Below are 72,089 nucleotides of genomic sequence, written 5' to 3'. Positions count from 1 at the left end.
AAAGCCAATGAATCATCAAAGTTGGAGATTAAAAAAAAGTCTAAATCAAATTTGATTGAAGTTGGCAGTTCTATTATGACCAACGGCTATACAAGAAGATAAAGCAAACAAGGAATAAAGGTTGATATGCAGATAGCTAAGAAATTTATTTACTAAAAAAGAAAAAATCAAACTTGAAAAGCAAAGAAAACATGCACCGGCATTGGGACGGAAGAGCAATCTATGATATCTCCAATATTTAATGAAAGAAAAAAGCTTAGGCTACAGATTCTTTTATGGAGAAACTGTCAACTTCAAATTCAAAAAGGATTCGACTTTTAACTCTAAGGCCATGAAGGAATTCTATTTCTTGCATGACGATAAATCTTAAAATAGGAAATTCTAATTGAAAAAATGATTAGTATTTCATTATTTGGTTTAAAAACTTTTTAATTTGCCCGTTGAAATGGACTTACCAAATCAACTTGGAAATCCAAGTTAAAAAAAGAGGTTTGGGCTCAATTAAAATAAAGGTTGTCGAGCTTTGGAATTCAAATTGCATGAAGAAAAAAAAAAGCTTTAAGAATGACACTATTATGCTTTGATACTATTACTTCATTTTCAACATTTAACTTTGGTAAAAAAAAAAAAAGTTAACTTATGGTCATCAACTTTCAAAGTTTGAAATTCATGCCATAAAAAATACATGAATTAAAAAAAAAAAAGTCCTCTTTAAATTTTCGTCACCCTTTCAAATAAATTAATGAACAAGTTTTAAGGAGACATTTATAGACACCTAAATTTCATTAAAATATTTTAATTATTAATTTAATTATTTAATTAGCCAAATCAAATTATTTATAAATTAAATTAAATAAGTTATTTCGATAACAATCAAAATATTTAAATGATTATAAACAAAATTATTGAATAAATATTATTTACTACATGAAATAAATAATATAATAAACTCCATAAAAATTCGCCTAATGGATCAATTAGATTAAAATACTTGGTGGACAAGTTGAGTGTCTACATAAGATAAGTGATATAGCAGTAGCCAATAAGAGCTTGCCAAGTGTATCAATTAAGCTGCATATTGGGTATGAAGACTTCTCTAAATCTGTATACATAAGCGGCCTCCCTTTACATATATACACAGAAAGATAGTAAAGAAGCATAGTAGTTGAGGACGCTTATTTTTTTACTAAAGGAAAATGGAACTAGCTTAGTTGATTTTATTTAACAAATTGATTTTCTTTTATTAAACCTGTTCATTAATTCTTAGAATGGCGTGTCACGCCCGACTCTAATCACCAGAGGAATTTTCCGCTTTGGCCACGGGGTTGTGCCCCGGCCTAACCCGGCCAACACATACATCCGCCCTCACGGTTTTGTCCCGCAGGTGAAATGGGAAACTTCCAAGGAGGTCACCCATCCTGGAATTTCTGTTAAGCGAGCACGCTTAACCCTAGAGTTCTTCCAACTCTCCAGCCATTCCACCAAAATGCGCCTCTAATGATTAGTTTTTCCCTTTTCGAGATATGATTCGATTCATTCCTGTGTCCCGCATTTCACTACCCTAGCTAGCCTACCATCCTAGGATCGCTTTGCCGGGTCAGGATATCACAGGCCCACCAGCTTTCGCATGGTTCGTCCTCGAACCATACATCTACTGGAGGGGGTCCGGCTCTGATACCAACTGTCACGCCCAACTCTAATCACCAGAGGAATTGTCCGCTTTGGCAATGGGGTTGTGCCCCGGCCTAACCCGGCCAACACATACACTCGCCCTCATGGTTTTGTCTTGCAGGTGAAATGGAAAACTTTTCAGGAGGTCACCCATCCTAGGATTTCCGTTAAGTGAGCACGCTTAACCCTGGAGTTCTTCCAACTCTCCAGCCATTCCACCAAAAGGCGCCTCTAATGATTAGTTTTCCCCTTTTCGATATATGATTCAGGTCATTCTTGTGTCCTGCATTCCACTACCCTAGCTAGCCTGCCATCCTAGGATCGCTTTGCCGGGTCGGGATGTCACATGGCGATCCTTTTTGAAAAGGGATTTTAGAAAAACCTCTTACTTTGGTAAGAGCTTTTTTAATTTGAAGTCGCTACCCTCTTTAGAAGAAAATTCACGAATCAATCGATTCTTTAGAATCGACTAATTCGGTTCTAAACTAGGGACTGGGTAAAGGAGTTAGGTATAGTATCAGGAAGGTGTTAGGCAGCCGAATCGCCCGGTTAAACCGGCCTCCTCATTGGCCATTAATTCACAATGATTAATAATAAAATTAACTCTAATTGAGATGTAAAACCTTTTTACGCTTTTTTTGGAAATCATAACAATCATGCATATCATCTCATGCAAGAAGTATAAAATAAACATCCAAAAAAAGGGGGAGAAAAGAATTACAAACCATATCCTAAAGTACATTCTATCCATTAACCCTCCAAATTTCTCAAAATCCCCTTAACTTATTACAAAAAAGCAATAATAGAACCCGTTACATCAAGCTTAATACTTGCAAATAATAAATAAACTTAAACAAATAACCAAACCCACAAAATTATACATCCACAAGAGTTAAATAATGACCACATTCTTTCACAATGGTAAAGATGATGAATGTTAATGTTAAGATGTTCTAAGCTAAAGTTAGATGAGTTAGATTAAAAAAACTAAAGAACATTAAAGTACAGTGCATAAAAAGTAGAGTACTGGAATTTAAAGAACTGGAAAGTAAATGGCAGAATAGGAAACATTATAATTTAAGTTAGAATAGGATTTAAGTTCAAGAATTTATTGTTCGTCATGAATGAGGAACAACTATGATTTCACTACCCATTTCCGTTCTTTATTTGCTCATCCGAGCCAAAAATGAGTTTTATACAGACTTTAAGTAAAGATGCTTAAGGCTTAACTCGATTGGATCCTGGAATCAAAGCATAGTTGTTGATTTTGTGTTATTGAGGTTCTGAAATGAAGACTCGAGCACCACTAGAAGTGGCGCAAGTGTGGCAGGGTTCTTGCCCTAATCAGAAAACTCAAGAAATGGCTTTAGAATGTTGTCTGTGTATAAGTGGCTAGCTCGAGCCACTGCTAGTGGCATGTGCCACCTCTACTGTGGCTTATGCCACTACTGCTGTGGCTCCTTTCTTAGTTGATCATGGGTTTCCCTCACAACCAGACTTAAAAGATGTGTTTTTTGAACACCAAAGAAAAGAATAAGATGAAGAAGAAGGTTTAGACTCTCAATTTGCCTTGTTTTGAAGAAAAACTTGAGATTAGATTGAAAATGACAAGAAACACCTAAGAACTTTGTTCTTTGATTAATAATCTGAGTTTTGTTTGATTGATTGCAAAACCCACTGAAATCTTTGAGAGAAAACTATTCTCTCTTAACCCTAATCTATAAAACTTGTTATAGATTTAGATTAAGGGAGTTTTGAGAAATGAAATTGCAAGAGTTTTGTTAAGCAACCCCTTTTCCTCCTCTTTTAGCACATTCCCCAATGTCGCATTTATAGGCAACTGGGCGATGTTGCCTTAATTTTTAGGGCTTAGGTGCCAAGTGCCACTAGTGGGCCCTAAAAATAGGCCGGCCATATTTTCACAAAATCAGTCCAGGTGGCACGAAAAATGAGGCAATGCATTGAGATGAGTTATGGGCATAACCGAGATGCACTTTTAGGCCCTGTTTTGATGCGAACCCTAAAAAACGTGAAAATGACCCGATAAGTTACATTTCTTAAACTCGAATCATTGGTCCAAGAATCAAATTCATCGGATGTCTCAAACTCATTTTATCACAAATAAAGTTATCATCACTGAGTCCTTTAGGGCAAAAATTGAGCGTCTACAATTTGCCCCCTCTTTGATGATATTTTACTTTTTAAGCAAGATGTCGTCAAAGTGTAAACTAGACGCGCAAGTAAGAAATACTTACCTAGTGGTTGTTGAACTGTCGAGTTTGGTTGAGAAGGGGCGAGCATCCTTTGGACTGGTTTTGTGTTATTTAAACAGCTTAGATGGATGAAGTGCGCTGTTTTGGCGGCTTTGCTGTTGTGAGGTGTCATTTTGACGATTTTTACTGAAATGCTCCGCTTTGGGAGGTTGTCACTAAGGGCTTAAAATACAGATGGACTGCTTCATGGTGGTTCCTTGCAGCTTCAATGGATGTGTGCGCCATTTTGGAGGCTTATGTGCGCCTCTTGGAATGGGTTATGAAATGGTCCACTTTGGGAGGTTGTCCTTTGGACGAGAAATGCGGATGAGCAGTGCCATGGTGGTTGTCAATGGCTTCAATAGATGTGTGTCTTCTTCGAAGGACTTAGGTGTACCACCTAAGACGACTTGGTTTTAAAATGGTTCACTTTGGGAGGTTGTCCTTTGGATGGGAAATGCGGATGAGCTGCCCTATCGTGGTTGTCGGTGACTTCAATGGATGTGTGCCTTCTTTGAAGGGCTTAGGTGCGCCACCTGGGAAGACTTGGTCTGGAGATGCTCCACTTTGGGAGGTTGTCATTGAGGATATGAAAATAGATGAGTTGTGCCATAGTGGTTGTCGGCGGCTTCAATGGGTGTGTGCCTTCTTTAAAGGGCTTAGGTGCGCCACTTGGGACGACTTGATTTGCTCCACTTTGGGAGGTTGTCCTTTGGACGGTTTCCTTCTTTGAAAGGCTTTGGGTGCACCATATGGGACGACTTGATATGGAAATGCTTCGCTTTTGGAGGTTGTCCTTTTGACGGATGCCTTCTTTGAAGGGCTTTGGGTGCGCCACCTAGGATGGCTTGATCTGAAAATGCTCCACTTTGAGAGATTTTCTTTTGGACAGGAAAAGCGAATGAGTTGCTGCCATGGTGGTTGTCGATGGCTTTAATGAATGTGTGCCTTCTTTGAAGGACTTAGATGCGCCACTTAGGATGACTTGGTTCTGAAATACTCTACTTTGGGAGAGGATGTCCTTTGGATGGGTGCCTTCTTTGAAGGGCTTTGGTGCACCACCTGGGACGACTTAGTTTGAAATGCTTCACTTTGGGAGGTTGTCCTTTGGATAAGTGCCTTCTTTAAAGGGCTTTAGGTGTGCCATTTAGGATGACTTGGTCTGAAGTGCTCCACTTTTGGAGGTTCTTGCAAAAAGCAATTGCTAATAGGAAAAGAGGCCTTTGGCCGATGGTTAGAATCAAAAGTTTCGTGCTTATGCCTTGAGAAGTGCGCCCGTGTGAAAAGCGTGACTTTGCACAACAATGCAAAATGTGTGACTTTGAACAAAAATTTTGAAATGTGACTTTACATAGAAATCATGATTATGAAATTGTGTGTGACTGTGCAAAATTTTGAAATATGTGACTTTGCGCAGAAATGTAAAATGTGACTTTACGCATAGGTATAAATTGAATTGTGATTGCAAAATTGTGTGTCAAAAAATCGAGAAAACTTACCTGTTGGCCGAGAAATTTTATCTGCAACCAGCGATGATGCCTCTGCTTAGGCAATGAGTCAAGATGAATTGTCGGCTAAGCATAAGAGTTGTGTCACAGCTATTGAGCTGGAAGTGCCAAACTAGGCTCAATAAAGCCTATAAAGCTTATACACATGAATTGAAAAAATTTATAGGCTTCACTTTTACTTCTTGCTAGCTGTTTAGCCGGTGCCTTTGAGGTCTTTGCTCATGGTCTTAATTGGGAAAAGCTCCTTTGTTCAGTGACCAGTATGATTCCACTAGTGGACGCTATTAGGCTTATGCCTTCGGGACACTGCTTATTCTTTGAAACTTTTCTTTACAGGCTTTGTCCCTTTATATTCTTGGAAGCTCTTTTTATAGGGTTTGCCCTTATTTATTCTTAAGAGCACTTTTATGGTGTTTGCCCCTATTTATTTTTGGGAGCACTTTTATGGGCTTGCCCTAGTTTATTCTTCTAATTCCCCTTGCAGTGGGCTTGCCCCAATTTTATTCTTCAACTGCCTCTTGTTTCGGTCTTGCCCTAGTTTATTCTTTGATCCCTCTTATTGTAGGCTTTGCCCCCAGTTTATTCTGAATTGCTCATTGTTGTAGGCTTTACCCTAGTTTATTCTGAATTGCTCATTGGAGTAAGCTTTGCCCTAATTATTCTTTAACTTTCTCTTGTTATGGGCTTTGCCCTAGTTTATTCTTTGAAACTACTCTAGTGTGTCATAAACCCTAGTATTTTTCACAGGTCTGGATAGAAGACTTTAGGAGCTGAGCCAGTTGTAAGAAGTGGCAAGAGTGATGCTTATGGAAGTGACTATTGAGGATACTCCTGATCTTGTAGGTTTTAAAACAAAAACACCACAAGGAAAACTCTGCATGATATGTAAAGCTAATGCAAAATCTTATAATGCAGCAAGCACGCATGGTCGCCATTTTAGGGGTTGAGAGGCTCATTTTGGTCATGGTGTCCGGCCAAGGAAGAGATTTGAGCAGTAAAATGATGTTGTTATGAGCATTAAGCTCAAAGATTATCATGAAGACACCCAATGATAAATTCAGACTTTTATTGTCTGTACTTTGCCTTTATTTTATAGGAACTCTCAGAATAGTTCGACACATTGTATAAGGAGTTCATTGTCATTTCTAGTATGAGGTCAATTATCAATGAGATAACTACAGTGCCTCGGTTGGGTACTGATCCTATTTTGTTTATCCCTTCTTTTGGGATTCCATTAATTGATATCTCATCTTATGAACCAGGAGTGGTGATTTTGCCATTTATTGCCTTTATTAAAGTAGACACAGAACTCGGATTATTGAGTCCATTCTTATCGCAGCCTTTCTGTTTCTGTTTCGTGAGCCAGTACTTGGTACTAATTGGCTTTGATGGTTACTGTATTGTCAGGCGTTTGCCAATTATAAATCCAATGTGGAGCAGCTATGCTCCATTTCTAGTTATTCTTCCTTTGGCCCGCTTAGGAGAGTCATCTTGGAAATTTGACATTGATCTTAGTCTGATGGGGAGCCCACGCATTATACCACTAGTCAATCTCATATGCTTTAATTTTTTGCCTAACCCACCCTTTTTGGGTTTTCAACTTAGCGAGCTTTCTTTCTTTTTATTCTTTTTATTTCCTCTAACTTTTGCCTAAGTCGCACTTTTCCGGTTTTCAACTTAGCGAGCTGTCTTTCTTTTTATTCTTTTTATTTACTCTAACTTTTGCCTAAGCCATCCTTTTCGAATTTTCAACTTAGTGAGCTTTCTTTCTTTTTATTCTTTTATATTCTGTTTTTTGCTTTTTTTTTTTTTTTTGTGTGTGTGTTTCAATTGACTGGTGTAACATTTGCAGCTCTAGACTGTTAAGGAGCTTAATATGGTGGAATTGCACCAAACCATCTGCTATGAATCATAGTACTTTGCTCGACATTGGAGATGCATCTTTGAAAATTGGCAGAGGATTAGGCTACCATTTTTAGAGGATTATTGCAGCAGGTGCAGATAGACCTACCCATGGTGTTATATGTAGCATGTCACTGTCTTCTCATATGCTCTGTGTGCCTCTGTATAGGTTGACTACGGCAGCAGCCTACTATTTGAGCCATCTGTCTTGGCAATATAGGCATCATCAATCCGTTCTACATTATTCCCGCTTTAGAGGAGGCTTGATTACCCATTTCAATGGAGGCTTGATTATCCGGAGATCCTTATCTCGCTTTATTTTCACTTGGCAAAGTGGTATTATTGCTCCTTTTCCTGATAGAGCTGGCACTTCAGAGTCTATGCAGTGAAGCTACTTATTACGTGATTAAACTGAGATTTGAACCAAGCACGAGTCCATAATTGTACTGATCGTCTACTTCCTGACAGATCTAGGCAAATAGTTGCCTTATTTCTATGCTTTTCAACTTCATATACTGAACACAAGATTAACTATACTTTCATAAATGGTACACAATATGCTATGCATAATGATTTACTTGAAATGTTTGAAATATTTCCTTTTATTCCATATCAACAATGTAAATTCACATCATTTGCATAATGACAAGAGCTTAGTATGACAGGCTTTAAGGTTAATAAAAGCACAAAAGCTGAATTTAATTAATTGAGCTTTGCCATAGACGTTTCATCTTAAACATAAAATTCCTTGAACTTGTCTAAGTTGACTTATGCTGCAAGCTCATTGCCTTTTAGATTTGACAGCTTCATTGCACTTTTTGAGAACATTTTCTTGATCATGAATGGACCTTCCCAATTAGGCTTGGATTTTTCACTTTCGGTCATGAATGTTCGGCCTCATTTGTTTAAAGACCAAATCTCCTATTCTTAATAGCTTCATATTGACTCTTTTATTAAGTGCTTAGCCATTCTCCTTTTGTAAAGCTGGTTTATAAATCAAGCATTTAGTCTTTTCCGTCTAGGAGAGCTAACTCTTTATAAAGGCTTTCGACCTATTGACATTCTGGAATTTTAAATTCCATCATTATACGCAAGGACTGCACTTCGATTTCTGTCGGGAAGACGGTTTCCATTCTATAAACTAAGGAGTAAGGAGTTGCCCCATTAACAGATTTGGCAGTGGTCTTGTAACCCCATAAAGCATACTTCAATTTTCTATCCCAGTCACGATGATTCTCAACCACTTTCCTCAAAAAAACTTTTCTTTTCTTCTTTTTTTTTTTTTCTTTTCTGCCTTTTTCTTCCTTCGTGTTTCTTTTTTTCTTTCCTTTTTTTCTTTTTCTTCTTTTTTTCTCTTCTTTTTTCTTTTTGCCTTTTTCTTCCTTTTTTCTTGTGTTTTTGTTTATATTTTTTTTTTTGCTTTTTTTTTTCTTTTTATCTGTTTCTTCTTCTTTTTTAGTGTTTTTTTATTGTGATATTCTTGTTTGCGGCTTTCACTACCCCATTCACCTGTGGACGATTCGGTGAAAACTTAAAATGTTCAATTTCATGCTTTACCAACAATGTTTTCACTTCTATTTAAAACTGAAGTCCATTATTCATTACCGCATGATGGGGATCCCATATTTGCAACTAAGATTCTTCTTGATGAATTTGGCCATTAGCTTGGTTCCGATATTCTTAAAAGATTCTGCCTCGACCCAACTCGAGAAATAATTCACTGCCACTACTATGAATTCATGTCCATTTGAAGCGAGTGGTGAAATTTTGCCAATAATATCTATTTCTTAAGCTGCAAATGACCATGGCGAAATAGAAGGATGTAATTTTGAAGGTGGGATGTGACTCAGGTCTCTATGAATTTGACATTTGAAACACCTTATCACAAAAGAAATATAGTCTCTTTCTATTGATGATTAAAAGCCCTTGGCTAAGAATCTTCTTTACTAAAACTTTTCCATTCATGTAGGTGTCGTAAACTCCCGTATGAATTGGTTTCATTATTTTCTCAACTTCCTTCACTAATACACTGTAACACCCTCCGCCCAGTCCCGTGAGACCCGACGACGGATGCCACATTTGGTGCCGGAGACACCGTCTTAACTTAACATACAAATCATAAAATTAGATTCTGAAGTAGAAGTAATTGAGTATTCACAAGTTTAGCGAGTAATATATTTTTTTTTTATGGATAATCATTTCCTTTCGTTTTCATCTTTTTTTTTTTTTTTTGAAAAATAGTTTGGGAAAAATCCTACAGAACTACTTTAAGAATTTCCCTTTAAAAATTGAGAAATTGAATGAAATTAGATTCATTAGAAAGCTAAGACAAAATGCTACAAATGTTGTGAAGGGACCACAGCCCAGATCAATGTGTAAGATGGTAAACAGAAGCTAGGAACACAGACCAACAGTCCAGACCCGATTCAGCAGAACTAAGTCCAATGTTTATTAAATTCCTACTTAATCAAACACTCAAATTAAACCAATCCAAAACCAGAGAAGTCTCAAGACACAGGGCAACAACTTTCATGAAGAACTCAGAACATAATCTTGCCATTATAGTAGTCAAAATGGGCACTCAATTCAAAGATGCATGTGGCCCGACATAACAGAGTCAGTTTGGATTTTTCAGCCATAATTTGAGCTATATTTATCCAAATTGGACACAAGAGGATGGGTTGGAAAGCTAAGAAGTAGACCTACAACTTTCATGAAGAGCTCAGACACAAATGGAAAACAAAAAGGATCGAAAATAGTCCTTAAACTCACCTAATAACACATTTTCCCCAAATTCAGCTTGCTTTAACCATGAAAGAACATGAAAGACAAAGTTACATGGTAGAGATTTCTACCACATACTAAATACTCCTCAAACATCACCCAAGAGCATGTTATTGCAACTAAAGTTCAACAAATCAATCATTTCATACAAAATCCCAAAATACATGTATGATAGCATAAATGCACAAAATCAAAAATTTAAGTAAGGTAAGTGTGTTTATGAACTCTAACCTTAAAAATAATACCGATTCCTGGACCGGTAGTACTATTCACAGACTGGTCGTACTATTCACAGACCGGCCGTACTATTCATAGACCGGTAAATCACTATCCATTCATAGTTAATTATACTCAATATCTTCCTCGGATCTACTTAAAATATTATCCCCCTCTCTGTAGCACCATTCATGACCCGATAAAATAATATCATTTTAAGATTCGAAAATTTTGGGGCATTACAAACACATCTCAACAATATATCGTTTGGCATTCTCTTGTAAAGCCGACTGTCTAAGAGTGCGAACTTTAATGCCAAGCATTGTAAGGCTCGTTTGTCATCTCTAATATCTGATTCGAGATAAACTCTCTTGGTCACCCACTGCAGGATATCATAGAACCATGGCTGATCATCTTTCAGCGATACTACGTTTAGATCTCTATATTATGACTCGCCCATTCTTTTTGGGAACTGGAACAATGTTGGCTATTCAATCAGGATAGTGAACCACCTCTTGGAATCCACCATTAATCTGCTTGGCCATTTCGTCTCTAAACCTTTCGGCCCATTCTTATCTGAATCTTTTCCTCTTCTGTTTCACTGGCTTAGCCATAGGACACAGTGGAATGACGTGCTCGGCTATAAATCTATCAACACTCGGCATGTCCTCATGTTTCCATACAGAGGCTTCTTTCTTATCCTTGAACAGGTTTTGAAATTCCATGTTTAACTCCTGTGTCAGGTTAGGCCCAATTAACAAATTCTATAAGTTGTCTTTTGTGTTAATATTAAATTCAAGCATGCGTTGATGAGTTTATGTCCAAAAAGCACATAAGCTTATCTACCTTGATGAATGGAACCGTAAGGAAAGAAGTCAAACAAGATAAGCAAAATTAAAATTCATTTTATTAAATAGCAGAGAAATTTTATTTACAATCAATATTCAATTCAGGGATAAACATGGAAATATCAAGAGAAGGGGAACTGGCCTCCTCAAAGCTCTCTTCTACAGAAGATCTTATCGCCAATCCGAACTGCAGGATAACGACTTCCTCAGTGCTTTTTTTATTCTTATACTTGACTTCTTTATTTGGGGTGACTTCCTCTTGCTCAGCTCCTTTCAGCACCTCGAGTTTGTCTTCTTCTTCTCTCTTTTTTTTTTTTTTTTACGCCTTAGCCTTAACTGACCAGCACTCTAACCTTTGAGAGCTTTGACTTCCTCGTGCAGAGCTCCTGCAGTTATAAGGTTAGATATGTTGCATGTATGCATGAATGCATGAAGATGAGAATGTAACATGAAATGCAATCACGCAACACAACATTGTGAAATGCAACTAATACTATATTCTGTCATGATTCGGTCGGGACCGTTCAAAATGAAGATTGAAGAAAGGCTTTCGAGAATTTGCAAGATTCAAAATGTGCTTCTTTTGTAGCCAAATATTTAGAATGTCTTTTTCTTTATTTTCTTTCTCATCCCTTTCTTTTTGCCTCAAATAGTGATGGCGTTTGAGCAAGGTATAATTGAAATTTTTTTTGTTTTTTTTTTTCTTTCTTTTTTCTTTTCTTTTCTAAAGACATTTAGAAATATTTGGCTCAAAATGGGAAGCTTCATATAGTTCTCCAAAGGTTGACATGTTACATGGAATATTTAGGCCCTATCTAAATATTTACAATGCTTTAAAGACTCGAGACTTAAGACCTTTAATATGGTCTAGCATCCTCTAATGCCCTATTTCATAAGGCGGTTTGCCATAAGGGTGAAACGTGTCTCCACACCTTGGAAGAGTGTCATGGCTTCAAGTTGTGCTTGCTTGATTTCAAGGGAAAGGTGATGAGCCTCTTCTAGGGGTCTTCATATGTCGATGTTTGAACTGGAGGAGCTTCTTTTTTAAGTACTTGAGTTTAGGCCTCAAATAGGAATGTCAACCTTGGAGAGAGCTCTTTTGGCTCATTTTGATTCTAGCACTTCTCTTAGGTCTTCCCTTTTTTGACGTTTCGAACAGCGAGACCAAATATGACAGAATATTCTTATATGGCTAATCAAGAAAATATGTTACATGATGCATGAAGAAATCACAGAACAATACAAATATATATAAACAAAGTGGGAATGAGAGTTAGAAAATGCATGATCGCCACTCTTTTATCTCCCACACACGATTCAAGGTCAGAGGTCTTTCTAAAACCCTAGGACACATTGGTTAGGTCGATAAACCATCATAGGATCTTGGACTGATGCCTCTCACATTTATTGTATGAATGGCACAACATTAATTATTAAGGTAACCCTAAGGAAAAGAACTAGGGTTATGTACATGAGCTTTGGTCGGGCTTACCAGATCTTGGGTTCCATAAACAAGAATTGGTTGTTTCCTCCATTTAGCTTTGGGTATAAGCCAATGGCGATAATCGATTGTGCCAATTCTTTTAATATACCATATGGTACTTAACTTATGGGTAATGTACATTAGTGGTGGATCCCAACAGTCGAGTAGAGTGAAAGGATCAGAAACCCCCAATATTATCTTTAAGGTTTAGGATAGAAATGAGATAAAGAAGAGATAAATGCGTGAATGACAATTATATATACATAAAGTAAACTCAATTTTGAGTTAATAATATTATTAATAATTGTAAATAAGTGGACAACTTTGGAGTCACCTCCTCGCTCAAACCCAAAATCGAAAACTAGAGATTCTGGGTTTGATCCCCAATCAAGTCGCCAGATTGAGGACGCTTATTTTTTTTCTAAAGGAAAATGGAACGGGCTTGGTTGATTTTATTTAATAAATTGATTTTCTTGTATTAAACTCATTTATTAATCCTCAGAAATGGTAATCCTTTTGAAAAGGGACTTTAGAAAAACCTCTTACTTTAGTAAGAGTTTTTTAATTTGGAGTCACCATCCTCTTTAAAGAAAATTCTTGAATCAATTGATTCTTTAGAATCGATTAATTCAGTTTTAAACTAGAGACTGGATAAGAAAGTTAGGTACGGTATCGGGAAGGTGTTAGGCACCCGAACCACCCGATTAAACCGGCCTCCTCATTGTCCATTAATTCACAATGATTAATCATAAAATTAACTCTAATTGAGATGTAAAATCTTTTTATTCGTTTCTCAGAAATCATGACAATCATGCATAACATCTCACACAAGAAGCATAAAATAAACATCCAAAGAAGGGGGGAGGAGAAAAGAATTGCAAATCATATCCTAAAGTACATTCTACCCATTAACCCTCCAAATTTCCCAAATCCCCTTAACTTATTATAAACAAGTAGTAATAGAACCCATTACATCAAGCTTAATACTTGTAAACAATAAATAAACTTAAATAAACAACTAAAACCACAAAATATATACATCCACAAGAGTAAAATAATAACCACATTCATTCACAATGGTAAAGTTGATGAATGTTAATGTTAAGATGTTCTAAATTAAAGTTAGATGGGTTAGATTAAAACAACTAAAGAACATGAAAGTAAAGTACATAAAAAGTAAAGTATTGAAATTTAAGGAACTGAAAAGTCAATGGTAGAATAGTAAAGCATTATAATTTAACTTAGAATATGATTTGAGTTCAAGTCTCATTACCTATTTCCATTCTTTAGTTGCTCATTCGGGCTAAAAATGAGTTGTATACGCAGTTTAAGTAAGGATGCTTAAGACTTAACTCAATTGGAAACCGGAATCAAAGCATAGTTGTTGATTTTGTGTTATTGAGGTTCTGAAATGAAGACCCGGGCACCACACAGAGTAGTGCGTGGATCTTGCCATGATCAGAAAACTCAAGAAATGGCTTTAGAATGTTGTCTGTGTAGAAGTGGCTCGAGCCATTGCTAGTGGCGTGCGCTACTTTTATTGTGGCTTGCGCCATAGCGCCTATGGCATGAGCCACTGTGTGTGGCTTGGGCCACCACTACAGAGAAAGCTCTTTTCTTGGTTGATCATTGGTTTCCTTCACAACCAGACTTAAAAGAGGTGTTTTTTGAACACCAAAGAAAAGAAAAAGTTGGAGAAAAAGGTTTAGACTCTAAGTTTACTCTGTTTTGAAGAAAAACTTGAGATTGGATTGAAAATGACAAGAAACACCCAAGAACTTCATTCTTTGATCAATAATCAGAGTTTTATTTGATTGATTAGTGTTTTGAGAAAGATTAATTGCAAAATCCCCTGAAATCTTTGAAAGAAAACTATTCTCTCTTAACCCTAATCTATAAAACTTGTTATAGATTTAGGTTAAGAGAGTTTTGAGAAATGAAATTGCAAGAGTTTTGTTAAGCAGTCCATTTTCCTCCCCTTTTAGCACATTCCCCAATACCTTATTTATAGGCAAATGAGGGATGTTGCCCTAATTTTTAGGACTTAGGTGGCAAGTATCACTGTGGGCTCAAAAATGGGTCAATCATATTTTCACAAGAGTGCACCGGGACGTGTTACGAGCGAACCTTGAGAAAGTGAAAATGACCCGATGGGTTATATTTCTTAAACTCGGATCATTGGTCCAAGAATCAAATTCATCGGATATCTCAAACTCATTTTATTACAAAAAAGGTTATCATCACTATCCTTTGGGGCAAAATTGAGCGTCTACAGGAGTTATGCTAAATCAAAGACTTTAATGACTTTCATCTAACTTAAAAAATAAACCCCTGTTAATATCAATTCAAGATTAAGTCTCTTCGACTCTTATTGTCTCCAACATTTATTTTAAATCGATTTAAGACCAAGTCTCTTTGACTCTTGTATTGTGTTCTCAAATCTTGTTCTACATCGATTCAAGATCAAGTCATTTTGACTCTTGAATCGTGTTAGCAATACAAAGAGAAGAATCAAAGGAGACTATTTATTATAATAGGAGATTCCATATAGAGATTGTATCAACGAATTCTTTTGTAAATACAATTTGTATTTTGTACTTTGTTTTTATGCATATAAGACTTTTGATTTAACTAATTCATGCAGCCGATAACTTATTTGAAACTAGATTGAAGGTGTTTGAGAAGCTGATAGTTAATTTATATTTATATCATATTTGGAGTTTATTAATATTATAAAAATAACCACTGATAAAATAATCTGTTGTTCATATTGATAAATTTTTACCATTTTATTTTTAGTTATTTTAAATTAAATAATAATTTTTTTCTTAAACATTATTTCAAAAAATTTATTTAATATTTTTTATTTGTATAATAATATAAATTATACACGTCATATATAAAAATAGTTATACCCATATTTTATATTTTAACGGCTATGCTATTAAAATTTTATTAAACATCAATATTTATCAGATAACTGTTATTCAGCTATCAGCTGGTATGAACAGTTAAAGCAAATTGAGTAAAAATCTAGAAATGTAAATTGCTTTCTGTAAAAAATTTTAAGATGTTTGACAACAACTTTTTATGTAGCTTTTAGAGGTAACGTTTTATAAAAATTTAACTCACGTAATGTTTAATTTTTAGCATTTCGTGAACAATTACTAGAACAGCTAATAGTGACGAAAACAACTAATTAATTTTGCCGAATTAGATCCTTAATTTATAAATTAGGTCACATGTACTTAGCAATGTTCAAAACCACAGATCGAATTGAATTGAATTCCTTATTTCGTTCAAGTTGGTTTTGAAGAAATTCATTAGTGAGACTTAAAACTGAACTGACACAGTAAAAAGCAAGCAAAACCGACCGAATCGACTGGTTCAATTCAAGCCATTCAGTTCAGGAACCAATTTCAATTTGGTTCGATTCTAATCCAAAAACTTCAATTTGTTTTTTTCGGTCCTGGTTCGGTTTGGTTTAAACGGACCAATTATATGTTCACTCAGTTGCCGAAAGAAAAAAAAAAAAAGTTTTAATTTGTAAATTGGGTCAACCACAACATGCTAAATAATGATTAATCTAATCATGTTTTTTTTTTTCTCCCAGAAAGCTCTAGTCCAACACGTCCCTCACCGCAAGTAAAAAACGAAAGAACCTTTATTTTATTGTTCTAACTGAAGAGCAGGGCGCTCGTGCGATGTATGTAACCGATTGATTGACGCAATTTTGCACTTGCTGTTTCCGTTTGTGAAATTGGATCTGAGTTTCAGTTGAAGAGGAAAGAAAGTTTGCTGACGCATTAAACAAAGAGGATAAAGAAAATGGCTGCCTTCATCAATCTACATGATTCCCCAATGTTTCAGAAGGAGGTACGCTTATTCATCTATATTTGCTTTTCTAGATGAAAGCGCGCATTTTTTGATTGAATTTGGACAGATCTGTGGGTTTCTTCTGTGTAATCATATACAAAATTAGAAGAATTAAATGAGCTGAATTTATCGGAAATTTCTGTTTGAACTTCTTCGAGTAATTCCTTTTCCGGGAAAATTAGAGTTTGGCTTTCAGAAGTTCTTTGAAATTGCATTTACTGCGGAATCAAACAATTATGCTTGTCTTTTTATCCGATTATACTTCAGGGGGCTTCTAAAGGAATGTCATTTGCATTATCTAGCACAATTTGAGAGCTATTGAGCTTGTTTTGACTACATGTTAGTGACTAAGTAAATTGAATTGAAACTCCAAATAATCCTACAAATTGATTACTTGATGAAAAATGAAAGACTGCTGTGAATTGTGCCTCAGCTGCAGAGCAGCTTCAGTTATGTAAACTGTAACTTGCTATAGTACTTAATATGATTCCCATGGATACCCCCATTTTTTCATAGCACTGCAGGCTATAATTTTAGAAGTTTCTCTTCTACTATTATAGCTTTTGCAAGCTGCTAATTTCAACAGTTCTAGAACCATCCATTAGATTGTTCATACTGAATGATTATTGCACAAGCAAATCTCAATTTATTCTTTGGACTTTTACGCCTGCCTTTGGCCCAATATAAATCCTTCATTGTTCACATGATTTTGTTTAACTCACCAAACAGTTAATGTGTCTGGAAAAATCACCAGGATGTTTTGCATTTGATGCTTTGTTGAGCCTTAACTGATATGTTGACATAGGACAGAGACAACTGGGCTTGTATTGGAATCGCTAAAGGAGCAAATATCAAACTAAAAAGAGAGGATATGTAGTTGTTGGGTCATTGAGAACCCTACCTGTGATAGTAATGGGTTTATGCTATATTAAAAGAAAGAGTTTAGGCTTCAAACCTGAACTTCCCTAGGCATCATGCTCAAGGTCTGATAGGCATCATATCATATCTAAGGTTTTTTTTTTTTTTTTTTTGAGAATACATTTCATATCTGAAGTTGAATTGCATAGCACAACTCAAAGGACCGTACTCACTGCTTTTTTATCCAACAACAAAATTGAATTATAAGCATTAAGGTCACATGCATTTATATATTTAAACTATCCTCATCCTCTAAGGATTTGGACTTCCAAAGAAAAGTAAAATGGATTAATATTATCCTAAGCTAATAGGTACTAATTATATCTCTGAAATAAAAATAAAGACTCCTATGGCAGCAAGATAACTTTTCTAGCATACATGGAAATTACCCAAACAACTAAAACTTGATGAACCTGCAGCTAATTTATTTAGCTAGACCTATACTTAATACTCTAGAAAGGCTGTAAAGAATTTTGTTAGGGTTTCTAGTTAAGGATCAGGTCACAAGAGGATGAACAAGAAAATCACTATTTTGAATATTAATTCAGACTGAAATCTTAAGAGTTCAATGGAAGAGAGAACTCTGATCTCTTGTTTTTTTGTTGAATTATGGCTTATTGTTTTATTGCTGCAATTGCCCCATAAACTTCCTAATGAAAATAAACTACCCAAAGCAGCTAAAGGAAATCAACCCAACCCAAGCTTCAAATGCATCTACAACATATTTTAAAATTGTTCCAACCAAAAAAAAAAAAAAAATAAAAAATAAATAAAAAATAAAAAAGAAAAAGACTAATAGTACATCTATGCTAGAATTCTTAAATTTCTTGAACTTTCAATCTTGTACTTTCTTAAGTTGCTTCTTGTTTGCATTATATGTGCAGTATAAAGAGAGATGAAAGGATTCAAAATGAAATGATAAGTGAGATACTGTGATTGTTTACTATTGATAGCAATTCTTTACCTTCTTACAGGTAATATATTGTTCTGATTTTCTTTTGTGCTTAATACAGTAGGCCGTACACCTGTGAACACCCATACCAACTAAGTGCAACTCGAATAAATAGGGGTCTATTTCTGATGACTCATAAGACTTTATATCGTCTATATGTCACTATATCCATATAATACCGGTGAATTGGGAAAGGTAAATGGGTATTATTGAAACTTGCCACCCATAGAAGCAAGTAAGCAATTGAGTTTAGGGAGTAGGGTTTTGGCCTTGACAATAACATTTTCAGCATGATGGAATTGGATTCTCAGGGATCAACAAGTTGCACAGATAGATGTAAAGGAAGCCAAATGGTGGTGGAGGCTTTTGAGGTGTGCCTTTCTAGTGTCATGCTGCATGCACATTTCTATGATAATGCTTTGCCTCACTCTAGGAGAGCCACGAACTCTAAGTCTTGATCTTTCTTGCACTTTAGGCGTGCCTTACCAGCTATACTCTCCATCTCGTGTTGAACGTCTCATTCTTGACCATGCTTGTCTTGAATGATCATGCATTCATCTCTATAATTTTTCGTGATCTTTATTGTGAATGTAACTTTAGCAGCTTGTTTTCATATTACCATAGGCCTCTGCGCTCATTGCAAGTCAAGTGAACCTTCCTAATTTTAGTTTCCATGAATCCTGTGGTTCCTTTTGCTTATTATTCTTGGTTGTTGATTGACCAGATAATTAAAGTTGTGCTTATGACATTTTTAATATTTTCCATCATTTGGATAGATATGTTCTCTAGAGCGGCTAGCTGAGGAGTTGAATGAACGTTGCCAAAAACTTTGCAAAGGGTCCAGGAGATATATGTAAGTGTTTCTGCAATCATTGATTTAAAAATGCTTTTGACCCATGAGATTATTTTGTTGGTGTTCATCTAAGAACAATTTCTCAAAATTGATGTGAAATTAAGTGAAATTCTTAATGGATAAGAAATTCATTGAAATTGATTTTTAAACAATTGGATGAGACTGATTTTGGTGCTTGTAGGTTGTGAAGGGTAAAAACTTCTGCTTAAAGTTCAAACCTTAAAGTCTGTATTATGTCTTAGGTAGTGTTTGATAATATTATTTAACACTTAAAATTTTCAACACTGATTAAGTTTTAAATTACTTGATAATGCTTCTCTATATACCAATTAAGACCCTCAATTAAGCTAAAATTTACTTAAAATGATAAGTAAAAATTCTCAGGTTAAACTTTGCACTAAATATATATTAGCTATGCAACTTCTAAATAATTTTGCTCTTCATAAGTTTTATTCACTTATTATATTCAGTGCTTAAATCCAGTTCTTAAATTAATGTTTTCTTCTTCTTCACTGTGATTTATGGATTTGAACAAGTTTCCAAACCCTAATCTGTGCTTAATTTCTCATTTTATTTGGAAAGTAGAAAAGACATGATGCTTTTTGTTCTTTTAACAAGAATCATATACTTTTAGAAGTAAATGGGGGAGTATCACTGGTATTCTCCCCCTACATCTATTTCAATGTCCAAGTTTAATTTCTTGATTTAATTGGAAGATAGCATATTATGATGTTTTCCGCAGGTATTATATATCATTTCATTTGCTTCTTTCTCATTCATGGATAAATGTTAAAAATGTTAAAGAGAAAGTGCTAATTGTTGTTTTGTTTCTACAGGGCAACTCTTGGAGATGCATGTATTGCAGACACCACTTTTGCTGATTCTTTGGAAGCATTTGGTGGTGGACAAGATGACCCTGTCAGTGTATCTATAGGAGGTAGAGAAGTCTCCTTCTCCTTCTTTGTACTCTTCTTAGTTAAATTCTCTCTTTTTCTCTCTATCGCAAACACACGCTCTCAGATGCACTTGCTTGACTAGATTTGGAACAGAGGGATTGGGGAAGCATGCTCAAATTAAAAAGTATTTATGAGATTTTAAATTATCTATTCCTCAAAGCCCATAGAATCAAACTGAGTGCCAAAAGTGGGAGAAAGAGGATTCTAATTTATTAATTAATCATTTATGTTTATTATACAAATATTTATAGTAAATAAACATGATACAAAAATAGCGTAAATCAATGAATAGATTATAACATAACAATCAATCTATCAAATATTTTCTACTTATAATGTGACTTTCCATTAATTTCAAGATTGAGAAACTGCACTCTATTTTATATATACAAGCACTTAAGCATGGCAAATTCATCAGTGCTGTTACTTTGTGGTCTCGAATGCAGTCACACACACCAAAAAAAAAAAAAAAAAAAAAAAAGAAAAGAAAAAAAAAAAGAAAAGAAAAGAAAAGAAGAAAGAATGAAAGCAAGAAAACTGAACTTTCACATGAGTCTTAACTAGGTCATTGTGATTGGATTTCACTTGTTAATTGGTTATCTATGATGAGGTTACACATCTCTATTGTTTTTGAATGTTTTAATATAATAACCTCTAAATGTAAGCCCCAATGCTTATTCTATCTCTCCTCTCAAATGAATACCACCACACTTTCTTACCATCTAACAACTCAATCTACACCTCTTCGTCATCCTCCAAATCCCAAAACGATCATTCTACCTTACTCCAAAACCTAGCTAAATTCTTGAATTGAATAACCTCAAAAGACAATAGGATTCAGGAAAGGGTTACGATATTTGACCAAGTCAAGTATGAAACAAAGCTCTAGGTCCTTAGGGAAATTGATGTTGGTGAATACAAATTACCTTGCTGAGGACATAGTGGTTTTGGTCAAGGTCTTTGGAGAAGAATGTGGTTGTAGACTTGTTTCGTTTGGTTGAAATTGCTGTAAGTTTAGTTGGGATTTTTCAGGAGCATTGTTTTTGAAGCTGAGAAGAATGAGAGTTGGCGTGGTCAGGAGGAGGCCTTTGTTGAGGTATTTTTTAGGAATATAGGAGAGGGAGCTGGTTAAGGAGAATTCGAGAGAGACCAATCACATGCCACTTCTGTTGATAGTTAGCCTGTTGTAGTCTATAGAAACTTTTGAAGAGAGAGTATCGGCGTTTGAGGAAGGTTCAATGATTTTGGATTTTAGTGAAGGAATACAAAAATTGAGTTGTTGAATTAGATGAATAGTGGGAAAATTTTGGAGAAAATGGGTGAATTCATTTGAGAACAGGAAGATTTAGATCAGAGAGATTAGAGGTGCTGGGAGCTCACAATGAGGGCTGATTTATATCAACATTAAAAGAAGGTGCTATCTCAGTGCATATGACAAGTTAATAAGTGAAATCTGGCCACCACAACCCACTTGAAACTCACTATTGTTTTTTTTTTTCTATGATTTGATGAAATTTTGTGACCACGAAGTAACCCGGTGATAATTTCATTGACTATTGGTGAAATTAAGCAAAAAATTACATTTTTTTTTTGATAAAGGAAAGCCACAATTATTGTTTCTTTTATCTCTCTACTTAATAATTAGTGGATGTCCTTATTTGAAAGTTTCTATTCTACCATATGAACAATGTTGAAGTCATCCCAAAGTTTCCAAAGTCTCCTTCAATCATTCTTATCTAGCTAATGGATCACACCAAATATATAAATATGTATGAAGGTACAATCACAAATGGGAGAACAGTGGGAGGGGATAAAGTTGTTTCCCTATTACTGTAGGACTACATCAGGGCCCTTCCTTTAGCTCATACTTGTTTACACTATTTAAGAAATGGAAGAGTTCAGTTTTTGTGCTTGAAATGAATGTTGATAATCAATGTCAGAGGTTTTCTATGTAATTTCTTTCTCTGATACAGGTCCAGTATTATCCAAGTTTATCAATGCGTTTCGTGAGCTTGCCACTTATAAAGAGCTTCTATGTTCTCAAGTGAGTGCTGAAATTGCCATTTAATGCAAAAGGTCCTTACTAAGGCTGTTAATTAGTAAGAGTTATTCATGATTATCATTTTCCCTTTCTTGCTGCATGTATACAAAAATGCAAAATTATGTGCTTTGTTGATCCATTGGTCAAACATATATATTTTTTGACATTTTCTTAAAAGTAATATCTAAGCTCAAGTGCCCAAATGCAGTCAGTTTAGATATCTAGGCTCTATTTTCTGAAAGGAGAGTAGGATTGATGAAGATGTGACTCATAGAATTCAAGTTGGATGAATGAAATAGAGGAGTGTATAGCAGTGCTGTGCGATAGGAAGATTCCTGACAAGGTAAAGGGTAAATTCTATAGGATGGTAGTGAGACCTGTAATGTTATATGGACTAAATGTTGGGACTGATTAACCAACATGTTTATAGGATGAATGTGGCTGAGATGCGGAATGCTAAGATGGATGTATGGACACACAAAGTTGGACAAGTTAGGAATGACCACATTTGATAAAAGTCAAGTAGCAGAAGTCGTGCGTAAAATGAGAGAAGTTGTGCATACTAAATCATCAGTAATTGTCATGATATGAAATGCTAGGCTGTACTTTTATGGATGTTGGATTTAACTCATGCCATGCTCTTGTTAGGATGCACATAGAAAAGCAACAAAACCAAATAATAGATTTATTTCTTTTAATTTCTGTTCATATAGGATGTAATTGTTTTGAATTGAGGGACTCAAAAGTTAATGTTTGAAGGAGAAGTTTGGGCTGTTCCCTTGCTTGTCCTAGTTCTTTGGTTAATGATATTCTTCCTATGTGAAAAGAAAAAGAAATAATGACAGACATGCTAATTTTAGCTGACATGAGCATCAATTCAGATGCAAAATTGTTTTTGGTTGCTATCCTTAAAGGTTAAGGGCCAATGGAGTATCATCAAAATCAAAAAACAAGATCTTGTTTATATTTTTTGTATTTTATTTGAATTATTTTCCATATCTATCTCATGACATTTCTTTGGAGTCTGGTGCAGGTAGAGCATGTTTTAATTGATCGACTGGTGCAATTTATGGATGTTGATCTCCGAGAGGCTAAGGTGCTTCATTCTGTAACTATAGCTACCATAATATACCACCAATATGAAAGTAAATATAGCTATCATTCTGTAACTATAGCTACCATGATATTCATAGTTTGCTTTTAGTTCTCCTAATATTTGAAAGAAAATTTTATCAAGATAGGAAAATTGTGTATTAGTAGGTAAGACATAACAATAGAATCAAAATGACTAATAAATCTGAAGGGCTCTCTAATGCCACTATATGTTTTTTATAAATGTTAAGGAAGCTTAGATACACATTTTGCTTAAAGGAGAAAGTGTCGTAGTAAGTTGAATACGAGCACTATAGGGCAGAATGTGAATAATAGTCTGTTTGGCATTGCGGCAAACTACTTTTTGTCATCTGCTCCTGCAGCCCCTAGGGCTTGGCATACTGTGACCAAGATTTTCTAGGTTTCTAAACCATGATCTACCAGAAGAAGTAATTTAAGATAAAAATAGTTTTAGAAAACAGTTTGAAATTTATTGCCAAATGATGCTTGGGACTAAAGAGACTCTTTGTTGACAGCCAACCATGAACAGAACAGAGTTCAGAGTCGAAGAAAAAGAAGCAAAAGAAGCTTATATAATAAGAAATCAATATTTTTCCCAGTTTTGAATGTAAAGTTATGTATACTAGGTGATGGGTGTAAAGAAAAAAAAGGATGAAAGAAAACAGTTCATTATGTTAATGGTTAAAAATTTTGGATGTGTATGCTTATATATGTCTTTTCTACAGGAGTCTCGCAAACGCTTTGACAAAGCCATTTATGCTTATGATCAGGTATTTGGGATTGAAAGATTTTATTCTTGAAATATTTAATAGTTGAATACTGAAATTTATGCTAACATGTGATACTATTAACAAACGAAGGTTTATCATATATGTAGAAACATATTGATACTGACACTTGTTGAGAAGTGTTAAAATGAGAGACTCACTCACTCACATCAAACAACCAAAGAAACCAAGTTCCATAAAATGAACCTTGAAAGAGCAGAGAGCACTCACAATCACAAATACAGCAAATACAGGTTCTACGGTTGAACCTCTTAAGACTGTAATTCTCATTGATTTGTTTGGAAGCTGCATATATATATATATATATAAATATATATATATATATATATATATATATATATATATATATATATTTATATATATATATATATACTAAGTACAGAACTATATTTACAGTCATTCCTAACCATGCTCGACCTTTGCTCCTTAGTTAAGCCATAGTTACCTGACTATGATACTCAATTTAAGCCCATACCTGTCACCTGAATCCCACTAACATGCTTGCTGAAGCAGCAAGCTTACAAAATCAAATTCCTTCCAATATTCAAACTAACTAGAGAATATCCAATTAAATTCTTAATCCTCAACCATACTTAAGTACCTATAGATGTTCACACATAGGTTCCTTCTCTTGCATGTGGACACACACACATGCACAACATATGTATATATGGATAGATAGATATTGCTTTATTTGTCTTCCATTGTAATAGTTGTATGGCAGTAATTGCAGAAAGAACTTTTGAGAAGATGCTACTCTTGTAGATCTTCTATTTTGTGCATGGTCTATTTATGACCTTCATTTTGTGTAATGTATATGATCTAAAGGGAACATGATTCTTGTATATGATCTAAAGGGAACACGATTCTTTGCTGCACCATCATACCCTCTTATTTGCTGCCTACAAGAAAGAAATGCTTTGCGATGTAATCCTTGTTAAAATGGAAGAGAATTTCGTTTTGATTAAAATTAGTTGTCATGTTTTGTGTGGATTCCTTAGTGGTTAACTTCTGCAGCTTTCTATCTAATAGCTACAGATGGTCTGGAAGATTGGCGAACTGTGGAAGGTAGTACATGCTATGTTATTAATCTTTGTTAACATGGAGGCAGAGCTGGAATTGGGTGATTAGGGGGCCCGATTTAAGATTGACAAGGGATAAAACTGGGAAAGATTATAGAGGAACCAATCAAAGATCTGTGGGCCCAACTGTGTAATTAATTGCCTGGATATTGGGGTGGTCATAAGGCTTATCTCAATCTCACCTGTTTTTCCATTGTGAAGTGGCAACAGGGACAGTTTGTAGTAGTCTCTTTAGTATGTTTGAGTAGCATTGTAGATATTCATAGCCTTTAGAAACTTTGTTCATTTGAAATGGAGAGGGGTTGGATGTTGAAATGTTCATCATTGGAAAGAAATACACATACTATCATAAGGTTGGATTTGGATGTTGGAATGTTCTTTGTTGGAAAGAAATATGCATACTATCATAAGGTAGAGTTTCTGTTTCAATTTGTTGGGGGTAGAGTGGTTTCTTGAGTAGTTTTTTATTTTTTTTTTTGGCCTATGCTCTAAGAGCTTTTGGTGGATACCTTTAATTATTTTCCTCTTGCTTTGAGAATGTCACTTTTTAGTCTTCGCTGTGCTGTGTTTGTAGGTAGGTTGCCTGGCGCGACTCTAGCAGGTGTGCTTTACGCTAGGTTTGCATTCTTCTAGGTGTTAGGTGCAAGGTGCAAGAAAGGTGCGCCTTAGAATTTTCCAGCATTGGTAGCTTTGTCACCTGTAAATGTTATCAAACCTAGCCAAAATAGGGGCATACCTATTCTCAACGATCTTTTCATGTATATACTTGAACATACAGCTAATGTAGTGTATGTCTTTCAAACCATAATCCAAAACTTCTTGTGGCTTGTTTTGCAAGAAATATGGTTTAATAGATTTTGTAATTTTTTTTTTCAATAATTTTCTGTTTTCTATATGTGATGGTGCTTGCCTTTATAAGCATATTTACTTTTGATTGATCAAAATTGGGATAAATTACACCATGCCTCCCGATATTTGGTTAGATTTCTTATTGAATCATCAACTTAATTTATTTCTTTTCTCCCAATCATTTTTTTTAACAAACATGGTTTAGGGATCCAATATTATAAACCTTAATTGGAAGGACATCTTGCATAAATAGTAACACTATGCAAAACATCTCAGAGAGAAGCTTTGTATTTGAATGTAAATCCATTTAATTGTAATTCATCCATGTATCAATTAGTTTGTCTGTAAAAATTGAATGCACAATTCTATGGAAGAACCCACATTCTGTGCTTTTTTAACATTTATATTTCTTGTGATCAATTCCAAGCTTTAAGATACTGATGCCTAGTAGTTTTCTTTGGCAGTCACGTGAAAAGTTTGTTTCCTTGAAGAGAAATACTCGTGGAGACATTATTGAAGAACTAGAAGAGGTAATCTCTGCATTCTTTATAGAATTAAACTTTTGAAGATTTTTCTATTTCAAACGGAACTTTTCTACTGTAGTTGTTTTGTTTATAATGAATGGTGCATTATCAATTATACGGTGAAAAGAAATGGGATGTTGGAAGTCAAAGTGATTGAAAGGCCACGAGACTGCTGAAAATTAAATTCCAATTAACTGATTTTTGGGTTTGTTCAATTTGTTTTGTGACTCTTGTTATTGAAGTGGATTAGTTTTGGGCTTGTTTTTTCTTGATTTATAGTCGTTATGTGGGATACTAAAGAGTCATGTTAGCTTTTCTTGTATAAAGCTGCGCGGGGAACTTGTTGAAACTGATGAAAAGGGTTGATTGTTAGAGATTATGGGGAAAATTGTTTATTGATTTGTACATTCAATGTCATCAATACATCCTATTTATATTCAAGTGTACAAATCTAAATAGGCAAACAAATCTAATTCTAAATAGGCAAGAATAAATTTCTCCTAATTAGTTTATACACAAGTCAACACTCCCCCTCAAATTGGTGCATAGATATTGCACATGCCCAACTTGCAAACTAAATTATGGAACTGTTTGTTATTAAGCCATTTAGGAAGAACATCTGCAATCTGATTCTTTGAAGTCACATGAGTAAGCTTCAACGCACCTTGGATGATTTTTTCTTTTATAAAATGTCTATCAATCTCTATGTACATTGTTTGATCATGCTGAATTGAATTTTGAGCACTACTAATGGCGGCCTTGTTATCACAAAACAAAGTCGAATCTTCTCCTTTCGACATTCGCGATTCTTCCATTATCTTCCTTAGCCATAACAATTCACAGACCCCTTGAGCCATTGTCTGCTTTGGATTAAGCCAATTCTATCGCATACTGAATTGGCAAGACCCGCATGGTTTTGTCCCGCAGGTGAAATGGGGAACTTCCCAAGAGGTCTCCCAACCTAGGATTTCGTTAAGCGAGCACGTTTAATCCTGGAGTTTTTCTAACTCTCCAGGCCATTTGACTAAAAGGCGCCTCTGAGGATTAGTTTTCTCTTTTCGATATATGATCCGATTCATTCCTATTTTCCGCATTCCACTACCCATAGCTAGCCTGCCATCCTAGAAGCTAACCAAGAGCTTTGCTCTACCTGCCCTCTTGGGATCGCTTTGTCGAGTCGGGATGTCACAGGCCCATTAGCTTCTGCGTGGTTCGTCCTCGAACCATCCATTTGCTGGAGGAGGTTCGGCTTTGATACCAACTGTCATGCCCGACTCAAACCACCAGAGGAATTGTCTGCTTTGGATCAAGTCAATTCCATCCCATACTGGATTGGCAAGACCCGCACGGTTTTGTCCCGCAGGTGAAATGGGGAATTTCCCAGGAGGTCTCCCATCCTAGGATTTCCGTTAAGCGAGCACGCTTAATCCTGGAGTTCTTCCAACTCTCCAGGCCATTTGACTAAAAGGCGCCTCTTATGATTAGTTTTTCTCTTTTCGATATATGATATGATTCATTCCTATGTCCCGCATTCCACTTCACATAGCTAGCCTGTCATCCTAGAAGCTAGCCAGGAGCTTTGCTCTAATCCGCCTCTTAGGATCGCTTTGCCAGGTCGGAATGTCACAATCTATCAAACCATGCTCTAGGTGATTGTTTCAGCTCATACAATGCTTTCTTCGATCTACAAGACTTACCTTTGGTTTTCTCATTATCAAAGCCTGGAGGAATATCAATGTATACTTCTTCTTCTAGATCACCATGCAAAAAGGCATTTTTCACATCAAATTGATGTAGGCCCCAATCCAGGTTGGTTGCACAGGACAACAGGACTCTACTGGTGTTCATCTTTGCAATTGGAGCAAAAGTCTCCTGATAGTCCTCTCCATAGGTCTGAGTAAATCCTTTTGCCACTAATCTAGCTTGGTATCTTTCAACTGTGCCATCTGCCCTGTGTTTTACTGTGAATACCCATTTGTATCCCACTGGTTTCTTCCCTAATGAAGAGGTAACAAGTTCCCAAGTTTCATTCTTTGCCAAAGCTTTCATCTCCTCCACCATTATTGCTTTCCATTTTGGATCTTGATATGCTTCCTGCAATTCTGTGGAATAGAAATTTAAGAAACAGACAACACAAAGGCCTATAGGAAGATGATAAAGAGTCGTAAGAGACAAATTGGGATATAGGATGTTTGGTACAAGTTCTAACCCCTTTTTTGAGAGCAATGGGAAGATCAACTTCATCAACTACGAGGTCAAAGTTAGAAATATTAACAGAAAGAATTGTATCAGAATTAGAACTTGGAGTTATAGAGGACTCACGACGTGGATTTTCAGGAGCTGATTGCAGAGATAACGATTGATCAGGTGTATCATGCGTGACGGCATTAACCTTCTCTCTTCAACTGTATCTCTTTAAATTTGGCCTATCAAATCTACCGTTTTTAGGTTCTCGCTCATCACTAATGCTTATATTCACAAATTGTTCAGAAACAGATACTGAAATAGGAGGTAAAGGGGACTCCTCTTCTATCCTAATCTCCCCCTGAAGAGGAGTTGGGGAGAAATAAGGCTCAAACTCTCTAAAGGTCACATCCATACTCACAAAGTATTTGCGGGAAGGAGGATGATAACACTTATACCCCTTTTGAGTAGCAGAACAAAACAAACACACATTTCAGAGCTCTAGGTTCCAACTTGCCTCCATGCCTGTGATGAACAAAACAAATACAACCAAATACTTTTAGAGGAACAATATATGAGGTACTACCTTGTAAAGCAGCTATAGGACTTTTGAAATTGAGTGTTTTAAGAGGCATCCTATTAATAAGATAAGCTGCAGAGAACATTGCATCTCCTCAATAAGTCTTGGGAACATTCATGGTGAATAAAAGGGATCTAGCTACCTCAAGTAGATGCCTATTTTTCCTTTCAGATATTCCATTTTGAGCACTAGTATTCACACAGCTAGTTTGATGTATGATTCCATGAGAGTCTAAGTAAGCTTGAAACATGCTATTCACATACTGAGTTCCATTATCAGTTCTCCAAATTTTAACCTTTGCATCAAATTGTGTACTAATCATGTTATGAAAAGGTTTAAAGCAAGAAAACACTTCATTCATCTTTTGCCTTTAGCAAGTAAACCCAAGTTAATCTAGTGCAACAATCAATAAAGTTAACAAACCATTTATAACCAGATGATAAAACAATAGAAGTAGGATCCCATACATCAGAATAAATAGTCATGAAAGAAACTGAACTTTTATTATTATGGGAAATATAAGAACTTCTTGTATGTTTAGCAAGTTCACAAGCATCACAACTAAAGATTCTAACTGACAATGCTCAAAAAGACTAGGATATGATCTCCTTAGGACTAGAAAAGAGGGATGCCCTAATCGCCTATGCCACATAATTATTTCTTAATTAGGATTATTATGATTTCCTAATAGGGCTGGAGTAATAAAGGGAGCCAAAGAACCGCTGTTCTTTTCCAAAAGATATAAGTCATCATGCAATCTACCAAAACCAATTGTTTTCTCTGTTCTCAGATCCTGCAAAACAGAATGAGTAGGAAAAATTCACTTTGCAATTAAGGGCTTTTGTAATAGCACTAACAGATAAAAGGTTAACAGGAAAACTGGGTACGTGAAGGACAAAAGTTAAATCAATTCAATTGTGGGTGTGCACTTAATAGAACCTGTGCCAGCAATAGGTGCAAAAGAACCATCTGCAATGCGAACAGTTTCTTTGCCAGAATAAGATGAATAGGTTATGAAGGTATTAGAAAAGCCTGTCATATGTTTGTTTGTTCCTAAATCTATAACCTATGAATCATCATCAACAGAATTAGCAAGAAGGGCCATACTTGATTGCACAAAATTGGAAGAAGCGGAGGTGGATGGAGACTTAAATTTTGACAAAAGGCGATTTAATGATTGTACCTCTTCAATAGAGAAACTCCTAGCAGATGATGCTTCAGGTACTACTACTACTTCAGCTTGGTTCGCAACAAATCTAGAGGAACCCATCCTTTTATTACCACGACCCCTAGTTGGTTGTCCATGTAATATCCAACACGATTCTTTAGTATATCTTGGCTTTCCACAGTAATCACACACTAACCGGTCTTTACTTGAAGAAATCTGAGTATTATGTGCAGGTTGAGAAGCATGAAGTTCGGATTTCTCAACAAAAGCAGTAGTAAGCATGACAATTCTCTGGCTTTCTTCCTGTTGAACATAGGAATATGTTTGCTGCAATGAAGGCATGGGGTCTTTTCTCAAGATTTGAATCCGTATCGGATCATATTCAGCGTTTAAACCTGCAAGAAAATCATATATACGCCCCTTCTCGACTTTCCTCTGATATCCTACCACATCAGCCTCACATTTGGGATGATAATCATCATAGTAATCAAGTTTCTGCCACAAACTATTCAGTTCAGCATAATGCTGATTAATGGTCATCTCACCTTGCTTTGTTCCTTGAACTTTGTTTCGAACTTCATATACTTGTGCATCATTCCCATGTTGAGAATAAGTTTGGAAAACAGTCTTCCAAATTTTTTCTGCAGTATCCAGCATCAAATAACCACTAGAAATTTGAGGTTGCATGGAATTAATAAGCCAAGATATGACGAGAAATTTTCAGAGTCCCATTTATCATTTATCAAAAGTTGGACTGGTTGTTTCAGGTTGTGTTTAAGTTCTAGTAAGGTATCCCTATAGTCCTCTAGCTTTAATAAATAAGAGACAAGACCTTGACCAAGCAAGGAAATTAGTGTCATTAAGCTTTAGGGGACTGATTTGCAAAGAGGGATTATCATTAGAAAAACTGGATTTGATTTCAGTGGTTTCATTATTTTCACCGGTCTCTTTTATATCAACCATGTCCAACGAAACAAAAGGGGGAGTCAAAAAAAGTTGAAGGAAATAGTAGGTTGTTGTTCAAATAAAAAAGGAATTAATTAAAACCAGAATGAAAGTCAACTTTGAAGCCTGAAATAGAATAGCCGGAGTGAGGGAAGTCGACCGGAAGAAATCGCGTCAAGACCAGTTACCGGAAACAGGTGCCACACGCTGTCGTGTGGAAGAGAGGCCGGATATTACTTCAGGTGCTTGAGAGCACGCTCTTGGTCGAATGGTCACCGGATTTTGAGGAGCTAGTTGCCGGTGGCTAGGCTTCCTTTTAGGGGTGGTGGTGTACTTCACCTCTATCCAGAAAACCTCTGATAGCGCAAATATGACCTGCTGCCCTACTGCCCTAAACACTCAGATTCAACAACTTCGGGCTGTGATACCAAGTTGATTTTTATAGATTATGGGGAAAATTGTTTATTGATTTCTATATTCAATGTTATCAATACATCCTATTTATATACAAGTATACAATTCTAAATAGGAATACAAATCTAATTCTAAATAGGCAAGAATAAATTTCTCCTAATTAGTTTATACACAAGTCAACAAAAAGTTATTTTGAAACCACCTTTTTGTCTAGATATCTGATGTGTCTTTCTGTTTCTTTGGTGTTGCACAACCTCGAATTTGATGCTGAAGTTTGTTATAGTACTTGGCAGAATCTCCTTTTAAATCTCTTTTTTCCTCTTTATTTTATGTGGTGCCCCCCACCCCCCCCCCCCCCCCTTCTCTCTCTTTCCTCTTCTTTCAAAATCACACCTTGTACAGCTTCAAATCCCAAACAGCTTCTATACTTCAATATAAGTTCAGTAATTAGGACACTAAAAATTTGAAATATAGACTGTATTTATATGCGTATTTCTTCATTGGTTTCTAAACAGGTGGTACTTTTTTATCTTTGTTTACTTTTGGGATATATTGAATTGGCATCTCTTAATTTGTGGTGGATACCACCTTCCATGAAAAGTTGACATTGCACTAGGTCAGAACTTGCCGTGATGGGGCAATTTAGCAGAAGGTAGTTAAAAGGCGAAATGATCAAAGAAAGTTTGAACTTTGGCTTTTTTGCAATTTTAGCCAATTCTTTTAATTTTAGCTATTGTGGTAATGAACTCTTTTTTTGTCACAATTATAGCCTTTGTTATGTGTCAAAGGTCGCTGAAGTTGCCATTACTGGGGTCCATGTTTTGACACCATTAGAACCACATCAACATGCCACATCAGCAAAAACAATATCAAATAACTAAAAAAAGCTTGAACTTTGACCGTTTTTGCAATTTTATCCAGTTTTTTTAATTTTGGCAATTGATGCCGTGAGCTTTTTTCTTTTTCTAGATTTTTTAGATTTTGTAGAATTATTAAATTTTAAAATTTATTTATTTTAAAGATAAATTATTTCAGATTGTGATAATTTATTTTAATTTCAAAATTTTCAAATTTAAGTTGAATGGAAAGTATATAATGTATTTGTGTGTTGTAATGTTATTTTAGTTTTTTGGAATTAAATTCTTATTTTTGTATAATATATTAATTATTAATTAAGTGAATGATTAAATTAAATTTAAGTAATAAATTTACATGGTAGACTGATAGACTGTAATTTGGAGAATTATTCAAAATCTAAGTTTTACATGATTAAACCATAACTAATTTTGTGCTAAGTATGTGTATGTAGTACTATGAAACAACTCAAGTGACATTGTTAGAATTAAAAAAGATCGACTAAAATTGCAAAAATGTCCAAAGTTTAAGCTTTTTTTTATTATTTATCCCTTTTTTTTATTTTGCTGATGTAGGCTGGTGATGTGGTGTTAATGTGTCAACATGTGGATCCCACTAATGAAAACATTAGAAACTTCGTGACGGACACAGGACAAAGACTATGATTGCAATGAAAAAATAAGTTCACTACCATAATTGCTGAAATTTAAAGAATTAGCTAAAATTGCAAAAACAGACGAATTTCTGGCTTTTTTTTATCATAGTTAAAAAGACTTAAACAAGTTGTGCAATTATATTCTAGTGTTCAATTTCATGGACAATGTTCCGTTGATTTTTTTTGTGTGTAATATGGAAGATGTATGTTTCTTTCTTTTTTTCGTTTCCATTTAATTATTTTGTTCAAATTTTGATCCATGAAATTTAGGAGCTTACTATCCTTTATCTTTTTACAGGATTTGCAAAATTCAAAGTCAGCATTTGAGAAAAGCCGCTTTAATCTAGTGGGCATTTGTCAATTTCTGCTGGCTTCTCTGCTAAAGGTGCTACTTGATCTTCTTGTTTCTAATGACCCATTTGATTCTTTTGTAAGGAATTCAGGTTAGCGCACTTGTGAATATTGAAGCAAAAAAGAAGTATGAGTTCTTGGAATCTATAAGTGCAATTATGGATGCTCATCTGAGATACTTTAAGCTGGTATGTTTATATCTGTGCTACACACGACCCGCATTTTATATGCATTAAGAGGGCATTTGATTAAGCTGATTCATGCAGCTGATAGCTGATTCATACTCAAAGGCGAAGTTGTAGGTATTTGATAAGTTTTCTAACCAGTAATAGCTAACTGATGGATATTTAGGCTTCATTAACCTCATAAAAACAATTAATAATAAAATTAATTTTTTTAAATTAGTAATTTGTTTGTGATCATTTTGGTTTACTGTTATCTAAAAATAATAATTTTCTATTAAATATGAGTTTTTAAAAAATTTAAGTTAATATTTTTTATTTATATAATACATGAAAACAAAAAATAATATATTTACCATAAAAATTTTGAAAAATATATACACTACATCATAATATATAAACAATTATACATCTTGTTATTTTACATTTTAACAGTAGCCCACTTCGAAAATCTTACCAAACACCAACATTCATATGCCAACCGTTAGCAGCGCCAGCTATCAGCTAGTTTGAATAAGCTATCAGTTAGTATGACAACTAAACCAAATAGGCCGTAAGTGTTTATTATTTTCTTTCCTGAATAAATTTTCTTTCTACATGATTTAGGGGCATGACTTATTGAGCCAAATGGAGCCATTTATTCACCAGGTGAGATTCTGGAATCAGTTTTAGTTTGCTGAATTTAGGGATCATTTGGTTATCCTAATACTTATATAATTTACTTCTCAGATATTTTGGAGAAAAATTTTAGAAAAAAATTTCTTTTGCTTAGAAGACAAAAGACAACTTTAAAGAATCAAAAACGTGCAGTATTACAGGGGAAAATTAACATTTTTTTTACAATAAATTAGTACTACATTTTGCTTTGAAAGAAATTTATAGGGTTATCCAGATTTGATGAATATGTGGCTTAGACACGGGAGTGGAGCTAGAATTATTTTAACAAAAACATTTACCTAGATCACTGTATTTATTAAAAAAATATTAGTCACATGCATTTTCAAACTAAATTATAAATATATTCTGTGAATTGCTTGTATTTTAATGTTGCCATCAACTTAAGCTGTCAATGTTTAAGTTATAACTTTACACGTTTATTGAACTTCTCTAAAAGTCATTAAATTGATTCACTTGAAATTTAATGATTTTTTGCAGTAAAAGTATACATAAATTCATTTGATAAGCTACTTGAATTAACATGCTAAATGGATGCATTAGCTGACATATTTAAGTATCACAAAAAACTAAATGCAAAATTTCTTCTAATATTATCAAGAGAAAAAAGATTCAAGAAAAATTATAATAAATGCTTGAAGTTTTATTTTTCAAATAAGTGGAATCAATTATTATTTTTAATAAAAAAAATCTAGTGCATTAAGTTCTTGGAACTTTTTTAAGTATATAAAAGTTTATTACTCTTAATAGATGAATATAGGTTGGCTCTTGTAGAATATTATGTTCATGAGGAAATTTTCTTTGTCGAATTGGAACCTATTTGATTAGGGATTACGAATCATATCCATTTTACCAAGGATTGGATTTTTTTAATTGTTAAGGTAATGCCATTTGAAAAAGAACTTATTTGAGAATTTGGAGTATTGCCAATCCTGCAAAACAAATATAGCAAGAATAAAGCTCGTAATCAAATATCTGACTTCAATCTCTGGTATCAACAACTTTTCCATAAAGCCTTGCTGCCACTTCTAATCCTTGATGCTTCTTCTTTATTCTTGGATTCATACACAACAAGGTTAAATCTTTCTTTGAAGAATTCGGACTTAGCAACTTGTGAATGTAGATGGAATGTATTTTTTGAACCAGAAACAACACCTGAAGCTTGTTTTCCTCAGCCTTTTTCTTGAATTTACAGGAAAACGTGACCTTTACATGTATCTTTATAACTTAATACTGGTTTCTTCTTCAGTTGTCCCTTTCTTCATCATTCATAGCATAACGCACTTCAATCGCTAATACTTGATTAGGCGAATTAACGTTCAAACTACAACTCCATCAACCATCTTGACACAAGTTATCTCACAATCATTTGAATCAAAAGTAGTGCAGTAGCTATTCTTTGAAAACAAAGAATAACTTCTCTCTAGCATTTGAACTAGTCTCAGCAATTTTGATCTTAACATGCTTTGAACAAAAAATCAGAAATAATTGTGGTACCTCCTTTTGTTTGGACTGCAATTGAACCTTTGCTATCTGCTCACGTATCCATTGCCTAACTTGATCTTAGTTTTGAAATTTTTATCTGAAGAATAAAAAGAGTAACATCCTTTGACATGTGATATGTGCATCCACTATGCACAAACCAAATATGTTTTTCCATTTGCTGAGAAATGTAGGACGCCAGGACTAGATAAACATTAATTGACATTGAACTCCAATGAAATTGACCTTCTGAGTAGGGGTCTGTTTCTCCTGATTTAAAAGGCAGGTCTCAAAGGTCCAACATATTCACAAGATGAATGTTGCAGAAATACGAATGCTAAAGATGGATATGTTGTCACAAAAGATTGGATAAGATTATAAATAACCACATTCAACAAAAGGTGCAAGTAGCCCCTGTTGGAGATAAAATGGGAGGACGTTTGAGATGGTTTGGTCATGTCCTAGAGTCTTCAGAGTGGGAGAGGTAGACCTAGGATCACTTAGAGCCAAAATGTCTCAAAAGACCTACTTTTTGGCATTAGTCAGTCTTACTTATTAATTGAGCGGAATTGAAACAGAGGATCCATATTGCTAATGCCAACTAGTTTGGGGTTAAGGCTTTGTTGTTATTTTTGTTGTTGAATGGGTTGTTTTGCAACCATGCAATTCATCTGAAATTTTAAGCCTCAACTTAAAGTGGACTTAAGCAGAGACGAAATTTGTCTCCTAGTAATGTATGTTTTTAGTACTGTATATTTATCATTTCAAGTTGGAAATACACAAATCAATTCTGTACAACTAACTGAATTAATGCATTTAGATTTGTTTCAATATTGCCTCAAGAATTATCATTAATTTATATGATTTCTTGATACGTGTGTATCTCTTATCAATAGGATATTTTTGTCCTTTGGTGATAGGCTTGCATGCTCACAAGCTTGTTGATAAGTTCTTTTTTTTTTATTTTTATTATTTTATGTCTTTCCTTAAGTTTAAACAAGTCTGACATGGCTTTCTATGGGGAACATAGTTTTTGATATATGAAGTACTTTTTGGATGCAGGTATTAACATATGCGCAACAATCAAAAGAACTAGCTAGTATTGAACAAGATAAACTTGCAAAACGGATTCAGGAATTCAGGACTCAAGCTGAGTTTGACAATAATCGTTCTTCTAGTAATATAGAACCGTCAACAAGTGCTGATGGCATTCATGTTGTTGGTATGAGCTCTTATGAAAACATAGGAGCAATTATGCAGTCCTCTGCAAATGGCGAAGTAAGTAATAGATTTTTCATCTTTCTTGAATATCATCTTTTTTTTTTTTTTTTTTTTTTTCTCCATCAAGTTACATAAATATTATTTAATTTTCATTGAGCTCAGTGGGACTCATATGATCAGATGATACAATGATCTTATAAAATTGTTATTCAACTTACTAGATGTTCCATCATTTTATACTAATGCAACAGGCTGGTTGTGCTTGTCTAAAATCTGCATATGCTTTTAGTTCGTGAATGACATCATTAACCTATTCTGCTCAGACATGGACCTGGTAGTTTTATAAGAATCCATGATGAACTTTCATAATTTAGTGGAAAAGTTGAAGGTCACATTTGGTTAGCTTGCAAATGGAAATGTAATGCAATTCCTGAAATAGGATTACTTTTTCTTGTTTGGTTCACAAAGAATACTTAATTGTTTATTTTGCTTTATATTTGAATTTTGTTGCAAGGGTATTTGTTCTTAAGTGTACTTTTTGAGCTCACCATTTTGTTTTAAAAATGAACGTAGAACAAAATTATTTGTATTTCGACATCCAATTTCATTTCCAAGGCGAGCCAAACATGCCCAAAGTGTGATAGCTAATCTGCAGTGTGAGCCAATTTTGTTGACTTATTGCATCTCATACTAGATATTGCTCCTTTTTCTGTATATGTTTTCATTTTCATGCATTTGTTGCAAAGCTTCATTTGCATGCTTTTTTCTATAACTATGAAAGTAATATGGTTGTCCTCTATGTATCTCAATTTCTTTTGTTATTCTCCTGATCAAAATCTAGCTTCTATTTTTGGGAAAAAAAAAAGGTGAAATTAGATTCAGTCTATTGCAAGCTTGTTTTTGTCATTTTTATTTTCTTGGCAATAATTTTTCTTGAGTTTCAATCTGTGATTTTCAAGCTGAATGCAAAGGTCCTATGTTCTATACCATGCATTGCATGCTATTATGATGCCAACTGAACGCAAGCTTCCTGTGGTGCATCCACGCATTACTTGCAATTATGATTATTAATTTAAACTATGGACATCCAGTGATATTTTCTGTCAAGTGTTTCATCTTTTTTCAACAAGGAAAACATTTTTGAGATAAAGAAGCAAATTTTGTACGTTAAGTACTTCTTAGAAGCTTTCTTACTTGCTTTCTTCAATGTTTAGGTCCAGACAATCAAACAAGGATATCTACTAAAGCGTTCTTCTCATAGGGCAGATTGGAAGAGAAGGTTCTTTGTACTAGACAGTCAAGGCTCTTTGTATTATTACAGAAATAAGGCTGCCAAACCTGTGGTATGTTTCAATGTGTTATGAATTACAGTCAATCCATTTTAGTTGTGAAACATTAGAAGTATTCCTTTATCTTTTTTTCCAATGTTAATTGTCAGTCAAGGAAACATCTTTTTTTAGTTTAATCATTAATTAATAATTAGGAACTTAGATTTTTCTTTAAAATTTTTATCTAGGGCATTGAGGATGTTACTACTATTTAGTAATGTTCTTATTTTTATTAGATAGTTAATTATTAAGAAAGTGTACTTCCTATCAAATATTGGTTTGGGATCTTCCTAGTTTGGGATTCCAAATTCTGGTAGGAGTAAATTAGTTACTAAAGTCACTATAAATGGCTGTTATCCTTTCGCAAACATTGGTGTAGAGCTTTAAGGAGTGATGCTCTCACACAATGCTCAGAAAAACATGCATATAAAAGTTCCCTTGCACGAGGAAATAGTTTCCTATAGAACTCTGTTCTGATGACCAACAAAGCTCTAATACTTCACTGTTGATCAACTGTTTCATGCATCTGCTAATTACCTTATCTTGTCCCTGTTTCCAATTATTTAGAAATTGAATCCTGCATAAAATTATATATTGAAATAATTATTATTGAGATTCTAGTTCTACTTCAGTCATAGCATGGACATGAATAAAATTCATCTCTCTGTTCCATCAGGGCTTCCAACATCGCTCAACTGTCTCCGGTGATCACAATAGTAGTGTATTTGCCAGATTTCGTTCTAGGCATAACAGGGCATCATCACTTAGTGAAGGAAGTCTAGATTGCTGTATAATTGATCTTCGTACTTCAGCACTAAAGATGGATGCAGAGGACACAAATTTACGACTATGCTTCAGAGTAATTTCCCCACAGAAAACGTACACATTGCAGGTGATTTACCTATTTGAGATACAACGTTTTTTTTTTTTTTTTTCCAGAAATAAGAAAGCTTCATTTTGTGAATGGTTCTATACAGTTAGGTTGTTGGTTTAATGGACAGAAAACCTTGTAAGTCAAGGTTGCCAAGGATAATAGGCACTTCTGATTCCGCATGCATTATAAACTTCAGCATGGCCAAATAATTTGGATGGGCTCAAGAAACAAAATTTTTGCACACACAGTAGTGGAAATTATTTACCGGTTTGGAGGCACATCTGAATGCTTGAAACCAGGGAAAAAATGTATTAAATTAATATTGCATAATCTAGCTCTTAACTAATTGTTTGAAATAATTTATTGATATAGTGCAGGCACATGCTTCACTACTTAAATTACGTTGAATAAACAATATGAAATTTGAGAGACGAAATTGACATAAATCAGAACTATTTTGATGTAGGACAGCCTCTGGTATCCAACTGGGTGCATGTCCTCTTCAAGTTTTGCACAATATAAGAAATCAAGGATCTTCAGCTGCCTCTAAAGAACCAGGTCTTGGTGCTTGCTAAAGTAATTAAAAGGTTAGCATTGTGCTTGTATTTGTAGGTCTGGTTGTGAGATGCCACACAGTGAACGAACAAAAGTAACACAAATGGAGAAACAGAACAAAATGTAATGGAAGATAATCTAGCTTAACTACTTGATTTCCTGGAATCACTTACTAGGATATTGGGCATTAGGTTTAAAGTGCATATGTAATATGTTATGATATAAATAGCATTGTTGGTGCTCTGCAACAAGATCAGTTGCTGAGAATGATACGAGCAGCGACTATAAATTATTTGCGATTATCTCCAACAATTACTACAACAGTATGATAGTATCCAGCAGCTACTGATGACCATTTTGACTTTCAATAACAACTACTTTGACAGGTGATTGATATAATAAGTAACCACAAGTTGTTAACATTCTGTTTGCCAAACATTGGTAAGAATGAAAACTCATTAATTTCTGGGAGAAAAATTTTCACGAAGCAAATGTAGCATTAATTGCCAGAAAATAAGCAAGAAACCTGCCTGACATGCAACATTGTTGACCATTATGTCACTAGACAATTATGAACAACATGTTTAATACTTCTGAAGGAACTATAAAGGGAAAACAGAAATTGATGAAACACACCATCTACTACAGTGATTGGCAAGCATTAGCTCTGTATATCCCAACATCTGGCTTTTTCAAACTTCTATTGTTTGATCATAAATGTAAAATACTCTTGTGCAATTGCATCGTAGTGGTCTTACTATGAAAATAATATGATATTTACAATAATCTTTTTCTTTTAAAGCATTCTTACATTTTGATCAAGTTATCTGTGAGGTTACGGATATTTTTTAGATGGCTGTTTGACTCCTTTGCATTACCTGACTTTCAGGCTGAAAATGGAGCAGATAGAATGGACTGGGTAAACAAAATTACAGGAGTAATTGCATCTCTTTTCAATTCTCATTTTCTGCAACAGGTTACTCTCTGAAGTGCCTTAATACTTAAATGTATGAAGATCTGAAATGCAGGTTTTGCTTACCTGAATCTACTTTTGCAGCCACATCCAAGAATGAAACATCTGGAAAATAATGAGTGCACAAGTGATGCTTCAACTGCAGTTCAACAACTAGATAATCAACCTAATTTGGATGGTAGTGTGGAAGTTAGTAGAGCTAATTGTGTTTCTCGGATTCTTAGAGAAATTCCTGGAAATGAAATTTGTGCAGAGTGCAGTGCTCTTGAACCTGATTGGGCTTCTCTTAATCTTGGTATATTGTTGTGTATTGAGTGCTCTGGTGTTCATCGGAATCTTGGCGTTCATATTTCAAAGGTGCATGCATCTTTTTGAACTGAATCTTAAGCTCATTATTTGTTAGTTGAGTTAATTGTAGTTATCATCAAATCTGTGACTTGTAATGCAAATAGTAATTCCTTTACTAGAGAAAAAGTAACAAGTGGGACAATTTTGAATTTGGGAAAACATCAGAGATGCCTCCTTTAGTTTTCGGGAAATCCGCATGTTGGTCATTGTACTTTGAAGTTCTACACTCATAATGTCATTGCAATGGTTGTTATCATACTGTTACCGATATATAACAGTCACTGCCGATAAAAAATGTGATCTTCTGTTTTTCTGGTTTCATTCCCCAAAATATCCACTTCTTCAATCACCATTTATCCTGTCTTTGTGACCTGTTACAACCTAAATTCATAAAATGAAAAAAAAAAAAAAAAAAAAAAAAAAAAAAAAAAAAAAAGAAAGAATACTTCCTTTATGAATTTTACCTTGATTTTACTTTTCTATTAACAAGCAACACTGAAGTCAAAGGGAATGTATTTTGGCCTATTTTATTATTATTATTTTAAAGAGATGAGTAAACTTTGACTTAATTCTTGTTGTTTTTGGAGATGAGTAAATTCTTGTTGTTTTGTGCTAGTTACTAAATTAGATTGATAAAAATGAACTTCTTTACGAATTCAATGTCTTTATTTGAGGCATTTTTATACACAAGTTATCTGCATTTCTTTATTTTATTCAAGTCCTCGGATATTGATTTATTTAATGCATTTTGCAATTTAATAGCCATGAGAACCTGGTTTCCTTCACGAGGAATTACCCTCTGCTATTGGAGACTTATTGATGTTGTCAAAATTTTTACATTTTGGGAAGGTTTGGTTGGTGAAACAGTTGGTTGAATGCCTAAAGAATCAGCATATATTTTACAGAGAGAATGTCAGTTATAGTGTTCTCTCCCTTTCTGGAAGTCTTCCTCATCATCTAGATCTCTCTCAAGTGTTTTCTCACTAGAATTTTTTTCTTTGAAAGTCCTACTGATTATCACCTTCTTTCATTGTAATAGAAAAAGGATCTACCTAGTATGTCGTGATCCCAAAGTTTGCCAACATACAAAAGGTATAGACATGGTTGTAGGTCTTTATTTTGGACCAAGAATGACTCAAAGTGATAGAGGCGTTTTAAGTGTGAGACTGTGTGAGGATTAGTGTTCTTATTCATGCAAGTGGCAGAGTGCTCAGGTCCCACTTACTTTGGCAAAAATAGTGATTGCTTTGTATTGAAAGTTTCTTCCATTCGCTTTGTTTAATTCAACCATTTGTCATTCGAGAGTCTAAAAATCTGAGACCATGTGTTGAAGATAACATTTGGAATTGGGTTCTGAGGTGCTGTAAGCAGGAGATTCAGCCCTTGGATAGTTAAAGTTCTATGAAAACCATTTTATGGACCAGGCTTACTTGGTTATGAGAGACAACTGTCAAGTCACTTGTTGAACTTGCATGGAGTACTAACGTAATAGCATGACTTGTCAGAGGTGGCCAATGGTAGTCAGACATACCACCTCTGCAGGAGAACACTCAAGGTGAATTGGGACAGAAGATCAAGTATCTGTGTGTGGATAATGGAGAAGGGTGTTGTCATTCTGTGCTTGATCATCCAACTAGGTTTAATCTTCTATATTATTCGATTAATTTTTCATCAGATAGATGCTATAGAGCGAAAGGAGAGTCATGAAAATGGGTAATTTGAATTTAGTAATGGGGCCAAAATTCTATAACATTCTTGTCATTCCTTACATTTCTCACTGTAATGTACTTGTTATAAGTTTCAGTTACAATGACAGTCTCATGACAACCCTAAATCTTGTGACTGTTTTGGATCTTTTTCCACTTCAGTCCTATTAGTTGTGTACAATATTTCTTACTTGTCACTTAAATTTTAAGTGGGGGAGAAAAATAATAAATACAATCATTGCTTGTAATTCTCATCTATGCTTAAAGGTATATTTTTCTGTTGCAATCTGCAGGTGAGATCTCTGACGTTAGATGTCAAGGTTTGGGAACCTACAGTCTTGGACTTGTTCCAGTCTCTTGGTAATGTTTATTGTAACTCTATATGGGAAGGTTTGCTTCTGCTAAAGAACGAAAGGTGAGATTTCACTGGGTTTTCTACATCAGCTTAATGACCAATAAAATCCAAAATAATGAACTCTTTATTGAATTGTCATCACTTACTAAAAATTTTTGATTGTTGCCATGGTTTTAATGACAAAACCAATATTATACAGTTGCCAATATTTCTCTCTCTAAAGAATTAGGGTGTTCGCATTTTCTCTCATACGTAACCATTAATAGATGTTAAAATGTTATTAGTCTCTGCTTCAACCCCGCTCATATTCAAAGAATTAAAATGGCAGATTTTGCTTAATCAGAGCAAAGTCTATATTAAAGGTGTTGCATCCCAATACCAGAGTTAAGCAGCAGACTGCACCTAAGTTAAGACACAATTGAAAACAAAATCCAACCCATACTAAAGAAGCCAAAAAAAAAAAAAAAATCTGAAAGAAACAATTAAGGAAATAAGAAAAGAGAAAATCAAGAGAAGATGAGTACCATAGAGGAAGGCCTAGAGTGTAGGGTAAAACCAAGTGAGGGATTCACACTAGAGAAAACACTCGCATGAGGAGAGACCATACTATGCCCATTATAAGTAGAAAAGTCTATAATAAGACTTTAAAAAATAGAATGAAAGATGCAGGATGATTCATCTTAATTATACAAACATAACTGAACACAAGAAACAAGACACAGTAACAAGATTAAAAGGTTTACCTGCAAAATTGGCAGCTAGTACGTGAATCATGGAATTTTGGGACATATCATTAAATTTGTGACTTTGAACATCCTAAGGCAGTAATTTATCATGTGAATATCTCAAATGTGGAGCATCCTACTTCAACTCAACATCTATTACGTTTTAGGGCAATACCTATGGAATGTTACAGAGGGCAGAAATATCAATCTTTGACTTTCGCTTTATTGTAAATCATTTAGTCTCAATCCCTTAGCAAAAGTTAGTAATCTGACCTGAAATTTGGTCTCCATTACTCTGCATATTAAAAAAGCATGTTCACAAAAAATCAATGCAAGTTCTTTTCTTGCCTGGATTAAACTATCCACTTAAACTAGCATTGCTATGGGTCTTTGGCCGTACCAGGGTTGGGAACCTAATAATAACTATCCATTCACCTTCCAAACATTTAAAACAATTTCCTTTCCTTCTTTTTGATCTGTAGACCACTGGTGATAAATCAATTTGAAACGAATTACGAAATTTATTACTCCATTGTCTTGCAATTCTAGCTGAATGTAACAAACCTGTGCAGAGAGGATGAATCAAATTCTATCGCATCATCAATTCAAAAACCATGCCCAAAAGACGCCATTTATTGTAAAGAGAAATATATTCACACAAAGGTATCTGGCAAAATTCTTTGCTTGAATAGCATATATATGACTGGTGCATTGTGATGTTCATTTGTGTTTAATGGCTTTGTTTGTCCGTACTTTCCTGCAAGTCATGCTTCTTGAAAATTGTCATAGCATTAAAATCTTTAATTGTGTCACACTTTGATACACAAGTATCTTGATTTGTATGGGCTTTGAGAGGAGATAATCTATCCTGTCAAGTTATTTTATCCCTTCCACTACCAAAAAAGTGTAAAATGTACATCATAATCCATGATAGTCTAACCACTCCAGAACAAGGGACTAACCACTCCAGAACAAGGGACTTCTGATTGTTGCATGGTACACATTCTTGTCTTCTATAAGCTTGCTGATTGGCTGGATAAATTGTCTCGTTGTTTAATGTAAAATTCAAAAGGTAATAAAAGGACTTAACAATAGAAGTTACTCCACCGCTAGCATGTTAATGAGTCTAGCTCATCAATGAATAACAAGATAAATTGACACATATAAGTTGCAATAAATAGACAGTTCATTGTTAAGACACTTTTGTACTGCTGCTTGTTTGACATATATCAACTTGGATTTCTCCTGTATGCAGTTCTTTTCTCAGCAAATAACTTAACTTCAAGGATTGTAGATGTCTGGCATGCTAATTAAACTGTGTAAAACTGAGGTCAATGATTTAGGTAGGTGAACATGACTATTATTTTGCTGCTGGTACTTGGTGATGTGCTATATGCACCTAGAAGGTTATTCAACTGAAAAATGTGTTGATAGCTGACTGTGTTGAAATGTTTATTCTATGTGAACATACTGCGAATGTTCTTTTCTCAAGGTTTGAATCTCAGAAAAATTACTTCCATCAGGAATGATTCATGTCCATAATTTCTTGTTCATTTGTATGTCTTTGTCATCATCTTTCGTTTTCCATAGAAAGGAATGGTTATGTGAAATACGGGACTAACTTTGGTTGCTTTATACTAGTATGTGGAAAAATTGCTAGTCATCAGAGAAGCAAGTGTCTCTGGCAATTTATCTCACTCTTTGGGTATCTGGCAAGCTGTCAAGACAAACAACTTCCGAGAAGTATACCGCTACATTGCAATTTCAGACATAAACATTGTTAATACAACTTTTGACGAAGTTTTTGGCGTGGAATCGTTAAACCATGTCAATGACATGCAAAATCCCGAGTTCAATTCTAATGAAGCAGATAGAAAACAATATGATCCAGCAGCCTGTCAGAGAATCAAAGATTCAAATGATCAAGGGAATTGTCTTCAAGGTTGTTCATTGTTGCATCTAGCATGCCACTATGGCAACCCAGTAATGCTCGAACTGTTGCTGCAGTTTGGTGCTGATGTCAATTTGCGCGACTTCCATGGAAGAACTCCTTTGCACCATTGCATTTCAAAAAGGAACTATTCATTGGCAAAGTTTCTGCTTCGAAGGTAATATTTTGGTTGAAATCTCCTATACAATATGTTAATTTTCTTTGTGAAGAAGGATACTGCTTTTGTGATAATCCTAATTGGTCATGATTTTTTTAATAAAAGCAATTTAAAGAAACTAATCTCTGTTATCTCATCTCATTGCTGCAGAAGTTCCAATAATGTCATTCCCAACCGTCCCTTCCACCCCCCTTCCCCTCTCTTCCCCCTCCTTATTTGCTCTTTTCCTGCTCTTTGCACTGACCCTTTATGGATGCCACCTCCACCTTCCTTCCTAGTACAGGTCTTTCTATTCATCCATTTTAGTGACTCATCTTTGCCATTTTCAGTTTGTGCATATGTTTCAGCATTTGAAAAACATAAATTTTACAATCCCATAATACACCCACATTTTTATCTATTTGCACTCTCCTGACTTGATTCTGTGAGTAGCATCCTCTATACTTCCTATGAATCCCATCCTTCCTAACTTGTATGTTTGAATTGTACACCATTTCTCATGCAAAATTGGGCAGAAAAGGACAAACAGATTCACATAGTCGACTCCAAATTACTTGGGATACTATCTCTGTTTATAATTACAGTTCATGTTAATTATAGTCCTAGTAGTTTGGAATATCTAGAATCAAGTGCTATTACTCCATCGTTCCAACTTCTAGTTAACCCTTCAAGTATATCTATCAAACTTGTCCTATGCATCAATGCATTGTCAATTCATTCATGACCAAAGCTAAGAGATTAATTGGTTTAAGAGCAGGGAATTTGCGTGACCCTCATACAACATTTTTCTTATTTTATTTACTTTTGTGGATCGATAGCTTTACATCGGTAAATGTATTAAAATTAATAATTGTGCAGGGGTGCATCTCCATCAGTTAGAGATTGTGGAGGGCAAAGTGTACTGGAAAGGGCAATGGAAATGGGGGCCATAACAGATGAAGAATTATTTGTGATGCTAGCTGAATGCCAATAAAAAACGGTAAGCCATTCATAATCATTATCTTCAACTTCAACAAAACTTACCGTCTTATATCTGTAAAGATTAGGAAATTTCCAACTGATACACTTTGTATTAAATATTTTTGATTGATTGTCGATTTATTTGCACTAATTGTAACATGTAATTCTGTTTGCACCAAAAGTCTGGACTGAAACATTGAAGCACTGGGAGAAATTGATAACGAACTAATCTGTTGTCACATTTTTATGTGTGCATTAGGATCTCGAAGTACTTTAATTTAGTGGAATTTGATTTACAATAAATAATGGATTATTCAAGAGTGTGTTTATATATAAGAGTTATAATTCAAATCGAAACAATTGAATATTCGACTGATCTATATGACATGACCATGAGTAGAAATATTTCAATAATCGTATATATTTATACATACACACAATTATCAGTTCCTAATGTTTTTGAAGAAACAAATCAACGTCAAAATGCCATTTTCAGATAAACACCAAAATTAAATTACTCAAATGACAATACAGTAGAATGGAATTAGATGAGGAAAAAGTGCAGATGTAAGTGGTGGGAGCCGTAGTAGCTGTGGAGGAGGTGGTGCCAGTGGCAGTGGAAATGGGTCTTGATGTATATCCCTATTTCTCATTTTACGTTCACGTTATTTTTAATTAGGGGTATTTTTTCGATTTTCACGATCAATTAATAGATGAACCAATTAATGTAATGGGAAAATAATTAGACACAAGATGATTGAATATTGAAAACCCAGATTTTGACTAGAATAGTAGACTGAACTTCGAGGAAACTAGAAAGTGTTTAACACTGATATGATTATTTAATTTAACTAATTACATGGGATAATACAGTTTGGCAAATTAATACTTTTACCTCAGACTTTTCAAAGTGATCATTGGCTTAGAAAAATCTATATACATAATGTATAAATTTTATTAATTATTGCATCCATTCCGTTAATTTAACACTTTTTACAAAAATTAAAAAAATAATTGAATTATCTCAATTCTATAAAAATAACGGTAATTAATTAAATTATCCTCTCATTAATTCTGTAATTAAGAGAGAGTTTAATAGAGATATTTAGACAAAGGGTAAAGTTAAAATAAGATAATTAATGCTATCTTGATTTTCAAAAAACATCATATAAACAGAACAAGAAAGAAATTCAAACTACAAAACTGACGGACAGAGGCACTATGAAATTAGAAAAATAGCATCAATATTTTACACAGATTAGATATGTATTTCAAGTATGGATATTTATAACTCTATTATTACAAAGCTTAAGGCAACAAAGGTTGCAAAGTTGAAGACAATGGGCAATAACATTTAGGAAATGCGGATGGCTTGTTTTTAATTACTCATGCTTGAAGACAATTGACAAAATGTGTATAGATGATATATACTCGCAAAACTGTCCCCAGAGGATGTCAAAACAAATCTTTCATTCTCTTTTTGTTAGTGTATAGAAATACAGACAGACAGATACGATTTAAAATCAATTCGTATTAAATTTTAAAATTTTGAGACCAACTTATTTGTACAGACAAAAGAGTGCAATAATGCCGCAAGTAAAAAATAAAACTACCAGTCCGATCGGTAAATGGTAAAACTGGAATTGGCCCGAAGTTCCAATTTCAGGTTGGACCAAACCGACAAATAGATCCTAATTCCTGTTTTTCTCATACTTTTGAACTGAAATGTGTCATTCCATATTGATTCGAGATAATATGTTTATTCAAAATATAAGACAAGGGCAATCCTCCTCCCTCCAGGGGACCGAAACTAAGCCATGATTTGGCCTAGGTAAGAGGATTAAGACACTACAACTTATCCATACATGACAATACCTTAATGCAATATGTCTGCTGACTAAGCCAACCCATTCAGTCAGGTCACTGACATAAGGCTGTGTGTCTATTAGGCCTAATTGCATAAATACAACTTTTAAAGGGCACAACTTCACATTAGAAAACGAGATGTTGAGCACATTTCTCCCTTTCTCACGAAGATGTACACTTCAAATAAATTTAAATTTTCGTGTGCATCAAAACTGGAATCGAGACAGAGATGACACCAAAAATATCAGAAAATTCACTTTATCAACTATTACCACATCAAGATAACATGCTTTAAGCACCAAATATCAGCCTAAGTGATGTAAATCTAAAGCACAATATACCTCAAGGTAATGTGGCATACAACATTAGGAGCATAGCAACAAGTATTGTGCTGGCCCTGACAGAGGTTTTCTTGCAGCATATTATTCTGCAGTACCCGAATCCATTGTCTGGACTGGAGGAGCTGTGACAACTGGCAACTTAAGATCAGCAGGATTAGAGTCACAAGTCCTTTCTCGAATCTCCCTGTATTCTTGGCAATTAGCACATAAATGGCAGAAAAAGTGCGTGAAAAAGTCGCTACATGGTGCTTCCTGCATTAGCAATCAACAGAATTAGCTGTAGCAGTAAACTTATTCCAACAACAGTATTTTAAGGGTTTTATTGGGAATTCCAGCTCATATAGCAGTTGTGCAATTATAATTCAAGTACAAAGAATTCAAAATAAAAATCTTAGCAACAGATCATTGCTTTGAAGGACCGTGTTCACTTTCACTGCTAGAATTTTTAGCCTATACCTGCAACTGTACATTTAACCTTTATAATATATTCAACACTAAACAATAAATAAAAATTAAAGCAACAGAGTTTCATCTTGAGGATGTGAAGACTAAAATTTAACTTATTACATGGCATCTATTCTTTATCCCCAGTTATATTTTCCTCTTACAGTTTTTTTTTTCCTACTTGCTAAATCCCAACCTCTATTCGCCAATGGAAATACACATAGAACCTGAAAGTCACCTTCATAAAAACTTCTTATCAATACCTTACATAATTGTATACTGTAGATAACCAGATTTCAACATGCATTGTATTGAAATGCCGATGTTGCTAGTGACAATATTTGCTATACATCAGCAGCTCAAAGTAGGGATAAAGGCTAAATATAATCCAGCTGACACAAAACACCCAAGCAGCAAGGAAAAAAAAAATCAGCTAACACAATGAAGAATAGCAGACCTAAAGACAGCTATACCTGCAAATTATATTTTTCACGCAATGCCCTGCGGTAACCACAAGCATAACATGAGACAAAGCATCCAGGTAATCCCAACAAAATGCCATCAGTCATGCAGCAGCATATAGTATTGACAATAGCCCACAAAATAAAATGCGTCATGCATGATCCAATCAAAGTTCCAGAGCCCAAAAATTCTGCATTCTTTCCGAACAAATAGCAAGGGCAAAAGAGACCTACAAAACCTGTATCAGGTAAAAACAACAGTTAATAACGATCTTTAGCTCAGAATAGATACATGTTTTCCTTAAATTTTCCATCGTAAAGAAAATAATAAAATTATGTATATCAACAAATATATAAACATAAAAATATAGCACAAAGCCATACATTCACTTGAGAATTAGATCTTGAGTCAAATGATGAAAACAAGAAGCTCAATAAAAATTAAGCGTTATGAATCAAGTTGCTTAGAGAAGTAGTCTCAGTTTCATACAGTTTATTCAAGAAATTGTCAAGTACATAGTCGTTATACTGTCGTTGATAGCCGCTTATTTTAGGAAACAAGCTGCTACAGTATTTTACAACTTTAATAGTTGGCGACATATTTGGAAGTTTTAGCTTTGCAAGACTGTGTTTTTTAGATTTTTGTTATTTTTTTTTTTTAATTATTATTATTTTGAGTTCCTATCAGTTTCAATGGGAGTCCACAAATTTAAAGCTGTTGGAATATAATATCTTATGAGTGAAGAATTACTTCATATGTATAAAAACCTAAATTTACTGGCATACAATCAATCACAAAATTTCATGTAATTGTTGCTGATCCAAATTATGGGGTGCAAGTCAATCCTAGATATAAAGCCTGACGAATTATTGTACAACAACAACAACTAAGCCTTAGTTCCAAAGTAGTCCCAAACCGAGGAATTCTTGTGCTTAAAACTCTGTCATACTTATTCAATTTCTTCAAAAAAACTTCAGAACATTGGCCACAATGCCAGATCTGAACAGCAAACGGCATTTAAAACAGGTCTTCTTATGCTATTTTGCTTTCTAGTTGATAGTTTCTAAATATTCCTAGCTACTAAATCAACCACATAAACCGACATTTATTCATCCAACCCTGCAAGCTGTCCTACATCATCATAATTCGCATGTCCTACAGACATCTTCCAGAAAAATAACTACATATACAATAACAGAAGATATGAGGATCTACAAGCAACCATACCTAACTAAATAAAATCCACCAGGCACAAGGAAAACAATTTCCTTTATCAATAGAGGAAATCCGCAATATAAGGAAGAGAACCCATCTAGTTATTCGTTATTACCTAGAATATATATAAATTGAATTATCACCCAAAACTGACTTGCATTAGTCATAATTAATTAGGTGATGATTTATTCTACTGAGTTAACAGTAGAATCAACCAAAAACAAAGAGCTAAACACTACCCATCACCGATTCCGTTGATATAGTCAATTACTTAGCAAAAAAATTTCCAAATCCATGTTTAACACATCCACCACCTAAAACTTATATCTTTGATTTGAGGGAAAAGAACAAAACCCAATAACTTATTAGGCACCTCATATTAAATTTCTTCGGAATCTGATAAATGAAGGGTCACAAGACAGAAAGTAGCATACAGCTCTGCACATCATCGCAACAAGCACAGATTCCAGATGACCATTGCGTTTGATGAAAAGGAGCAGCATCTTCAACACGTTGAACAGTCTCTGCTTCTTCTAAGTCACAATCCGATTGTCCAATGGGAATATAAGGTGGTGGCACATAACTCTTCTCGTTTTTCATTATTCCTTCTTAAATCTTTTGCTGTAAACAACCTGCAACATTATAAACGTTGAAACAAACCCCAAATCAATCTATCATATTAAAAATCGGTTTCAAGAATGAAAAAACAAAGATCAATAATACTGAATCCTTAACTATCGGAGTCTAAGATTGATCGGACGGTTTCGAGATAACAAGAACGTCGGTCATGTCGAGCTTGCCTTCGGCCATCGGATGGTTAAGAAATCGACGACTAATTGTTGAAAATGAGAGACTGAAGATTCATTCAAGACAAGGAAGAATAGTAAAGAGAAAAAAGGGTTTTGGTGTAAAATTGAAAAGAAGAGAGAACAAAAAGAGAAAAAAGAAAAAAAGTACTGGTCTGATTAGGGTTTTCAAGCTTTTGTGCTGTGGCGAGGCGAGAGAAATGTAGTGAGGTGAAAGAGAGGTACTTCGCTCAATTTCGCCATTAAACTTTCAATAAATATCTAATTGATTGATAAAAAAAATTTAATTTTTCAATCAATTTAGAATTTATAATTTTTTTTTACAGGAAATAATATAACTTCATTACCTCGAGGAAAAGTATTCCAACAAAAAACATTAGGCTATTATCTCAAATTTGGACACAAGCATATAACTAAGTCCAAAACATTTGATTCTTTTGGGAAAGATCAGCCTATTATCCCAGTAACCTTTTAAAGCCAAAAGAAAAAAAAAAAACAAAAAAACCCTGCGAAATCAGCACTAAACACATCATTTCCTTGCATGTGTGTGACAGCATAAAGCACATCATTTTCTTGCATATGTGTGACAGGATAGAGGAGGACAAACTGAGATGCAAGAGCCTCCACAGTTGTTGTGTCGGACAACCATTATAATACCCAAACAAGGCTCAAATAAAGCTCATTTCATCATCTTTGAAGCAAATCTCGTATCCAACCATTTGAGCCGTATCAAACACTGCACCATCCACGTGCCCATGCCATGCACGTAGCCCATTGTCTCGTTGCACTCCACTATAAAACTATCCATGTCGTGTGGTTGAACCTGGACTAGACCAAGCAGTAAGGTGACTCATGCACGCTATGTGGTAATCATGCAAAACCGAAACTGCTTTCTCATGATAATCAAAGCATGATGTAATTTTATTGTTTCAACTAAAACATTCTTAGACTGTCAGGTTTGCCATTCATGCATAGCAAATAAATCAATCTTGGACGAGTCGGACAATGTCATAATCTGCAAAAAAAGATTTAAAGTCATGTTAGAGCTAAGGATCCCAAATTCTCCAAAACTCCAAACTCCTTTCGCCCTCTCACAGTGCACTAGGGCATGACTAACATCTTTGGATTCTTAACAAAAAGGACAAGAAGCATTTATATCAATCCCTTTCTTCTTTAATCTATCCTTACTAGGCAAAATATCCCCTAAACTTCTCCACATGAAACCTTTTACTTTAGGTGGTACATTTATTCTTCCAAACCTTGTTCAAACAAACCCCATTGATCCTACTAGCTTCTCTCCTCAATACTTTTAAAGCAAGAAAATAACTAGACTTTACACTATAAATGCCTCTTTTATTATAGTGCCACACCAATTGATCTTTCGGTCTTTAATGCTAAGAGGGGTATTGATAATAATTTGGATATCTTGGCACTAAATTTATTCATAAGCTTTCCCTTATCCCACCTCTTCTCACCCTTAACAAAAAGATCCTTTACTCTCACATTCGGCTCTATAAAATTAGACCCATCCTCCATAAAAAAAAAAGGAATTGTCAATCCAAAGCCCAGGATCACTGGCCACCTTTATACTAGCCCCATCACTCACTCTCGATCTCACTCCTTGTCTCAATATTATACTAGAAGAAAAAATACAATTCTATAAAAATTGTCTTAGTATCATTTATGTCTAAATGTGGTTTTGCATTATCCTGCTGAATGAAAATTGTCTTAGAACCAGAGCTTGACCATTTCTGCTTGATTGAAGGCAACACATTTTCAATCACATGAACAAATAACATTTTTATTAATCAAAATTATTGGTTGTCTCTAAAGTACTAGCTTGATGATTTTCACTACTCCGTTTGGCCATATCTTTAAACACAAATGGCCATATTCCTATTTTTTCCATCAAATTCTCTATTGGAGATGACATTAAATCGTGGGCAAGAAAAACTAGAAACATAATCTTCGTAATAAATCTTTTACTTTTATATGTACAATATGGCTCTATTTCATCGAGATGAAGATAATATTTTTGTGATGTCTTAGTCATATAAACCATTTTTCATCAATATGAACTCAATTATGCATGTTAACAAATGTGGGTTAGATTTGAGTGTACCTTCATTGATCATTGATAAGCAAAACTCCGACCTTGCTCTCTTATTGTCATCCTTCAAATATGATTTCACAAGATTTGAGTGTGACTGAATATATCCTTCTTTTAGCTCTCCTACTTATGGTTGACTTTGAAACATCTAAAGCATTTGATAAAGATATTATGTTTGTTCGACGATGGAAAGGGATATCTTTTATTTATTCTAAATGAAATTCTATTTTCTTGCGATCTCTTTTCACTAAATTTGAAGATAAATTTGCTAAATCATCATTTGCTATGCAACATTTTACATCATGCCAAATTCGAAAAACTGATCTTCTAGATATAGAAAAAAATTGGCTACTTTCAAAATGGCTCCTCTTAATGACTTTTCATCTTGACTCTCTTTGAGTAGCATATCAATAATAACTCTTTTTACATCATCAGTAAATTTTTTTTTTTTTTTTTTTTTAGACAATGCATATCTTCTAGTGTTGTCATGCTCATATGAGCATTATCAACATAGTTCACATCTTCTAGAAAAGTATTCAAATCAATCAGATTATTTTATAAAGAAGGCAAATGAGGATTGGTAGATGAATGAATATTTCCTGGCAAAATATTCAAGTCAACTGATATATTTTGTACGGAATATTCAAGTCAATTGATGTATTTTGTATGGAAGAAGCCATTTTTTCTTGTGACTAAAGTTGGTAAAATGTCTCATATTTATATTGTTGTTAAATCTAAAAATTGTGAAAGAAAATTTAGCACCAAAGTATAACTTTTTGGAAATCTTACGTGAATTTACAATGGAAAAGTTTTAAAAATTTTGGAAGCAAATGTGTACCGCCACATTTGAGAGTGAATTTGCAACGGAACATATACTCTTGAATTTGCAGTGGAGTAATAATTTTATACTCAACCGTTTAATTATTTTTTCATTAATGTTTAGCAAACTCTATATGTGTGTTGTCGTATTGTAGACACTGAATTTTTATCCAAAAAGCTCATTGATGATAACTTATTTGCATAAAATCGAATCAGGACATCCGATCTCTTTGACTCTCGGACTGATGGTCCGTGGCTAAGATAATTGAGTTGTTTAACGTTTTTATTTTTTCGGGTTTCCAAGAGTTTTCCAGTGAAATTAGGCTCGGGAAGCACCCCATATCCATCCAGTGCGCATTTTGGCGCGCCGTCTAGTTTTGCGTGCCACTCGGTCTGATTCAATAAAAACGGATTTGGCCCAATTTTGGGGCCACCAGTGGCACTTGCCACCTAAGCCCTAAAATAGGGCCACCATTTCCCCATTTGCCTATAAATAGGGCAATGGGAAACGTGCAAAGTTAGGTCTTTTTGGTAGCTTAAGGGAAACTCTACTATTTTGAAAAATCAACCTTTTAATTTAAGAAAAACTTGTGTTTTCACTTAAATTCAAGGTTTTCATCCAATCATTTTAAGAAAACATCTTTGACCTAGTGATTAAAAGACCCACAAACACTTAGATTAAACTTAACTCGAATTTATTGATTTAAGATCAAGGCTTTTGGTTTTTGATTTTATCTTCCCCAAAATCTTGGATTTCTTCAATACAAGGTAACCTCTGAGAGCCTTTAACTTATCTTCATCTTTTTCTTGCTTTTTGGTGTCCTAAAAACACCATTTCTTTACTAGTTGGGAGAGTAATCTATGATCAACCATAAAGCTTCTGACTGCATCAAAAGTGATGCTCGCCTCTAAGTAGTGGCTCCACGGCACTACGTGTGATGCACTGCCACTTCTTTCCAAGTCAGAATGCCTTAAAAATCATGTTCTGTGGCCTCTAATCAGGGCAAGGTCTGCACACCACTACGTGTAGCGCACGCCACTTCTAGTGGCACACAGGCCTTCATTTCAGAGGTCCAGAAAGCAAAAATCAATAAAATAGTCTCGATTCGGAGTTCCTTTGAGTCAAGCACACAACTATCTTGCTCTTAATGCAGAAGCGACTTATTATGGACTAAATAAACACATAATCAATAAGAAATGGGTTGTGATGGGTGCATTTGTTCATCAACCATGATGAACATCAAGACTTTGGACTCTAATCTCGTATAAATCTTTAAATTAATGTTTCTAACTTATTTTCCTTTATCCTTATGGACTTTAAATTCCAGTAGTTTACTTTTATGCATTTTACTTTAATGCTTTTTATTTTTTGTTAATCTAACCATCTAACCTTAGTTTAGAACATTTTAATATTAACATCCATCATTTTTATCATTGTGAATGAATGTGGTTTTTGTTTAATTCTTATGGTTAGATATATTATGTGATAATGGTTGTTTAGTTAAGTTTATTCACTGCTTTTAAATTTTAAGCTTGATGTAAAGGGCCTTAATGGCCCTATCATTACATGTTTGTAATTAATTTTGGATTGGGTAATTATTTTTTGTGTTCATAAGGGTAGAATGTACATTTAGGAGATTGGTTGTAATTGTTTTCTCCCTCCCCCCTTGTTTGGATGATTTATTTTACATTTTATGTATGAGATTAACATGCTTTGCTGTGATATTCTAAAATTGCATAAAAGATTTTTACATCTCAATTAGAATTAATTTTATTACCAATTATTGTGAATGAATAGACAATGAAGGAGGTCGATTTTTAATCGAGCGGTTCGGGTGCCTAACACCTTCCCATATAACACCCAACTCCCTTATCCAGTCTCTGACTTAAAACCAAATTAATCAATTCTAAAGAATGGATTAATTCATGATATTTTTCCTAAAGAGGATAGTAACTCCAAATCAAAACTCTTACCAAAGTAAGAACCATTTTTTAATCCCTTTTTAAAAGGATCACCTCTTGAGGATTAATGAATAAGTCTAATAAGAGAAAACTAATTTTAATTAAAACGAACTAAGCTCGTTTTTGGCTTTTTAACCCATTCCAAAAAAACAAACATCCTCACTTACTCTTTGCACTAAATAATTAAACATTGATTTCTATGAGGATGACATAGAATAATTGGACTACTAAAACTTGACGAGTAACTATGGATTATTTAATAATAAGTAGAGGAGTATATTGGGAAAAGTTAATCAAAAAATATAGTTTAACTATATTAACCAATTTTCCTTAATCTATATGAAAATCAAAAGTAGGCCTATATATGGGACAGAAGGAATATAAATTAATTTAAAAAAAAGGTTAAGTACGCTTAAGTCACGAATGAATAGAAGCTAATATATGAAGCACATTACGCTAGCATCCTGACTTAACACTTAATGAATTGATGTTAAATCATCTAAGAAACTAAATTAAAACCTAATTAAGGTTAGCTAAGTATTATTAAATGATTTGGACTCAAATGGAATCAAAGAAGATTTTGCCATTGATGAAGAAGGAAGGCTAAAATGTGTTTAATTTGATTCAATTGGTTTAATAAGCTTATTAAGCATTAGATTGGGAGAATTCATTCTAAAACTGAAATTGCCACACTAGTATATGGTTATGGGAGCATAAAGAACACATGGATATACTCAGGAAAGTATATGACTTTTAGTGTATTTTAATGATGTATAATGATGAATAATTGATTGAATTGAAATACAAAATTATAAAGTGATAAATGGAGAATACAATAATATTTTTCAGAAATCTAAATTATTAAGGAAACTAAGAATGTTAAGCATTAAAATTATGCATACTATGTGTTTGATAAAATTATTTATAAATAAAGGTTAAGGTTAAAGTGTTTAATAAATGTTAATGCGTTTAAGTGGTTAATATATGTAATAACAACTAATTGAAATATTGGTTCCCTAAGTAGGTAGTGAAACTAACTCAGAAGTGTGTTTGATCAAGTTCATTAGGAAGCTCTAACTAAGGTTAGTGCACTAGCTACTTGTAATTACCTTATTTTATATTCTTAAATGGTTTTATTTACCTTATTGCTATCTTATGAAATTTATGTTTTTTTAAGTATAAAATTATAGTTAATATTGTGAGATCTCGCCTAAGCATCATTCAAATTATCTTTAGCCTCTTGATGAGTCTTTTAGGGAATAAAAAGAAATAAAATCCATAATAATCAAATAAATCAAAATAGGGAATATCAACTCTTAACTCCTTGATGTAGATTCTAAGTTGATTACACGTATTCCAATAACAATAATCATACAAAACTAGTGGAAAGAATACGAGAGAGGAGAAGAGGTTTTTGGTTAATTTAGTTCGCAATTTAGGGATAAATCCTAAAACCTGGTGGCATATCCCTTAAATCCACAATTAGATTGGGAATTAGAACTATGAAGTTCTATTAGTTGATTTTAATTTGATTTATCATTTTTTTTTTTCAGAAACCAAATTTGTGAAGAAAGAGTAGAAGAGAGATTTAGGCTTAGAGAATCATACATTAGCCTTGCTGACTTTAAGGACTGCTCATAAAATGCAGTTAGATCTCAATTCCATCTTGATTTGCGAGCGCAAGCCAAGTTAATTGAAAGATAATTAATTTAAAAATAAGAAATGAATTAAGTTAAGGAAAATTAATTAGAAATGGAGCATTTAGAATGCAAAAAGATTACAAAAAGAGAAAAAAAATTCTCAAGTGTCAACACAATAAGAAAACTCAGAAAGTGTGAAAAGTTAAAGATAGTGAAAATGGTGAAAAAGTGCCAAAACAAGAACAAAAAGGGCAAAATAGGTAAAAATAAATTAAAAATTGAACTTGTGGGACCAAGGCACGCACTAAGATGCGGCAGGTCCTCCATTTTCTTGAAAATTACTTTGATACTTGAAAAATTGCACTTGCTCCTTAGAAATTATGATTTAGTCCCTGAAAAATATATTTTCATCCCTGATTTTTCAATTAAGTCCTAAAATGCAATTTTTCAAAAAATTACTTTCTAACCTTTTAATCTAACTTTTGAGGCTTCATTTGGCTTGTTTCATATTAGATTTTAGAGTCCAATATACCATTGGAAAGCTTGAAAAGTCTGTTTTTAATACATTTGAATGATTAGAAAATATTATTTGTAGCTTAAGTTATGATAAAAAAGTGTGGACAAAGGTCAACTTTGACTCTTTAGGTTTAGCTCTAATTCTTGACTGATTGAGTACCAATACGAACCACACCTTTTGTGATTGCTTTCTAATAATATAAAAGTGTAAAATACACATGTTTATAGTTGTATGCAATCACGATTGTCAAAAAAGATTTAGCAAAACTGATGATTAGTGAATTAAGTGTTTTCTCTTGTTTCTTTCTCTTTTTCTTTAGACTGTGAGTCTACCTTTACAACAATGGCAAAGCACTATCCCTTTTGAGGAATTGCAAGTGTACTCCTACCAAAAACGGCAATTTTTCTTTCTTGAAATAATTGTAGGTCTACCAAAAATAGTAACAGAAATATGGGTTTACCAAAAATGGTAAGAGAAATGTGGGTCTATAAAAAATGGTAAGTTGCTCCCCTTTATAGAGAAATAATATAGGTCTACCGAAAATGGTAAGTCATTGTCCTTTTTTTTGAAAATCGTGGGGATATATAAGTAAGCACCTATAAACGTGTGGGTAAGCACCTACGAAGGATAGCAAAAGTTGCAAGTAAGCACTTATGAAGGATATAAAAAAATGTAGATAAGCACCTATAAGAGATTGCAAGAATGTAGGTAAGTAGCCATGAAGGATGTAAGAATATAGCTAAGTACCTGCAAAGGATGTAAGAATTTAGATAAATACCTACAAAGGATAGCAAAAACTCTAGGTAAGCACCTAAAAAAGAGAGCAAGAATAACTACCCACAAAAAATGTAGGTAAGTGGAGTGCCATATACCATAGCATTCTTTCCATCTCCCATTTTTCTCATACATCCAGTACGAAAAATTTCCTGTCATGGTACTAATAATACCCAAATATGAATCTATTTTTCCCCATAGAAGCATGAAAAAAGGCTGTGTTTAGTAATAATAAGTTCTATATAACTGACTCATTAAAGCATCAGGTATTGTTAGTAAATTCCAATCACTTTTACCTAATATAACTAGATTAAAATCATAGAGAGATATAAAATCAATGGCCTCTTCACATTTTCAATATAAATTCTTCCACACTGTGGACTTTCACCTAAGAAATTAACGGCTCAGAATTGTGTTAAGACCCAAAGGCCTAAAGGAAGATAGAATGGGTCAAAGCCCACCCGGAGAATAGGAGTCGCCACCCACGTAAAACCTAGGACAATTGCCACATAGTGATTGGATTCCTCATAGAGAGCCCAACCGCTTAACTAGAGTTTGGATAAGGAAGTTAAGTGTGAGTTTGGGAAGGTGTTAGGCACTCGAATCCACCCGGCCATGACACCAGCCTCCACTTTGTTGGTTTATTCAAGTAAGGATTGATTTTAATTTTTAAGCCTGATTACTAAACGAAAATCCTTTTGAAAGAAAAGTTTTAATTTTGAAAACCAAAAGGTTATTTTACACATTGATTTGACTATAATCATAAATATAAAATAAATTAAATATCCACAACAACTAATTAAACATTCAAAGAAAGGAGCGAGTACAGAAGAATTACATCCCTAAATAATAAATAAACCTACACCTAATTAATTACAACTCCTTTCAAAATAACTTACAACTAATTAATTACATCTCCTTTAAAAACATCCTACAACTAATTAATTACATCCCCACAAATAATAGGTAAATAAATAAATAATTTAATCAAACAATCTCAACCATTCATCTAATAAGTATATCATACACCTTTAACCATTCATCTAATAAGTAAATAAAATAACTAACTAAATAATAAAATCTTAGATAATTAATTATAATTTAAATCATGGTGCAAGTAAACAGTTAATACAAGCTACATGGAAATTATCATAAATCAACTAAGAAAAATCATTTAAAATCAAATAAAATTATATAAATTATTTAAAATAAAAGAATAAAAAATTTGGAAGATCAAAATTAAGACAAATAAGAAAAATATGATATAATAAAATGAATAAAGGAAAAATTAAACAATAAAGACAATCAAAAACCATTAATTGGTATACTGCCTCTAATCAACTGGTGCATAAGGCGTAACAACAGGTGGGTAAGCCTCTTAAGAACCAATGTGTATCTAATGAGTAACTGGTGCATAAAGAATTGTTACTGGCATGTAAGGCTTAACAACAAGTGTGTAAGCCTCTTATGTACCAGTTCATATCTAGTATGAGCAAGAACAGGATTCTAACATTTTTATGAACACATATCACTCAAATAAGCCATAAAAACTCAGATACTTCATTAAAAATGATGCTAAACTAGTTAAAACATCACTTAAATTAATTTTGGGCTAATATTTAAATTAAACTAACCTTTAATTAATTTAGGGCTAATATTAAACTAACATCTAATTAATTTTGGGCTAACACTTAATAAATTTTAAGCCCAATATTTTATTCTACAAATAGTCCAATTTAACTCATAAAAACCCGATATCTTTTTTACTGAAGGAAATTATAAAATGAATAATTCAGAAAATTATCAACACTTAATTAATTAGAAAATCGAAGGATTTTCATCATCGAGCATGAGGGTAAAAATCAAGTGTTAACAATTTGCCCCTACTTTGACAGTATTTATGGAATAAATATTGTCAAAGTAATAAACGAGAGAAAAAAAGTTCAAATGCCACTTCAGGTAAATTCAAAGTCAAGAGCCTTCCTAGCTCAAAAGTGCATGCCTTTCTAGCAAAGATCCATACTTCGGATACCTTTCTGGCAAATCCATATGAAATGCTTTCCTAGCAAAATGTGCCTTTATGGCGGAGAAAAATTCATAATTCGAATTGTCTTTCTGGCAAGACGAAATACCACGTGCCATTCTGGCAAAAATTCATAATTCAAGTGTCATTTTGATAAAAACACGATTTCAAGTGCCTTTCTAGCAAAATACTCGATTCAAGTGTCTTTTTGATAAAAACACGATTCAACTGCCTTTTCGGCAAAAAACACGATTCGCGATTCAAATATCTTTCTGGCAAAAACACTATTCAAATGTTATTCTAGCAAAAACTCATGATTGAAGTATCATTCTAGCAAAACTCACAATTCAAACTGTTTTCTGGTAAATTCATATTCTTGTGCCTTTCTGGCAAAATTAAAATTCATGAAATTCATAAAGGTTTGCAATTGTCCCAAGACAAAGAGATCTTTACCATAAAACTTGAAGCTTTATCAGTCAACAGAGGAAATTTACCTGAAGATAAGTTGCAGGGTGCAACATTTCTTTTTAAAACAAATGAAATTTGCCCAAGACAGGGTGCAAAGTTTATTTTGAAAACAAGTGAAATTTGCCCAAAACAGGGCACAAAATTTATTCTTAAACTGAAATTTGCCCAAGATAGGGCGCAAAATTTATTCTTAAATGGAAATTTGCCCAAGACAAGGCGCGAAATTTATTCTTCAAATGAAATTTGCCCAAGACAGGGCATAAAGCTTATTCTTAAAATGAAACTTGCCCAAGGCAGGGCGCAAAATTTATTCTTGAAACAAATGATGTTTGCTTAAGATAGTACACAAAAAATCTCAACATAGGAGAATTTTGGCAGAAAATAAATCACAAAGCATGTATTGTTTACTTTTAAAAACAAGTAAATAATCTGAATTCAAGCATGCACATAAGTAAAAAAAAAAAAAACTATCAAATCAACACATTTAAAATATATAAGCATGCACAAAATGGGAATGCTAGCATTGCTTCCAAGATTTGTTGCTTCGAAGAAAGCTCTTTTGTTAAGGAGAAAGACTACATCAATTCATTACAATAATTTGAGCTCTTGCCCGACAATAATGTGTAGAAGAAGAAGGGATGTAGTGTATCTTGGGAATCAAACTTGACAAGGATAAAATGAGACAAAACTAGATTAAGAACTGGGAACTTCTCACTCGTCCAATTTTTGAAATTGAAGGCTAAATATCTACCACAAATAATTTCTCTGTATTCTTCACGCAATTCCTCATAGCCATTTTTTCTAATTCTTACAAGCAATTTCTCCTTTTCTTCTCCTTCTTCTTTTTTATATGCCCTAACTTTTGCCTAAGCTGCCCTCACGGGTTTTTGACTTAATGGGCTAATTTTCTTTACTTTCTTCTTTTTATTTTCTTTTTTATTTTTTACATGGCTATAATTTCAACAAGCAAAGATGACATCATCATAAAGTTCTTAATTCCTCACAAATATGTTAATCTAGTATGAATAACACTTTATTATAATCTTTTCAAGACCATTCGCTTGTTATTGACCCACCTTTTCCGGTTTTTCAATCAAATATTTTCTCTCAATTTTCCTTAACTTTTGGCTAAGCAATAATTGTTCGTATAGCGGTCACACATATTGTTCCATTTTTTTTCTTTTTAAATTTATTCTCTAGCGAGCTCAAATCTAGCAATTTTGAAATAACCAAGTATTTAGCTAAAACAATCTTCCAATATTGACGAGGTAAAAACTCTTAATGTTCAGGGTTATTCTCTTTCTTTAGACATCATCCAGTAGAATTAAAACAAGATTAAGCTATCATTCACCATAAACTTTCTTTTATTCAACTTCTTTTCTTTTTTTGTTTTCTCTTTTCTTTTTACTCCTCTTTCTCTTTCTCTTTTTCAAAGATACCCCCCGGAAGAAAAATAAAGCCTACACTTTAGATGAGATTTTAATACTTTCACGGATAATTTTCCTTGTGATGCCCTCATTTCAATATTTACCTCTCATCATTCAGTGTTTAGCCTCATCATAAGTAGCCTAAATTTATACTAACTTTCTCTTTCATATCAAATTCTATTTTGAGCCCATTAGCTAGAATTTATTTATTTTTTCTTTTTTCTTTTCTTTTATCCCTCTCCAATCAAGTGTTTGGTCAAGCAAAAATCATAAATTAAGAAGTATTCAAAATAAGATAAGCAAATTTATTTGAAATTAAAAATTAAAAAATGACATCAACTTTGTCTAAAAAAAAATGAATACAGTGAACAACTATCATTAAGTAATTTAGGCCTCTTTTCTCGCAACTCTCGCATAGCATGTCCCCAGGATGCTTCTCATATCAACTACTGTCTTGGCTCTCCTCAGGATTTGGTATAGTACCAAAGTCAATCAAGTTTTGAACTTCGTGTTTGAGAAAAAAGCATTGGTTTGTATGATGGTCAGGATTCTAGTGAAAAAGGTAGTATACATTAGGATTAAAATTCTTAGGTAAGGGATTGGGTATAGGTTTCTTCTCTAAAGGCTGGATTAGACCTTTCTCTCCCAACTCTTCATAAACCAATAATAGAGCCTCACCCAAATTGGAGAATCTCCTTTATCAACTAGTGAAATTCGCTTCAACTGAATTTTGCTCTCTTGAATAAGTGTCACCTTCTGTAGTATAATTATTTCCTTCATGTAATATGTCCTTAATCTGAACTCTTGACTTATAAAGCTGATTGAAATTCTTAAAAGTAATAAAGCGCAATTTTTCATAAACAGGCCTAATAGTACCCTTGACAAAAATCTTTATTTGTTCTTTAACATCAGGCCTATTCCTCATTTGTGATGCCTTACTATGCCACCTTGTCAAGTAATTAACAAATGTTTCTAGTGAGTGGTTTCCAAATCCCTCAATGTCACATCCAACTGAGTAATATATTCATATTGTTTTATGAACTTATCAGACAGTTCATCCCAATCTTCTTTTACCTTTTATCAAGATCATGGTACCAATTTACAGCAGCCTAGATAATGACAAAAGAAATAATCTCAAAATTTAAAATTTCAGATAATTGAGTAGCACCCATCACTGCAACGTATTGTCTTAGATGTGTATTTGAATCTCTTGTACCATCAAACTTAGTCAAATCTGGCATCTTAAAAGATTTTGGCAATGTTTCACTGTCTCTACACTTGAAGTCATCTAAGTTAGCCAATGGACTAAAACCTTTATCTTTCAGCATGATTGAAATTTTTCAAATTGTTTAGCTAAAATATCAACTTTCTCAGTTCGAACCGAAGGTTAGGTCAAATTTTGAGCTTCTACTAGTTGCTTTTCTTTTTTGGCTTTTTCTTAAAAGTATTCTTCATCTTGCCACTCCTGCATTACCTCTTCTTGTTGTAAATCAGGACCTTGCCCCTTTATTTCTCCTATTAAATCCTCTCCTTCTTGATTGGTAGTAAGCTTGCTTCGACTAGACTGTCTCAATTTTTTATTCATTAAGAGTAATTATTCTTGCATAACTGCTAGCTTAAATTCTAAGAAGCTATTCATCATTTCCTTCAATTGCTCAAGTGTCATCGCCATTAGTCCTTGATTAGGGGCAAACTAGCTTGAATGTGGAAGAAAATGCTAAGTGGGCTTATACTTAGCTTAGAATAAAGAGTGTCGAATGTTTAGGCTTATTGTTGGGCTCAAGTGGATCACTGGACGCTTTGATGTTGTCTTTACTAATTGACTTTCAGTTCTTAGCCAAAATATGCTAACTCGAGAAAAACCCCTCTGGGAAACAATGATGGCTGCCAAAGCAAAAAGAGTTAATATGATAGAATGTATGCGTGAATGCAATTTTACAAATCAAGAACAACAGAAGTACATAAACGTCCTTCTAACCTTATTTCTTCCACACATGTAATAAGTCAAAGTCCAATTACTATCCTAAGATTTAGGTTTAGGCCCAAGAACCAACAGGGGAATTGTGGCTTAATAAAGACTCTCAAACGGATAAAAAAAATTATAGTCCAATACTGTAAAGTATAAAATCCCAATTTTTAGATGTCCACTTGTAACTCCAAAAAGGGTGTAAGGCCCATGGACTACTTTTGATGGGAAAATATATTGAAAAATAATAGGCCATAAAATGGAACACATCAATTTGGGAGACCTAAGGAAAATTTCTAAAGCAACTACATGGGCTTTGGATGATTTATAAGGCTCAGGTTTCCATAAGCGAGAATCGAGTCAAATCCTCCCATTGAGTTTTGTGATTTAACCCAAAGGTACAAATAGACTTGTCTAATTCTTTTTATACCCAACGATATGTGCTTATATGTAATATAGGTCAACTAGGGAATCAATAGGTCGAATGGAGCTAAAGATTCCTTTCGCCAACTCAAATCGAAGGGTTTTAAGGACCAAGGGTACTTGTGTGTAAGTATCTTGATGCAAGGTCTAAAAATTAAAGTCAACCCAAAATTAAATAAAGCAACTAATTGGAATCAACCTCTCTATCCCTAATGGAGTCGCCACTATGAGCTTTCACCTAAGAAAATGACTCAGCACTGTGTCAAGACTTAAAGGCCTAAGGGAAGACGGAATGGGTCAAAGCCCATCCGCGTAACGATTGAATTCCTCGTAGAGAGCCTAACCACTTAAGCAGAGTCTGGATAAGGAAGTTACGTGTGGGATTGGGAAGGTGTTAGGCACCCAAGCCCACCCGACCATGGCGCTGGCCTCGACTTTGTTAGTTTAAGTAAGGATTGATTTTAATTTTTAAGCCTGACTACTTAATGAAAATCCTTTGAAAGAAAAGTTTTAATTTTGAAAACCAAAAGGTTATTTTACACATTGATATGGCAATAATCACAAACATAAAATAAATTAAATATCCACAACAACTAATTAAACATACAAAGAAAGAGAGAGGAGAAAAGAATTACATCCCCAAATAATAAACAAACCTACAACTAATTAATTACATGCCCACAAATAATAAGTAAATAAATAAATAATTTAATCAAACAATCTTAACCATTCATCTAATAAGTATATCACACACCCTTAACCATTCATCTAATAAGTAAATAAAATAACTAACTAAATAATAAAATCTCAGATAATTAATTATAATTACAAAAATAAAACAAAATCAATAATAATTTAAATTATGATGTGTTGTCATACAATAATAAAATATATTAAAATAATAATACTAGACTTTTAAATAAACTCTACCTAACAAATAATGTACGATTTATAATCCTTATCCTATCATGACTATCCTAAATCCAGTATATATACTCTAAATTTACCCCAAGAATGAGTTAATTTATAATTTATTACACCTTAAATTCTGAGAGTTTAACATGATGCAAGTAAACAGTTAATACAAGCTAGATTGAAATTATCATAAATCAACTAAGAAAAATCATTTAATATCAAATAAAATTATATAAACTATTAAAAATAAAAAATAAGAAATTTGGAAGATCAGAATTAAGACAAATAAGAAAAAATATAATATAACAAAATGAATAAAGTAAAAATTAAGTAATAAAGATAATCAAAACCATTAATTGGTATACTGCCTCTAATCAACTGGTGCGTAAGGCTTAAAAACAGGTGCATAAGCGTCTTCAAAATTAGTGTTTATCTGATTACAAATGAGCAATCGGTACGTAAAGAATTGTTGCTAGTACGTAAGGTTTAACAAGAGGTGCGTAAGCCTCTTACGTACCAATTCATATCTTGTATGAGCAAGAATGGGATTCTAACATTTTTATGGACAAATGTCACTCAAATAAGCCATAAAAACTCAGATTCTTCATTCAAAATGATGCTAAACTAGCTAAAAACATCTCATGTTCATTTTTTAGAATATAAAATCATGTTTAAGCAATTACCTCAATAAAAATCAGATTTAAACAACAAAAATAGAACAATATCAATGAACTCTATTAAAACTACTTAAGAAAATCAAATACCTTTGGTTTAGATTAAATTTTTAAGTTTTAGAACTCAGAATCTAAATATTTACTAGGTACTTTCTCTTGTTATTGTAAGCATAAATCATAAATATTAACAATAGTATAGTTTGATGCTCTCAGTTTGTGATGTTATTCATACCTTTTAATCGATTCTTGAATTGATTCTTGCATTTCTTCCCTTTTTTTGCTGTGTTTTTCTTTCCTCTACTTCTGCCTCTCTTTTTACTTTTTACGTTGCTCTCTTTTTTTCTTTTTTTCTTTTTTTTTTTGCTTTTTTCCTTCTCCCCTCCCCCCGCCCCCCCCCCCCTCTCACTTTCATGTTAGCTTCTTCCTTTATATCCTCCCTTCTTTAATTTTCAGCTAACCCTTAGTATTTTTAAGGCTTCTTTTTATTTTGAGCCAACACTAACTATAGGGTAATCACTTAAATTAATTTTGGGCTAATATTTAAATTAAACTAACCTTAAATTAATTTCAGTATAATATTAAAATCTAATTAATTTCGGGCTAACACCCTAAAATAAATTTTAAGCCTATTTTATTTCTATAAACAGTCCAATTTAACTTATAGAAACCCGATATATTTTTTACTTAGGAAATTATAAAATGAATAATCCGAAAAATTAGCAACACTTAATTAATTAGAGAATCGAAGGATTTTCATCATCGAGCATGAGGGTAAAAATTGAGCATCAACAGCTACCATCACTCCCTTTTGCCAGCAATATCTATTCATTGCATTTTCAATAGTAATACAAATGTTCACCAAAACAATCATCAAATAATTTGGAATAGCTTGGACGACTGTTTTTAAAAGAACCACCTTTCCCGCTTGCAATAAAAGCTTCTATTTCCATCCTTGCATTCTCTGCCAAACCTTGTCACAACATCGTTATATACTCATTGCTTACTATGGCCAACAATAGACATTTACCTAGCAAATCAATTGGTTGAACTCCAAATAAACCATTAATGAGCTCATGATTTTCTTGATTAGTATTTCGAACAAATTTTAGATTTATTGAAGTTAACTTATTGCCCTGAAGCCTCTTGATATAATCTTAAACAATGCTTAATAATATAAGCTTCTAGAAGTATTGCTTTAAAGAAATAAAAGGCATCATTCGTGAAGAACAAATGCGAAACAGGGATGACGAACTACTTTAACTCCATGCAACTGACCTATATTTTCAAAAGAACTCCATAAAGAGGAGAGACCTTTTGCAATAATCATAAATAAATAAGGTGAAACTGGATCACCTTGTCTCAAACCTCGACGGGACAATGGGCCATATTTGTTACCTCAATGGTAGATGCATCTTCATGATTTGGGAAATCCATCCAGCACTAAAACCTAATTGAAACATCATATTTTCAAGGAAATGTCATTCCACATAATATATGCTTTACTCATGTCAATTTTTAAAGAAACAAATCCATCTTTCCTTGCCCCTTTCACTTTAGATAATGATGGATTTCAAAACCAAATATTGCATTATCCATGCACATAGGAGAGAACAATATTCATGCAATTTCTCGTCCTGTTAACCAAAACTTTTCAAGTAATACGATTAATGACATTGCATAGCGATGTTGGGCCCAAGATAATAATAAATTCAAAATGTTAATTAATATAAAACTTATCAATTAGGAATTATATTAAATTTTCCACTTTATTAAATTTATAATTATTTTGTACAATATTAAAGATTCCTTATTTTCTTTTAATAATTTTTTATTTTATTTTTTAGCCAATAAAATTAGATTTAAATAGAAAACTATTTAATCAATTAAATTAAATTACTTTTTATTTCAACTGAAAAAATTAAATTTAAAAAAATATATTTGTCAATTTATTTTCGCAATTCCAATCTCCATTATAAAGTATAGATTACAATATATAGATTAGGGTTATAATATTGGATTTTTGAAAAAAATAATGTTACTCAAAAAACTATTTTCCAATCTAATATCAAATTAGAACTATTTATCAATCTAATATTGGTCCTGCCATATAGAGAGGGTGTTACATTAAAACCACCAACTCAATTCTCAATTTTAGTGCAATAAAAAAGTAACTTATATTGACAAGCAATCATCAAAACGTAATTACATGAATAAACAATAATTTTTATTTTATATTGAGAGCACCAATTCAACTGGTAGTCTCAATAAAAAATTTAAATTGTCAAATGACCTTTTCACTAAGACACACAATTCATTTGGTGGTTTTAGTGTAAATATGGGATGTGACCATTAGTCAATAAAAGTACACGAAAGAATAGTATTTTGTTAAGAGTACACCAAGTTAACTAATGGTTTCAATAAAAAAATATTTATTTACTTAATGTATTTTCACAAAAATACACATATCATCTAGTGGTTTTGGTGCAATCCATTTGCATTAACACCAGTAGTCAATATATTAGTATCAGCTATACATGCTTTATTTGGACAAGCCATGACAAAATATAAGAATTGTGCATGATGGATTATAAAATGTGATGCCGGGAATTGATTCTCTTATGGCTACCTAGCCTACTCTTCTATGTAACCATTCATTCATCACTCACTTTACTCACCTTCTCTTATTAAAGAGCAAAATAATTCACACTATCTAGAAACACAATGACACTCATTCAAACACATAATAAAAAACACATTGCACAAAAAGAAGGAAGAAACATAATAAAATAGAAGGTGTTGGTAAAGGAAAATAATTTTTTATTTTAAGTAAATTTTTTTATTTGATTTCTAGACATAAATATTTATAATAATTTGAAGTAAATAACCTGAGTGGATTTTACCATCTGCAGCATTAGAAATCTCATCGAACATTCATTACATCTAATGATGGCAACAAGTGGCGGATCTAGAAAATTTTTTCTTTAAAGGTCAACCTATAATAAATAAATAATAAAATATTATAATAAATAATTATCTAAAATATAATATTCAAATTTTTACTTCTGAACTCGACAAGGTCTAATTTCTTGAAAATTATTAAGAATTACATCATTAGATAAAATATCAAATACATCCTTTTCTATATAAGTAACTAAACAATCATTCATTAACTAATCACACATACGATTTTGCAGCTTTGTCTTGATAAAATTCATTGTTGAGAAAGCCCGTTCCACAATAGCAGTAGTAACACGTAAAATAAGAGCAAGTTTTAAAAGTAAATAAATCTGTGGATACACAACATGCTTCTTTGTCTCAACTAATTTTCTGGAAGGATCATTGAGCCCTTTTAATTCATGAAACCTATCATCTTGACGCATATCAAAAATAAAGTTACCAAGATGATTTTCAAGTGCCAACAATGCAACATCTAAAACTTCTATAGGATAAAATTGAGCCAATCTAACCAACATTTTTATGACAAAAGAAGAGAAAGAATTAGCTGAATTCAAACAAGTCACACAAACAAGCAATTCAGTGTTAACCTCATTGAAGCGGTCATTAAGCTCTAGAAGTTGCATATTAGTGATTGTATAAAATAGCTCAATCTTGAAGTGATTAAATTTGTCACCTTAGGGACTTTACATCTTGATCTTCCTTGAGGAACATATAATTCATCCATATTAAGAGTCGAGATATCATGCTTTTCATAAAATGAAGTAACACCATCTAAATGAGATTCTCATTTTTCTTCTCTCATCAACTGCAGCTGTTGCTTTGCTAATTTAACAAGTGTTATGGCTTTAACTATATCTTGTTGTTTTCTTTGCAAAGCCATATTCAACTCATTTGCGATCCCTAATATCCTTTGTATCAAATGTAAGATAAACGAAAATTGAAAAGATTGTAATGAATCAAGAAGAACTTGTGCCTGAACTCTTTTATCAGAATGAAGTCGATCAGTAGTGATAATATCA

General features: G+C 33.7%; 2 protein-coding genes across 7 annotated transcripts; one reads left to right on the top strand and one right to left on the bottom strand.

Annotated features, from left to right (window-relative positions):
- Positions 1 to 16,261: 16,261 nt before the first annotated feature.
- Positions 16,262 to 47,501, top strand: AGD4 (ARF-GAP domain 4). 6 transcript variants are annotated; one of them, XM_089723036.1, is made up of 21 exons: positions 16,264 to 16,540; positions 18,343 to 18,605; positions 18,722 to 18,781; positions 19,187 to 19,263; positions 20,100 to 20,200; positions 22,193 to 22,263; positions 23,294 to 23,356; positions 24,099 to 24,143; positions 26,557 to 26,622; positions 33,716 to 33,763; positions 33,861 to 33,956; positions 34,557 to 34,598; positions 37,170 to 37,385; positions 38,543 to 38,671; positions 39,333 to 39,548; positions 40,975 to 41,061; positions 41,143 to 41,415; positions 43,406 to 43,527; positions 44,765 to 44,855; positions 45,834 to 46,300; positions 47,159 to 47,501. In XM_089723036.1, exons 2-21 carry the CDS (start codon positions 18,567 to 18,569, stop codon positions 47,271 to 47,273), a joined length of 2,424 nt encoding a protein of 807 aa, XP_089579162.1. In that variant the 5' UTR covers positions 16,264 to 16,540; positions 18,343 to 18,566; the 3' UTR covers positions 47,274 to 47,501. The 6 variants fall into 6 exon arrangements, with proteins under 6 accessions (XP_020537879.1, XP_012081339.1, XP_089579162.1 ...); XM_020682220.3 differs by lacking the exon at positions 18,343 to 18,605 and having other exon boundaries at positions 16,262 to 16,540; XM_012225949.4 differs by lacking the exons at positions 18,343 to 18,605; positions 18,722 to 18,781 and having other exon boundaries at positions 16,263 to 16,540.
- A 1,867-nt stretch (positions 47,502 to 49,368) lies between these two features.
- LOC105641410 (PLAC8 family protein) lies at positions 49,369 to 52,710 on the bottom strand. Its single transcript, XM_089723039.1, has 4 exons — positions 52,324 to 52,710; positions 52,023 to 52,220; positions 50,385 to 50,611; positions 49,369 to 49,719 (listed from the first exon to the last, which is right to left on the bottom strand). Exons 2-4 carry the CDS (start codon positions 52,186 to 52,188, stop codon positions 49,549 to 49,551), a joined length of 564 nt encoding a protein of 187 aa, XP_089579165.1. The 5' UTR covers positions 52,189 to 52,220; positions 52,324 to 52,710; the 3' UTR covers positions 49,369 to 49,548.
- Positions 52,711 to 72,089: the final 19,379 nt, after the last annotated feature.

Source organism: Jatropha curcas, chromosome 6 (assembly GCF_041381405.1).
Source record: "Jatropha curcas cultivar XTBG-Jc1 chromosome 6, XTBG_Jcur_1.0, whole genome shotgun sequence".
NCBI lineage: Eukaryota > Viridiplantae > Streptophyta > Magnoliopsida > Malpighiales > Euphorbiaceae > Jatropha > Jatropha curcas.
This window is presented reverse-complemented; position numbering and strand designations above follow the sequence as displayed.

Excerpts from the sequence above, each read along its gene's own strand:
- AGD4 (XM_020682220.3), top strand. The coding sequence starts at position 16,493 with ATGGCTGCCTTCATCAATCTACATGATTCCCCAATGTTTCAGAAGGAG. Across the intron at positions 24,144-26,556 it reads CCATTTATGCTTATGATCAG|TCACGTGAAAAGTTTGTTTC; the intron begins GTATTTGGGATT and ends TTTCTTTGGCAG. Across the intron at positions 39,549-40,974 it reads AGAAAACGTACACATTGCAG|GCTGAAAATGGAGCAGATAG; the intron begins GTGATTTACCTA and ends CCTGACTTTCAG.
- LOC105641410 (XM_089723039.1), bottom strand. The coding sequence starts at position 52,188 with ATGAAAAACGAGAAGAGTTATGTGCCACCACCTTATATTCCCATTGGA. Across the intron at positions 50,612-52,022 it reads TTGCGATGATGTGCAGAGCT|GTTTTGTAGGTCTCTTTTGC; the intron begins GTATGCTACTTT and ends TACCTGATACAG. Across the intron at positions 49,720-50,384 it reads GTGAAAAATATAATTTGCAG|GAAGCACCATGTAGCGACTT; the intron begins GTATAGCTGTCT and ends TTGCTAATGCAG.